We start from the raw sequence: 72,089 nt of genomic DNA, 5'->3' as shown, positions 1-72,089 counted from the left end.
AAGTCAGTTTGCTCCAATTAAATGATTCACAATGAGCTTCTATTCTTCATTGGTCTTCTTGAACATGATAAACTATGTCACTCATTGTACTCTTGTGCAACCAATATGAAATTGTTCATCCAATCTCATGTAGCATAGTTATACAAGAAAAGTTTTTTTTCTATATGTAAAAAACTAATGCTGTAGCAACGTGTAATCCATTGAAGAAAAAAATATTGTTTTTTATGGTTAGGATTCTAAATATCTATAAACTAATATCTTGTGAATAAAGATTTTTTTTTTACACTGACGGAGGTTATCAAAATCAAGATCCTAAATTTGATGATCTAAGCATAGGATTGTGATTTTTTTTACTTATAAAAATACAATTTTTTTAAATTCATATATTATACTTATGATATATCATATAACTTTATTGGGCAAAGATCAAAATAGTGCCTTTTTATAAAATATCAAGGGGGCACTCCTTTTTAGTTTATCATCAAAATGTGCCTTAAGATGCTATACCAGATCCGATGCACCTTTAATGCCTCTTAAAAAACTACATTGGCCATTTAATCGCTGTGACATGTGGCCTAAACCAACTCATGTGGCAGTAGAGGTTTGTTCAAAATAGATACATGAGTTGTAAATTAAAAAATAAAAATAATATATATATATATATATATGATTTTTAAAAAAACTATTATATGAATTATTAATTGACAAAAATATTTAAAAGTAGGTTTTTTTAAAAATAAATTTAAAAATTATAGAAAGTAGCAATGCCAAAACTACATGGTCATGTTCTGTTCAAATTTTGAAATTCAATATGTAAATGTACTCTTGGAGGTCATTGAAGTCCATTTATGTGGTCAAAGTGATTAAATGACTTAATCACCATGCAGGAGATTTGACCAAAACGTACATGTTTATTTCAATTTAAAATTTGAATCATAGATAGATATGCCTTTTAAGCGGCCATTAGAGTTCATCTATGCTTTCAAAGTAAACAAACGACTCAAAAATGATCATATAGCAGGGATAACCATCTGTGTAACACTTTTAACTAGTCAAAATGATTACACAGATGTACTTAGACACAGAGCTAGTAGGTTTGACTCGTTAAAAATCCTAGATGTCCAAAACTAATGCACAGATACAATAGTATTTCCCGGACAAAACTCTTAAACTTAAGAAGCAGTTTTGTTTATGTAACAAATTTGGTGAATAATTTTAGTCAGAACTGTGATTTAGATGGTTAAAATTACTACTTGTTTATTTTTAAGTCATTGGGTACTTTAAAAGCATAGTTGAACTTTAATGCCCTGCTATAGTGCATTTATATATTCAGATTCACAATTTGATTAAGAAATGATTGTGTCACAGTTTGACCAAAAGTAGTATATGGTAATTTTAAAATTATTTGGTTAATTTCAAGTCATAAATGGACTATAATAACCTTTTAAATTGCATCTATATATTCAGATTTAAAATTTTATCAGGTTTAGATAAAAATTGCTACATATCATTTTTTAGTTGTTTAGTTACTTTGAAAGCATGGTGGACTCTAATGGCTATTTAGAGTGCATCTATAGATTCAGGTTCAAATTTTAAATAGAAAATTATTGTTTGGAGGTTTTGGTCTGAAGTTTTGAACCAAATTACCACGTGAATCTATATATTCAAATTTAAAATTTAAGCAGAAAATAGCATATAATAATTTTGGACTAAAAGTGCTATAGGGTCATTTTTATGTTGTTTGTTCACTCTGAAAGCATTGATGAATTCAGATGGTCTTCTATATAAATCACTTTGGCCAAAACTAATATATGACTTTTTTTGAGTTGTGTTGTCACAAATAGAAACATAAAAGAACTCTAATGATCCACTAGAGTGCATCTATATATTTAGTTTTAAAATTGAGCCTAAAATGACTGTAACAATTTCAACCAGAGTTATTACATCACTATTTTATATATATTTTTTATTTTTTAAATTATATTTTTAATAATTGTAATTTATAATTCGTATGATGGTTTTTAAAAATTTATATTAATCTGTTCTCTATTATTCAGATAAACAATTTATACTTTTTTGTTTTTTAATTTACAACTTATACAACAAATTTGAGTTTGCTTAGATGGGTGTTAGACTGTTCATCCAGTTGGATGACGATCTGGTTATTTTAAGTGGATATGTGAAGGTGCAATGCATTTAGAAAGGTGAATTTGGCAAAAACCACATCAGATGGGTCATCCTAGGGCACTCCTTTGACGATAAATTAAAAAGGGGCACTCCTTTGATGAATTTGTAAAAGGGAGCGTTACTTTGAATTTTTTGTTCTCCCAAGTTTATTTGCAAGTACTTTTGTGTACATTTCAAAATTAACATTATAGTAATTGATGCATAATTAGAATTGATCATATTGTAAATATATGAACCAGGCAATATAGTTGATATTGTTTCAATACTTTTTTATAGCAAAGACAAACAAAGATGAATGACAATGGCAAAAGGCAAACAAACTTTCAACAATTGAAAGTCATCTTAGATGGTACAATATTAATGATGATATATTTCTATATCAATATGTAAAATATCTGTTGGAATATAGGTGCATTTTGTTTATGTTGCGTTTATTTAGAAAAAAGTAGGCAGGAACAAAAAAAAGAAAAGAAATTATCATTTCTTCTTGTTTACTTGGAAGGAAGAAAATAAAGGAAATAGTTTAAACTACATCCATTTTATATCTGCCAAATTTTGGTTGTCGAAAGGAAACGAAGTTTATTCATCTAATAAGCATAAATAAGTGATATCATTTTTTTACTTTTAGTTTCCACTAATTCAAAAGATAAATAAGGTAAGACTGGAAGTAGCCACACATTAAGGTTACTATGATGGAAATGCTATCTAAGAATAATTATGTTTCTGTAGGATCAAGTTGTAGGCTAATAAGATCTTGACCTGATCCTTTGCCTAGTTGGAATTTGAACTATAGGTCTATTTGAGTTGTTTGAGGATTGGAAGATCCTACAGTCAAAATTCAAGTATTGGCAGGCCATGAACCAATGGTTTACAAATGTGCTATTTAGGGGATGTTTTGTTCATGGAATTTTTTCACTTTTTCATTCTATTTAAGTGGAGAATTTGAAGAGTGAAAATGAATCTCTTTTCAAGAATTTAAAATTATGAAAACTTGTTTGGTACTAAAATTGAACTGGTATCTATGGCGAGAAAAACAATGAAAAACTTATTTGGTTGATTATTAATGATGTGATATAATACAATTTAAGAAATATAACATAAATAGGATATAATATAATGTAATATAAAAAATTTCAAATGCTATTATATTTAATGATATGATGAAATGCTAATATATTTTATATATCTTTAAATTAATAATATATGGTATACAACATTGCATACTTAATAAGAAGTATTTTATGATATTATCATACATTTATTGTATGATATATTATTATATTTTTATTAAAAGATCAAAAAGAAAAAAGATCAATGTCACCTTAAGAACAAATACAGTTATAAATATTATATAATATAATTTTTAAATAATAAAAAAAAATTATATTTAAATATAGTATTATAGGTGGCATTATTTTTTAAAATAACATACAATAATTACAAACTATAAAGATATTAATGAATAATATTATCTAATATTACAAAAATTATAATGTAATACTATATTGTATTATCGTGATGTGTGTCAAAGCATAGTGTGAAAAAGTATGCTGTGTGTCGTAATGATAGATACAACATAGTAAAACAGGATTAAAGATGATAGTTACTATTGAGTTTTGGCAGTTTATCATCATAGTATATTTTGGTCATGCCACAAGTCAACACAACATTTTAATCCTTATTAACAACACTAAATATGAACTACTATGCTGATTTTGGAGAATGGCACATGGGATGTCATTAGTCAGAGAGTTGGTGTATGACTGTTGTGATTGTTCTTCTTTAATTTTCTTTGTTTAATGGATTGATGGCAAGAATATGTTTGATTAAGGGCTGCTGCAATTTGGTTGTTGCTATGTTAGGAATCCTGGGCAGTTTAAGTTTCTGCTACTAGAGATTGTTTGCAGGAGTGGATGACTGGTATTTTCATAACAGATAAAACTCTTCTTCTAGTGGAATGCAAATTGTTGCAATTTGGATAGCTTTCCTTGTTCCTTCATAATTTTTCTAGAACTTCGTTCTCCACTTGATGCCCTTTTTCCTTCTTCAATTAGGTAAGAAGAGGTGCTGATAGAGCAGAGATATATAGTTTGGCTTTCTCTTCTGATATGCACTGGCTAGCAGTCTCTAGCGACAAGGGAACTGTTCATGTTTTCAGTCTCAAGATTAATTTAGGATTGACAGTAAATGATAAACCTCGCCCCGCACCAGTTCCAAATGCTTCAATTTCAAATTCACATCTTTCTTTCATCAAAGGTTAGCTTCATTAACTTGCAGAGTTGCATGTAGTTGTTATTCCATAAATATTTAACCATTTATTGCCATATTATATCTAATGGTTGGTGGCTCCTATAATTTGGAAGTGATCTCCATTTTCAATAATGCAATAGGTGTTTTCTTTAGTTTTGGCGTGGTAGTTCTGATCTGTAATTTCAAAAATATTTGCATGAAAAATGAAAGTGAAAATAATGTGATATTATCTACAAGCATAAATAATTGGGCTTTTGTATATCCTTTCTGCAGAGCAGGATTATTTAACTAAGAACAATTGTGTGAACTATAGTGTTTGATCAGTGAGTAAGATTATCTTTTACCTTGCTGTGTTATCAAAGATGGAGTCATGGACAAGGGATATTGTTAGAGATACTGGTAAATTTTGTAAAGAAAAATACTCAATAGAGTAGATAAACTTTAGATATACTGGTTACTATGATATATTCAGTATGGTGGAATGTGATCAAAAAGAAAATTAAAATTCTTGATCTGATCTACATTGATGTTTGGATAAACTAATTTGAACTGTATTCCAATGGAAATATATTTCCTTTCCATTTGGATCTTCTCCTCTAGGAACATCCAAAATAAGGTGTCCTACTCCTACCTATAGATAAACAATTCCCTGATTTGGTGCATATGTCTTAAGTATAATATTTCATTCACAAAATCCATTTATAATCCAACAAAACCAAAATATTTATTCTACCTGACATTACATTCCATTTTTTTTGGTTGTTGTGGATGCATTTTAATGTGTACCTAGGCCCCCTTGGTGTTTTTCTTTAGGAGAATATATAGTGTTCTTTTATGTTGAGGGTTAGTTGATAATTAATTATTATCCTTCATTGACACATTACTTCTAATATATTACTTATGAACTGAGATTGCAAAAGTTGCCATTAATCAGGCTCATTAGTTTAAAAATCATGCTTAATATGACAAACATGGGCATATGTTAATCAAGGTATGAAATCTTGAGTCGTACTGGTATGTAATCATGCTTAAAAAGCCTTTGTGCTAATAAGTCCACTGGTTTACATCACATGTTTGCATTGTCTAACCAAATCAAATTATTAAATTCTCTCTATACATTCCTCAAAAAATTTGATTCATGCTTATTCTGCTTCCAACTAATTAAGAAATTTTGGAGGGACTATACACATGAAATTGAGTTCATTGCAAACAAATACCCCATTCTTTGTCGAGAAGAGATGAAAATTGTACTTAGTATCATTTGATTGAATAATTACCTCAATTCATTGTTTGAAGAAAGTCTCCCATTCAATTGTGTTTTTATTTTTATGGGAAATTGACATGAGATAGAAATCAAAGCTTTCCCTAGCATGACATATAAATATATATATACAATAGGAAAAAAAGTGGATACAAATATTTAGGGCAGAGAAGATGATCAGGATCAGGTTAGTTTAGAATTATTGAAACAGGAAGATGTAGTGAGACTAAATATTGAAGGCTAATGGTGCTTAGCTCAAATGGTCTACAAATCATTACAAATATTACAATTTAATGCTCATATGAAAAAATATTAAGTTAGAAATATATGTCCTGAAGCAATGCCGAAAAGAGTATGACACTTAGGAAACATTACACTTATTTAGTTATCTTTTGTTATTGAGAATGCTTAGTTGTATATGGATAGGTGCTCGATTGCCAAAGAAATAAGCACCTGTTCCATATAAATGATACGTAGATTTTGTGTATGGATAGGTGCATCCATGTTTAACAATTGTTCCATCACTATTGACTTCTAGCATAAATTAGAGAGATATTCCCATTATCCTAACCTGTTCCTTTATTGTAGGAGTATTGCCAAAATATTTCCACTCTGAATGGTCGGTGGCCCAGTTCCGTTTGCAAGAAAATTCACAATATGTAACAGCATTTGGCCACCAAAAGAATACTGTTGTTATTCTTGGTATAGACGGGAGGTACACTTTTCTCCAAGCTTTACATTTATGTCTTTTCTGTGTACATATTATATATGCCTACACTCACTATAATTGTTTTATTTGAACATCCAATATGGTCTGAATTCAGACTATACTTCCACATTCCACATAGCTCAACTTGGACGAATTAGCGAGTTAAATAAATTTTTTACTAGTGACATGCTTCTTTGAATTGCTCTTGCAGTTTCTTTCGGTGCCAATTCGATCCTGTTACGGGTGGAGAGATGATGCAGTTGGAATGCTTCAACTTCCTAAATCCAGAATCTCTCTAGTAATATGATGTGCTTTACACTCCATGGTTGATTTTCTGTGATTTCCATTCTCCAATTATATCTCTGGTTAAAATTTTGTATATAGACTACAGTATGGGCATGTAAATTTTGCTCCTGCAGTAAAATGTGTGTACTAGGTATAAGACTGATTCTAAATTTTGTTCCTTGAATACTCTGAGTATTTCTTCAATCGCACTTTGCACAAGTTTGCGTCGCAAAACTGATTTGTGTAGCAAAACTGATTGGAGGGAAAAATTAAGAAGGTTGAGTGTTATACAAATGATGGCTTAATTGGCACACACATTCTGAGCCTATTAAATCTGTCGTTATGGCTGAGGGTGTTTGCGTACCCAAATTGATTGCTAGATATCCCTAGCTTATTCAGAACAATTCTGAGAAGATGTTTGGGGTAATCTCATGCTCTTCGAACTTCCAACGGTTCCTAATTCCTACTCGGAAACATTCAGGAGGGCCGTGGTAAATGGAGTCTTTGGGCATGTTTGCTAGAAGGTACAGGCAACTAAAGATCTTTCATCTTGATGAAATTCTTCTGAACTTCATCTGATCTACCATCTTGGTGATATTCTTCCAAGCTTCGTCAATAGACTTTTTTAAACTCTGAAGAATGAGCATTTGTTCTTGAATCGGGTGACAAAGCACAACAAAGCCACAATTAGGCTGGAAAGCACTTTCACGAGTTTATTATATCTAGGGCTATTTTTAGACCTTGAATAAAGAACAATCCGGTTCACAAAGTTTCTCTCAATAAAAGATTTCAGGGAAGGATTGGACCAACAATTTTACCTTGTATTTTTGTAAGGAGTTATTTTCACGATTAGAATATGTGATCTTAAGATCACATGATAATAATTTTATCGTTGCGGCCTTGAATGCTCATCCAAAAGTGAGCGGAGAGGAAGTCAACACTTCCATGGAAGAAGCCCACAAATCTTTCCAAAAAAAAAAAAAAAATTATAGGGAGACATATGAGAGGGCCTAACCTAAGAGGCCTAATCACCATAACCCTACCCCACTAAAACAAAACGAGATTCACGGATTGAATCTAGTTTGTGTATGTCCACTTAGGTATGTAAATTGCTTTTTTGATTCTGGTGGTAAGTAACGTCCAAGTACCAACTCATCTACAAATGTGGGGGCAAAACAAGGTGCTTTTTTTTTTTTATCTCGTATACGTATTCATTTACCTATTAAAAAATAGGGAGATCATTATATGCCTAAATCTAGATTAAGTTCCTTCCTTTTCTCTTTATGTTGGTATATCTTATGATAATGCTCAGCCAGAGTATTGCTGAACATACTCTCTAATCGCCACCTTGTTTGGTTAAGAACCTCATCAAGATGGGAAGCTAGACCGATCGATAAACCATTTAGATATCTGATAGCCTAGATGTCGCATAGAATTTTTGAAGAAACTACCAAGGAAACTCGGAATTGTCAGGATAAGCTGGATACCAATCCTTAGTATGAGGAACAAGTTCAAATGCTGGAATGGCGATGCCTTCAACAGTGTCTTCCATTTCATAGGAAGAGAAGATTAATGGCAAAGCTAAAAGGTGTTCAGCAAGCACTAATGAGATAGGAAAATTCCCACCAGGTTGAACTCCATGATAGGCTAACGGAACAATCAGACAAGATCCAAACAGAGGAAGAGTTTCCAAGAGGACTCTCCCATCAATGCGGGGGCTTGAGGAACGATCAGATTATGCTGGATCTATTATGATCCTATTCGGAATCTAAGTCGGATGAAGGCTGGATGAAGTGTCGCAGACGTTGACGGAGAGGAGATTGTGATGTTACGGTCGTACGAGCTTTAGAGAATAGACCCCCACGTGGCCCTTAAGGACTGTTAGGCCTGAGCCGGCGATACTAGAACTCTGCGCACACTCAAACAAGCACACGGAACGTTAAAGGCCAAGAACCAGGGAAAAAGTCCCCGGAGCAAGCCCTCCGATGCTTAAGTCAGATACTTTTTCCCAGAAGAATAGCGTACAAAGGAAGAAAAAAAAAGTATGAGACAAGTGTGCGAGTGAGTGTACCTGCGCAAGGGAGAGGACATCCCTTTTTATATAACAGTGCATATCTTCTAAAGACTGACCCCTGTCAGAGGGTGTCGGGTGTTAGGACTTTGTCGGGTGGTAGAGGACATGTGGCCTTCTCCTATAGCCTGGAGGAATGTTTTATTTGCATATGACCCCAACCGTTGGAATATTCCCTGACATGCAGTAGCTATTATTTGACAGGTGGTTACTATTCCCTGACTTGTTGTCGCGTAGCGCCTTCTATCCTGTCCGAGTGATCGAGGCAACTCGGGTCAGTCCGCTAAGTGATGAACAGACTGGATGGATGGAGGGGTGCGATCGGAGTCCCTTTCTTCCTGCTTTTATGATTCAAACCCGACCAAGAATGAAAAGTCTGTTTACACGGGCTAGCTTAAGGAAACCCGACCGGTGAAGACAGGTCAGGCTTCGCCTTGATCACGCGTCATGCCGCAGACCTGGTTTCCTGACTGATAGACCCCGCCCTGCCTTTATACACTGGATGACCCAGGTGGTCCTACTCCGTATGTTAATTGTCACGTCCCTTGACTTCTGACTGCCACATCTCCTTGACTTCAGACTGTCACGTCTCCTTGATTTCTGACTATCACATCTCCTTGACTTCTGACTGTCACGCCCCCTTGACTTCTAACGACCGGACCCTACTATTATGCACCGTATCATATTATATATAATTTTATCTTATATTTTACTAGAAGTTATTTTTACGATTTAAACCCATAATTTGCACTAAAATTCCCTTTCAAAGTATTTTTATACCAGGGCTGTGATAAAAGGAAAACATCAACGCATCAAGGAGATTTAGAATGAACAATGGAGTGAGAGCATGATCTAGAATTTCTAGTGACAGAACTCTTCATGGCACTCTGTTAGACTTAGGATAGACCAAAATGGGAGTAATGGATAGGATTATAAATGAATTAAATATTTATGAATAAATTTAATATTCAACTTGATAAGAATTTATTTATATTCATTGTATATACATAATTAAATAAGCAAGTTTGAACAACTCATTAAACTAAATAAATAAGCTTCGTTGAACAGAGATCTTGAATTGTTCATGAATAATGTTCATGGACAAAATTTATAAATCATGTTAATGAATAAACATTTATCAATATGATAAATAAATTTTAAAAAAAATATTAAAATGAACAAATAAATGTATATTACCGAATTCAATAACGAAATAAATAAGTTTAAAAATATAAAAATTTTAAACAATCAAATAAGTTTCAATTAAGAGTTCGATAATATATAAGCAAACCATAAGCTTAAGCCAAGTTTAAAGTAAGTTTAAACTTATAAAAAAAAATCTAAATCAAGTTGAAACAACTGTTTTAACAGCATGATTCATTTTAGATTTGACTTATCTGGACTCAGTTACCTTCTTTTAAATACCATGAAATTTGATTTGTCTGGACTCGTTTACAACCCTAGCAACATGTAGCAAAGATGTTAGAAATAACCATTATCGCATCATTGAACAGGAGCATAGTAGAAGAAGAGTTTTGGCTTATTTGAAGGCCCAACATATGGTCCATATGGCATTTTTATCAACATAATTGGAAAGTAAGTGGTTGGGGGTGATAGGCACTAAATTTGTGAAAGGGACTTTTGTAGGAAGGTACAACTGATAGTGCATAGAATTTAATACAATATAATTATGTATTATTATTTTTATCTATCTCATTGTGTTTGTTTCAAATGATGGAATGTAATAAAAATACTAACAATTCTAAGATCAAGTACGACGCTAAGTGAATCTTTTCAGGATGGTCAAATGGTTAGTACATGATTTGATATTTAAATTTTGATATAATCAAAATAAATATTTTCCTTATACGCCGGTCGGTTAGTAGTCATCCGTTATTTACCTCTTCTATCTTGGTCCTGTGACATATTAGCAGGAGCGTTAAGGATGAACGTAATTACCTTTTGCCACTAAGTACGACGCTAAGCAATAGGATTTCAATTTTAATTAATTAATTAATAATTTTTTTAATTAATGATTGATTTACTACATGTCCTTTAAAAAGTTGATAATTTTAATAAAATTAAAATGATTTGATAGAAAGACATTAAGTTGTCATAAAAATCCAAAGTTGGTCAACCAATGCAAGATTAGATGACTACTAGAAAAGTGAGCAACTAATAAAGCAGCCTAGATTAGTCGACCAAAATGATAAGATTGGTCGACCATTTGATCAATCAATGGATGATATTACAATATAGTTATTTGTAGAGAGTAAATTTAAAAATCTAATTTGTCACCGCATGGAAACTTAAATTTAATCGACCGAGATAGAAAAGTGATTGACCAGATTTGTTGATAGACTAGAATGATAAAGTCTCTGAATTTCATAATTTGGTGGACTAAATTATAAGTTGGTCGTCCAGGTTACACTGGTCAATAAACATATATAGAGGCTCAATGCTACTCGACGACAACATCAACAAGTTTTAAATTCTTCTTCATTACACTCTCTAAGCAGTCTTTTTATAGCGCTGTGCTTCCCATAATTCGAGCCTAATACTTATTATTTTAATATTCTTCATATCAATGATAGTATTTTTATTTGTATTGGTTGTTTTCAGTTTTTTTAGTTGGTATTATTCTATTTATGTTGACTAATCTTATAAATGACTGGTTTAGCCCTATAAAAACTCTCTATTGACAATTAAAATAAATCAAGAAATGTTTATATCAACTATGTGAGTGACTAGCTCAGTTCCATAAAAAAATTTTAACTATCATTAAGATAAATTAGAAAATACTAATAACAAACGACTTATAAATGCAATGTTCTTAAATAATTATTTATTAAAAAAATTATCTATTAATTTATTAAAACTAAGACTTGATAGTTAAGAAATTATCACATATTTTTCATTATTTTATGTCTTTGCTCATTATAAAATTTTGTTTAAGTCAAAATTTGCAACTGTACCTTGAAATGTGGTAAAGGTTTCTGTAAATGTGTATATAAAGAAGAAAATATATTGATTTTCTTGAGGAGTAATTTGCTTAATAAATTATGAAGTAGATTTAGAGCATTTACAACAGTTATTCTATTTAAAAATTTTATCTTAAATTTTGAATAAAATAATTAAATAATTTTTACATCAACTATCATATCCATTCTTTAAATTTTTCATATATAAATAGTATTTATCTAAATTTAGAGAATAGATTCCATTTCCTAAATATTATACCAGATAGAAAAAAATAAAGAAACTGATATATATTGTAGTAAAAAGTGGATATCCAAATTTAATAAAGTAACTTTTTTTATCATAAATTATGTATTCTGGATAGGGAAGAAATGTTCTTAATTGTTAAGAATTTGTGTATACTGTATCTATTATTGCATTCCAAAGGTGAGACGTGAGGGGGGCTAGCCTAGCCCAAATACCCAAAGTCCATTATAAATTTTCTAATTAGCTAGTATGTCCTCTTCTCTATAGCCCAGGCTAGTTCCCTCCTTACAAAGGCCATTGATCCGGTGATAAGTACGGGGGATCCTCGTTGGCGGAGGGTCAATGGCACGTGAAGGTCAAAGGTCGAGAGATTCAACCCAGAGACTGGTCGACCGGACGAAGTAGGCCCACCGACCGGGCACCGCGTGCCGACCGGCCATGAATCCCCCGAACCGAATGACAAACAACCCGATTAGGGGTCGGGTTTCCGATGCTCAAGATAAAAAGGTTTCAAAGGTCGAGCGGCCTGTCCGTTCGGCCAGTGCACAAGGCAACACAGGCAGGAACAGTCTCATCCTGTTGGAAATGGGGAGAGTGGGGAACGTGGCCCATATTCCCCACTATCCATAATGGAAAAGTCCATTATGCCCCTAGTGTATTTCCCTATATAAAGGGGGTCCGTCCAAGGCTCAGGGGGTATGTGAAATCGCAATCGTGTGACGAGAGTAAGAGGAGAACATCCAAGGCGGCGGGATTTGGTTTGTGGAATTGCGGAGGGCTTTCCGATCCTGTGATCGCTCTTCCGATAGCAAGTTTTGTCATTGCCGATTGCAGATCTGCGGGAGATCGCTGTAAGTTTTTACCGCATTTAATTAATTCGTCTATCATGCATTTAGAATATATTTTCTACATTGGTATCAGAGCGCGTAGTTATTTCTAAATATTTATAGACGAATTATGAATTTGCCGTACGAATGTTTCCTTGTTTTGCCAAATCCCGTCGTTGTTTTGCACGACTAATGTGTCGTAGCATACACGTTGTGCCCAATTTGTAAAATCGCTACCGCTGGATTTACCAGCGATGGCAGTCCGTGACTGTTGTTGGCGTCCTGGCTGGCCGGCTATGTGTTGGTGGCTAGGACAGGCAGAATCACTATCGGCGATCTCGTCGGGCCTAAAGATGGCTGATTTATGCTACCGGAAAGGACCGGCTGCTACCGGCAGAAGGCTGGCATGGCCGGCAACTGTGTTTGTCGCAGTTGCGGAGTGGGCAGCGTGATTGGAGAAGGCAGCGTGTGCGGCGTGCGCAAGGTGCACGGCATGAAGACGAGGGTAGTGGCGGAGAAATCGACAGAAGAAGCGTTCGTGTAAGGAAATGTTTTTTTTTTCAAAAAAAAAAAAATAAAAAAAAATAAACGGTTGCTGCATGTTTTTTAAGCTTCTGTGTAAAAATAAAAAAAAAAGTGTGCATCGTCAAAATAGGCTAATGCATGCCTACATGTCTACTGTAGCATTAAGTTAAATTTGATGCATGTATTTAATTTCGAACTGTTCAAGTGGAATGCAATGTTTTTTAATTCACTTGAAAGCAATGAGTTTTATTCAATTGAACTGGTTCAATTTTAAATGGGCTTGATTGAAAGATAATTAGAATCAGACCCGAGCTAATTAGTTAGCTTAGTCGAATCAGTTTGGTCTATTTAGATTTAGTTCAGATTTAAATCATTAGTTAGTTTAATTGAACCAATTTGATCTAAACCCGAAATTAATTTGGGTTAATTAATTAGACTTGGATCAAATATGATCAAATGACCAGATTTGTTCTGATGGGTCAGATTTGATCAAAATAATTAGATTTGTTCTAATTGGTCAGACTTAAACCAATGTGCATTGGTTTGATCAAACGGACCTGAGTTTGATCAATAAGTCTGAAATTGGTAGAAATGGACTTAGAGAAAAAGTAACAGAACATAGGTACAAAAATCCCTGTCCAATTAGATTAATTCTAATTATGGACTATGGACCAAGCTTAAGATCTGGATCCCTAATCAACCGATCCGATGGATCTGACCAATTAGATTAGTTCTAATTGTCGACTTAACTCCTAAAATCGAGAAGATTTGTTTTTCTTGATTTATTATGTTGGAACTATGCCTGTATAAATTGAAATAAGCCGGTTTTGTACTGGTTAGTCGGTTTTGTACTGACTTATTTATTTTCAATTTTTCAGATGGTTAGTCGTGATTTACGACAACATGAGCTTTGGGAGGAGATTAAGGAGCTTGATTTCGACCCTGTTCTAGGACTCGGATGGCTTATTGGTCGGCTCGATCGGTTGTTCTGGAAACTCGAGCGAGAAGAATTTCCAGTAGAAGACACACACAGAAGATTTGCTCTAGTCTATTCACTGCCAGAAAACCTTAGGCAGATAGCATTCCAACTTTGGGATGATTATGATGGACATATCTCGTACTCAGAGATGTGCAGACAGTTGCTTCATCTCTATTGGGGTCCTGAAGACCCAGAGGAGGATCCAGATGAATCTGAAGAGGATTCAGAAGATCCTGAAGATCCTCTAGAGGAGGATCCAGAAGAATCTGAAGAGCATTCAGAAGAGCCTGAAGATCCAGATGAATCTGAAGAGGATCTGGGAGAGTGTGTGTGGGATCCAATTGAAAATCTTGAAGCTGTCTTGCCTGGGATTACCCCAAATGAGTCCAGGCTGAGAGGGATTATATTAGCCACTGCACTAGTGTCTGTCCTAGTGGGAGTGGTAGTTGCCTATCTAGTTTATTAGAGTTCTGTTATTTTTATTGTCGTTTTGTATGAACAATAGTTAGTCCATTTCATTCATGTCAGTTGGTTATATGTTAACAATTTACAGCATAATTTTATATTAATGATATGTTCATTTATTTATGCTGTTTGCTTGACATGATGCATGATTAGTTCATGATGTATTAAATGATTAGTTCATTTAATTAAAAAAAATATGATATATTAAATGATTAGTTCATTTAATTAATGAATTCATGATATTATAAATGATTAGTTCATTTGTTGGGATGTATGTAATAGAATTGATTAATATTAATTTGATTGGTCATACGGATGATGAGTGAAAACATAGTTGTCACTTGATTTTGTAAACCAACTCAAAGTAATATTAAGTCAATCATAAATTGCATACATATGATATACACTGAATACTAAATAATTTATTTATTTATGATAGATTATGACAACCAAAAACATAATAGCTGAACTCAACAAAGGTGAGAAACTTAATGGGGATAACTACAAGATCTGGCACCTCAAGATACAATATGTACTTGAGGAACAAGAAGTTCTAGAGGCTGTAAATCAGGTTATGGAAGTACCTGTAGATGGTCCCACTGCACAACACAGACGAGATCTTGATGCCTATAAGGCATGGAAGAAAAAGGACTCCACTGCAAAGGGTATATTGATTAGTTCAATGGTAGACGACCTAGCTTTTGAATATGAGTCATATATTACGGCTCATGAAGTCTGGGTTGCCCTTAAAGAAAAATACAGTGGAGTAAGTCTGAGCAAGCTTCGACAGCTGACAATTAAATTTGACAGCTATAAAAAGCGTCCGAATGTATCAATGGTTCAACACCTCAGGGAGATGTCAAACATTATTCGGGAGCTTAAAACTGCTGGTCATGAGTTGACTGATGAACAACAAGTTCAAGCAGTTATACGTTCACTTCCAGATTCTTGGGAAACCATGAAGCAGACCTTAACTCACAGTGAGAGTATCAAGACTTTCACTGATGTCTCACGCCATGTAGAACTGGAGGCGGAGAGAGTTGAATCCGCAAGGATTTCTGGACAAGCCTATGTGGCTGTAGGTTCTGCAGGATCATATGGATCCAAGAAAAAGAAATGGTTCAAGAAAGGGAAGGGAAAGAAGAGGGAAGCTGCTGTTGTGGGACAAGGCCCAATCAAGAAGATAGTCAAGAAGACTGGAAAGAAACCTAAAAACAAGTTGACTTGTTTTAATTGTGGCAAAAAGGGCCACTTTGCTCGGGAGTGCAATGAGCCGAAAAAGGTAAATCCAAGTGTGTCTTCTTTTCAAGAGCATTTTGTTGCTAGTTCAGTGTTGTTAGCTGATTCTTGTGGATTATAGATTCGGAGCAACCAACCATGTAGCTCGGGAACGAGTTACATTTGTTGAGTACCGTCGGGTACCAGCTGGCAACAAGTGGATCTATGTGGGAAATAATGCAAGAGTTGAAGTCAAAGGAGTCGGCACTTGCAAACTCAACCTACGTGGTGGTAGAGTTTTATTTCTACATGATGTCCTGTATGCTCCTGAAATTCGACGGAATCTTGTTTCCGTTACGTGTCTTCTTGATTTAGGGTATTGTATTAATTTTTACAGTCGGTCTGTTGAACTTAAGATTGACTCAGTGTCAATCGGATATGGTTTTTTAACAAATGGTTTTATGGTTCTTGATGTAGAACCAGATGTCAATTATGCTATTGATGGTTGTTTTTCAAACATTGCTTTAACTAGTGATGCAGATATAACTGATGAGGTTTGGCATGCTAGATTAGGACACATAGGACAAGAACGTATGAATCGATTAGCTAAAGAGCGTCTATTGGGCACTCGAGCTAAGATTCAATTGTCTATATGTGAGAATTGTCTTGCTGGAAAAGCAACTAGGAAATCATTTGGTAAGTCTATTAGATCTAAATCAACATTGCAGTTAATTCATTCGGACATTTGTGGTCCAATGAATGTGAAGGCTAGACATGGAGCTTCCTATTTCATTACATTTATTGATGATTTCTCTAGGTTCGGTCATGTGTATTTGATTTCTCACAAATCCGAAGCATTAGATTGCTTCATTCGTTATATGAACGAAGTTGAGAATCAAACGGAACGTAAAGTTAAGACTTTACGCACTGACCGTGGTGGGGAGTATTTGTCTGATATGTTCAAGACAATATGTAATGATAGAGGGATTATTAGACAGCTGACAATCCCTGGAACTCCACAGCAAAATGGGGTAGCTGAAAGAAGAAATAGGACTCTTCTTGAAATGGTTAGGTCTATGATGGCGCAAGCTAATTTGCCAATTTCCTATTGGGGAGATGCATTATTAACTGCAGCCTATATACTTAACAAAGTGCATTCAAAGTCAGTTCCATCTACCCCATATGAACGTTGGACAGGCAGAAAACCAGATTTGAGTAATCTGAGACCCTGGGGGTCAGCTGCTTATGTTCATGATAGTTCTCACAAGTATGGAAAACTGGGGCCTAGAGGTAAGAAATATATCTTTATAAGATATCATGAGACCTCCAAAGGTTATGTTTTCATAGGTGAGCAACTAGATGGAACCATCTCCGAAATAGACTCGAGAGATGCGACTTTTCTCGAAACAGAGTTCCCAATCAGAGGTGATGTTGATAAAAATGTTCCTCTATTTGAGGAGGATGAGATATTATCAACAAGAGAGGTGTCAAAAGGGATACCTGAGTCTAGTCAACCGAGTGGGAGTGATATGCCGAGTCATGAGTTGACTTCTCAACAACCCAACTTACGGAGAAGTGTTCGTAAGATCAAACCTAAGAAGAGGTTTGATATTGAGAATGAGGCATTGGTTACACTTCCAATTGACGACGACGAGCCTCAATCCATTGAGGAAGCATTGGGATGTAGAGTTAGAGAAAAATGGAAAGCTGCAATGGTTGAAGAGATGGAGTCCATGTTTCAAAATCATGTTTGGGACTTAATCGATCTTCCTCCAGGCCGAAGGGCTATTGGGAATAAATGGATTCTCAAAATAAAGAGGAAAGCAGATGGATCGATTAACAGATACAAAGCTCGTTTAGTAGCAAAAGGATATACCCAAATGGAGGGTATTGACTTTGAAGAGACATTTTCTCCCGTAGTGAAATTTGTATCAATAAGAGTTATTTTGGCCTTTGTGGCACATTATGACTTAGAATTACATCAAATGGATGTAAAAACTGCTTTCCTTAATGGTGATCTTGACGAAGAAATCTATATGGTTCAACCAGAAGGTTTCATTGCTGAAGGCCAAGAGAAAAAAGTATGTAGACTTAGAAAGTCTATATATGGGCTAAAGCAAGCGTCAAGACAATGGAACATAAGATTTAACGAAGTCGTTTTATCTTATGGTTTTGAAATGATCAATGAGGATCATTGTGTTTTCCTGAAACAGGAAAAAGGAAAGTATGTCATTTTATCATTATATGTTGATGATATGCTGATAGCTGGAAATGACATAGGATATGTGAATGAAGTCAAGAAGTGGCTGTCATCACAATTTGATACAACGGATATGGGAGAAGCTGAATACATCTTAGGGGTGAAGATCATAAGAGATCGTCCTAAAAGACTTTTGGGTCTGTCACAAGAGTCTTATATAAATAAGATGTTACATCATTTCAGCATGTCTAATTGCAACATAGAACATACACCTATTATGAAAGGTACTGTGTTGAGCAAGAGTATGCGTCCTAAAACTTCAGAGGAAATAGCTGAGATGAATAAAAAATCATATGCCAGTGCTATTGGTAGTTTGATGTACACTATGTTGTGTACACGTCCCGATATCAGCTATGTTGTGGGCTTGGTCAGTCGCTCCAGTCAAACCCAGGACGAGACACTGGAAGGCGAAAAGGATATTCAGATATCTCAAAATTATTGTCTCTGTTTCCAAGGATCGAATATGAGTCTGAAAGGTTATTCGATGCAGATTAGGTGGGAGACACGGATGATAGAAAATCCACATCGAGCTATGCATTCTTGCTAAATGGTGGCGCCATCTCACGGAATAGCAAGAAACAAGCTTGTGTAGCTTTGTCGATAATGGAAGCTGAATATGTGGCATGCGTAGCGGCTATGCAAGAAGCGATCTGGTTGAGAAGGTTTCAAAAGCATCTAAAGAATATTGAGGATAGTGGAAGACAGTGGGAGTCATCAGTCAAGCTGCAATAGCTTTTTCCAAAGATCCCAAATATCATAGCAAAGGCAAGCATATAGAAATTAAATATAATTTTGTAAGGGATATTGTGGCTAAAAGAAAAGTCATTCTTGAGTATGTCCCTACACGTGTTATGCTTGCAGATCCTTTTACTAAGCCAATGACTAAAGAGTCATTTAAAGAACATGTAAAGTCTTTGGGACTTCGTAGAATGTAACAATATTGAAATAACAATCAGACTTTGTGTTATGATTGTGTCATTTGTCATAATTTATTCAGTGTATATGTTGTATTTGTTACATTCATGTAAGATCTCGGTGAGCATGTTGGCAGGTGGAGATTGGTCCACTCACATGGACAATCATATCTGTTTGTTAAGTACAAATAGGGGTAAGACCGTTACTTATGAAACAACTTACGTAGCTGAAATTATGAAATTAGAGACAGATTCATAAGTTGAGGTCGCCTTGATAATTGTGTCAAGATGAGATCATTTATGTGTAAATAATGATCAAAGTAAATGAACCCACCATTTACTAAACTGATTGAAAGTCAGATTAGAATTCATATGTTGAATTCGGATTAGACGTTAGGTATGTCTAGATCGAAATCTGTATGATGTTAAATTTGAGACAAACATGCACTCTTTTTTAGTAAAGAGAATAACATCGTAGCATGTGATTCATACCACATGTGCTATTGCGACAATAAAGGTAGTAGGAGAATGAATCCCTGTTTCTCTACTATGTGAGACCTTTGAGATTATATGTTAATCTCAATTTTTGCCTTAGTGACTATTTAGCTGTCTACTTGAAGTTTTAATCAGTGTCTGCTACTTTAGCGTGTATCCTATGGCTATGGATGATTCGGTCTATGGAGCATAACTAGGAAAGCGACTGATTAAAATGAATTGATTCTAGCTAAAAAGGAAGATTAAATATATTTACATCTTTTGTTGTTATTCATAGGTCGACCCATTTTTGTTATGTACGGAAATGAATGTGAATATTGGATATGGAACATGCTCATGACATAATGGTCATTATAAGGGATTAGAGATTTTCATATCGATGTAAATGAAAATTATTTAATCTGGGTAAATAGCAAGACATGGATATCTTCAAGATAATGGCTGTGTGTCATTTGAAGATTGGATGGATCCTAGATAAAGGCTATGTGCCACCAGGAAAGTGGCTAAGTGTCATAAAGAGTGTGTCTCTAATTTATTTGAGTAGCTAAATAAAGTGTAACAACTTTATTAGCATTGATTGCTCAAAGAGCGGCTAAGTTAAGGTGTAATAATCTTCTTAGCAACTATCGCTCAGTGTGCTTGCTGTCGCACGAACCATTTTCTCTAAGTATGGATTGGATGCTCTCATTTGGTCTATGTGACCAAACTCTCTAATAGTCTATGTGACTTATTAAGTCTTTGTGACTTACCTGAATGAACTAGTCTTAGTGACTTACCTTGGACGAGTGGGAGATGTTGGAAATGGGGAGAGTGGGGAACGTGGCCCATATTCCCCACTATCCATAATGGAAAAGTCCATTATGCCCCTAGTGTATTTCCCTATATAAAGGGGGTCCGTCCAAGGCTCAGGGGGTGTGTGAAATCGCGATCGTGTGACGAGAGTAAGAGGAGAACATCCAAGGCGGCGGGATTTGGTTTGTGGAATTGCGGAGGGCTTTCCGATCCTGTGATCGCTCTTCCGATAGCAAGTTTTGTCATTGCCGATTGCAGATCTGCGGGAGATCGCTGTAAGTTTTTACCGCATTTAATTAATTCGTCTATCATGCATTTAGAATATATTTTCTACACATCCGAGCATATGACCGATGCAGAAGTGATATGCCTGCCGAGCGGCCGATCCGCTCGGCCCTGGAACAGACAGGGAACGCAAGAGGACAACGGAGATAGGGGATAACATCATCCTCGAGACACCTGCCGCCGACAAGCAGTAGAGTTGGCGGCCGAGCCGTACACAGAATCATACGGTGGAAGCTTCCACCGTCACATCCGGGATATGCTCGGATGATTGCGGAATGGCGCAAGAGGTACTTTTCTGACACAGACTCGTTAAGGTATGTTTAGGGAAGTGGGCACGCATCGGGAAGCGTGCCCGCGCTCCCCCGGGGTCCTATATAAAGACCCCCAGACGTCGGCGAAGGGAGGGGTAACTCTTTACTGTAGCTACATTACGCTGCCTCTCTCGTTGCCTGACTTGAGCGTCGGAGGGTCGTCGCCGAGAAACCCCTCTCGGTTCGGCTTCTTTGCAGGATCTTCGGAGAGCTACGCCACCAGCCGGAGACAACGGAGCGTATACGTCCCCAGCGTCCGTCGACTCAGCGTTCGGACAGGATCAACCATTATAAATTTTCTAACTAGCCCAGTATGCCCTCTTCTCTATATCCAAAACTTTAAATTTAACCCAAATTTCAAAAGCCTAAATATTTTTTAACTAACTAAGATGTCGAATCCATAATAAATGAGTTTGATGAAAAGTCTCGTAAAGTAAAATATAGTATCAATGAACTTGATTTATTATATTTCTAGACACTTATATTTTTAATTTTTAAATTATTTATTAATATTTTATTAAAATATTATCATTATCATACAAAGAACTTGTTATATGTTATATAATATGATATATTAATTTTTTTATAAATAAAATTTTTTCATATAAAAATATAATGATTTATTTTAAATTTAATTCATCCTAAAATAAAATCCTGATGTAGTGTCTTGTGCATTTCTCCATCATTTATTAGTAAAGCTCTTGGAAAATAAATTTATTTTGAATTAAAATAAATATTAATTAATAATATTTTATATTCAAATTATTATTAAAAATTGAGATTTTTTTTCAATTTTCGACATTTTATTTTATTACAAAGGTCACATTATCAAACTCATTTTCAAAAAAATGTACATATTTCAAGAACAATAAAAAGAAAATCTAGATGAAAATGATAGGAACAAAACATGTGAAAATGAGGAATTAGGTAGTCAAAGTCAAATAATCAACTAAATATGGTCATTCTTCCTTTTAGTCTTTGACACGAAAGAAGCTTCCATTTTGTGAAACATTCATTAATTCTTTCAATAAAATTATAAGTAGTCAACCTTCTCGATCTTTAATTGAACACAATTAATTTTACGCCTCTCATTTGATGGTACATTATTTTTTATATATATTCTTCTTTTACATTTTTTTAAAATTTTTTTATCAATGCAATTATTTAGAAATAACCTACTCCTATCAATTTTGTTACATGAAAAAAAAAATCAACCTAAAATAGGAGAGAAAAAATGCAATGAGTGGAATGATACATTTTTATTTTATTTTATTCTTTTATATATATATATATATATATATATATATATATATATATATATATATATATATATATATATATATATATATATATATTAAGTAAATGATATTCTCCCTCATTCGCTAATAGATGAATCTAAAACACAACTTATATATACTTAAAAATCGATATTAGAAGTTTGATTCTCTTAATTGTTCCTCTGAGTACTTTATTACTTTACTACATTTGTGGGGGCGTTTTTATTCGTATATTTGATTGTATTAATTGAATGATATATTGTGAATGACCTATTTCTTTTGTTTTGTTTTTATCTATTTAGATTAGCTTGTTTTACCATGCTTAATTACATCGCCAAACTCTTCAATCCAATTCATCTAATCAACTCGTCTCATGCTTCTAGCTTAAAAATTCATTTGATCATCATGATAAACCTTGCTTAGTGCACTTGAGCTTGCTAGCTCAACTCATCTAGTTAAGTTATACAACGCTTGATCAATCTAGCTTGTTCAATTAGTTTGACCAATTCTAATAATCGAGCTCATCCAATTTGATTGATTGTACTCTTGAGATGGTCTAGTGGCTAGTACATGAAGTGTTGCCATCATGAGTTCTAGGGTTCAAATCTCAATAAAACCGAGATAAATATCTCCCTTATGTGCTAGTTGTTATTCCAAAGACTAATAGTCGCCCGTGATTTAACTCCTTCGTATTAGCCTTGAAACGGATTGGCAGAGACGTTGAGAGCGAACGTATTTGCCATCTGATTTCATTAAATTAGTTTCCATTCTAGTCTTAGTCGTTAATTAATTCCACCCCTATCAACCTTTCTTGATCTCTTAATTTGCTAGTTCATAATATAGTAATCGACAAAGAAGTTTAGCAATGATAAAATCTAATTACTTTTGTCGGCCTTAGATTTCAACAAAATTTAGATTTGAAGCTTCTAAAATTCAACATTCATAAAACAAATTCAACCATTTTTTAAATATAATTTAATGGCGGAAAATTATGGTGTTTATCTTGTTAATAACTCCTTTACAAGAAATAATGCATAAATAATATTCATTTTATTGAATTTCAATGTCACTCCTACTTCATAAAACCTTCACTAAAGTTGATTGCCCTTAGCAACAAACCTAAGAAACAATTAAAACTGTACCGATAGATAAGGTGCAAATGAATTGAGCTTCTTTGTGAGCCGAACTTGAACATAACTCTAATTTTTTTTATATAATTTTAATTTAAATATATTTAAATTAAGATTCAAATAATTCAAATCAAATTCGAATCAAAGTTCGAACAATTTGAATCGAACTCGAACTTAATTTTTTTTTGTAAGACCAAACTTATTTATATTTTTCAAACTTGGAATCTAATTCAAATATCATATTTTTTTTTCAAATTCAAACTCAAATATTAGTATTCTCATATTATTTGATTCAATTTAATTCGTTGACAAGCAAATACTATCCATTTTTTACCCGAATTAATTGGTAAAATGGATTCCATATTTCAAACATCTTATGATATCAGAGCATCCGATTCTATGTGGCTCAAGAGAGCTCCCTCACTTCTGACAAGAAGTGGCTCCCTAAATAGGGAGCTGCTCCTTGCCTTTTTGTTAAATTTTTTTTTAAGTTTAGTTTATTCTTTTAAAAAAATAAAAATAATAAAATATCAAAAGATAATAATTAGTAAAAAAATGTGGGACCCTAAAGAAAGAAGTTGATAAAAGATTTTTTTTTATCATAGAGTGTTGCGTGAGTTTTTTTACTTTTTCAAATAATATTAATATAATATAAGCACTTGGAGAATTCCCATAACTCTGGATGTCCCTCATTGTTAGGGATGTAAATGAGTCGAATCGAGTCGAATAGTATTAGACTCGAGCTCAGTTCGTTTAAATTATATTCGGATTCGAGCTCGAATCAAACTTTTATTACAAGGCTCGAGCTCGACTCGATTTGGAATTATCAAACTCGCGAATAGTTCGAGCTCGATTCGTTATTAGCTCGATTATCATAGTTAACGAGCTTAATTCGTTAAGCGAGCTCGGGTTCATTTTAGAGCTCGTTTTTTTGGGTCGTTTAAGGTTCGTTTTAGAACTCGTTTTTTGGCTTGATTCAAGGCTCATTTTAAGACTATTTTTTAGCTCGTAAGCCTACAAATAAACATGTTCACGAGCTCACAAGTCGAATATCCTTAAGCTTGAACTCGGCTCGATAAAACTATCGAGCTCGAAATTGAACTCGAGATCGGCTCGATAAAATAAATGAACGAATTCGAACGAACTTTTTATCGAACCGAGCTCTAAATAACTCACGAACCATTTGGTTCATTTACATCCCTACTCATCTCCCATTACAGCATTACTAAGGGAATAGGAGTGGGGAATGAGAATGAGAATCATTGATTGTCATTATTAATGTTTGGATTATAGGAATATGAATGCAAATAAGGGAATGAATCCTTGAAATTGGGTAATAACTCATTCCCATGTATCTTCCCTTCAATGAGTCATTACCCTATTTTCATCAATCAAAATATTCCCTTATTCTAAAAATACCCTTGACATAAAACTAAAATTTTCTCCCTTAATATCAAATATCAAAATATATTTATTTATTTTTTCTTTCATATCACTTCTCTCTCCTTGTTCTCTCTCATCATATTTTCTCTCTCATCATTTTATCACACACTTTCTCTCTCCTATCACACTCTCTTTTCTTTTTTTCTCATTACACTTTCTCTCTCCTCAATCTCTTCCATCGCACTCTCTTCCTTCTTTTTTTCTCATCATTCTTTCTCTCTCAACATACTTTCTCTCTCCTCAATTTCTCCCATCACACTCCCTTTTCTCTTTTTTTCTTATTACACTTTCACTCTCATCACACTTTCTCTCTCCTCAATCTCTCTTGTCACACTCCCTTCTTTTTTCCTCAACACACTTTCTCTCTCATCATACTTTCTCTCTACTCAATCTCTCCCATCACACTCAATGTTCTCTTTTTTTCATCACACTTTCTCTCTCATCATACTTTATCTCTCACCATACTTTCTCTCTCCTCAATCTTTCTCATCACACACTCTCTCCTCATTTTTTCTCATTATATTTTCTCTCTCTTCATCCTCTCCCATCGTACTTTCTCTCACATCATATTTTCTCTCTCATCTTCTTTCATCATGCTCTCTCCTATCATACTCTCTTTTCTCATTTTCTCTCATCACACTTTCTCTCTCTTTATTCTTTCACATCACACTTTCTCTCTCATCATTCTCTTTCATCATATTTTTTTCTTACATTCATCTTTCTCTCACATCTAATTTTTTCTTTTATTTTTCTTTAAGGGTAAAAAAAGAAATTTTGATTTATTCCGATAGAAAATATGCAACTAACCAAACATTGTTTTTAAGAGTGATATTCATGCTCATACCTATTATCATTCCACAATACAACGATTCCCATTCCAATTTCTATTCCTAGGAAAGAACCAAACGCCCCCTAATATCGTTAAGTCATTTGACAAAATGATAATTTTTTTTAACCTATTCTCGAAGTTATTTTAACAATCTTAAAAATATAAGGAGTATCCTAGAAAAGGACAACAAATACATGGGGCGAAAGATTTGAATAGAAGAAGAGCACGTTGAAAGAGACGGATTAATTGCGAAGGAGCGAAAGAAAAAAGGCAGTTTTTTTTTTTCCTTTTCCAATTTGAGCACGTCTTCTCTTTTGTTTATCTACTGCCGGTGCCCGAGTCCACACGGAGATTGTGATTTCACAAGAGCCGCTTCTTCCTCGTCTAGAGTAAGAGAGAAGCCACCGGCCTTCTCTTTCCCTCCTCCCTCCTCCTTCCTCCTCTATTCTTTTGCTGCAATTTTGCTCGTCGTCGTCAATCTCTTGCTTTTACTTTCGACTTTCCTGGAGCTCGGCGGTCGACCTCATGGCCGGGCGTTACGAGAGAAACCCCTTCGATGAGGAAGAGGAGGTCAATCCCTTTGCGGTGAGTCGAATTTGCCTTTCCCATATACATTATTTTGCTTCGAGTTTCTTGCTCTTGCTGTGTGTCTGATTATTCTTGATGAATTGATTCATCGAAGATCTACCCTTGATATCTTCCCTTATCGGTTCCCCCCCCCCCCCCCCCCCGAACCCTGGGATTGCTTGTGGACGAAGTCAGGTCTCGTGCAATGTTAGGAACGCCTTTACTTTATCGGGATTATATAATATATAGAAATGAGGATTTTGATTGATTTGAGATGTTCTGTCCCTGATCGTCTAACTCAATTCGTGTTCAATACTGAATAGGAGATGCGCTGTAGTTGCATTATTCCTTGATTTATCAAATATTTATGTAATTGCATCATCTTCCAACTTGAACAAGAATTCTCTACGCATGGTATCAACCGAGTAGAAAGATAATATCAAGATGATTGAAAACAAGTAATAGAGAATAATTCACAACGAATATTCACAGCTTTGGTGGATAACTCTGTTAACGAATATCGTTCTCCTTGAGCTCCACTCTCAAACTGGAGTTATGTTGTAATGATCACTTGTCATCCTTCTTGAACTATAGCTACTAAAGCTTTTCTTTTTAATGACTGTTGGTTAATTTTTATGGTGCAAGTGTTCATCTTCCTTTCTTTATCACTTAATTGTGGTATGTTTTGTTTGCGGATTTGATTTACTATTGTTTATAAAAAAATGCACATGTCGTGTCCTTATTTTTCAGCAGGATGCTGGAATTAGGGGGAAGTCAAGGGATTCAAATTATGGTGGAGGTCAATCCTACATGATGGTGAGTTAATTTACTTTTCTTTTGTGTGATAACGTTCTTGGTTGCATGTTTGATTGAGAGGTATGCCATGTTATTCTTCTGAAGGTTCTTTATCCAAAATAATTTTAATAATTATTTTCTTTGGTGTTGTTTGGGTTCACGAATATCCACACTAATTGTGCAGAATCCCACTGCTCCTCCAGTAAGTTCCAGGCTTTCACCACTTCCTCCAGAACCTGTTGATTTCTACAATGACTTTGGAACTACCGTTGACATTCCTCTTGATACATCAAGTGTATGTTTGAATTTCTCTCCATGAAATTTAACATATAAATCAGTGAACCAAGTCCATTTAACCAGGACAAGTTGTTAGTATTTCTGATGGTTCTATAGCTATCTTGCGCTCCTCAATTTGATATCTAAAAGTGTCATGGGAAGTCATTTTGACATTGGTGCATAGAGTTGCATATACTTTGGTTCTAAAGATTACATCTTGATGTCATAGTATGTGTCGGCCTGATGTATATGTACAAGTTCTGTTTGTGTATGCTTTAATTATATTCTCATTACTGTCTTCTTGTGTAGGACCTGAAGAATAAAGAGAAGGCACTTCGAGCCAAGGAGGCAGAACTACATAAGAGGGAAAAGGTATGTCAATCATCTAAATTCTGACATGTGAACTTGCGCAAACGGTCTAAAAAATCCAACTGATCATTTATCTTTTTGCATCTTATTGACAATTCTGGCTTTTTTCAATGGACTATTAGTCCATAATTGTTCACGGATAGCTAGAAAGAGGATCCATAGTCTTGAAATTTCCATTTTCATTCCAGAACTATCTTCTTGCTGCATCTTTATACTCATGATAAACTACTTTCTGTCTGGTAGGAACTTAAACGTAGAGAAGAGGCAGCTGCCCGAGGTAAATTTTTTTAGTTATTATCTATGGACTCTGATTTTACTACATTGTCATTTATCAGATAATGAGAAATCTCATTATAGATGATTAATTCTAGTCCTTTTCTTCTTTTGCAGCCGGTATTGTGATAGAGGAGAAAAATTGGCCATCCTTTTTTCCAATTATCCATCATGATATTGCTAGTGAGATTCCCATCCATGTACAGCGATTGCAGTATGTTGCATTTGCTTCATTACTAGGTATGTATTGGCTTGTTCCACTTCAAGCTATTTTATGACTGAGCTATGTTCTGGAGCATTCTGCTTCCAAACTTTGGCATTTATGGATTTAACTATGAAAATAAAGTAATATCATATCCTTCTCTTTGCTTGCTTTTCTTTTTTGTTTTTGTTTTAAACTTTCCCAATAGAAACCAAAACCAACTTTTCATGTGCCTGTGAACTTGAACAGGTGTTTAAATAGTGAAATTTTGCATTTAAAATTTTCAGGGATAGTTGCATGCCTCTTTTGGAATTTTGTAGCAGTTACTGCAGCTTGGATTGCAGGGGAAGGTGCTAATGTTATTTGGCAACGCCCTATGTTTCTCAATGTTAAATTTATTTATTATATCATGATGATGCTGATTTTTCTTGCTTTGTACATAGGCGTAAAGCTCTGGTTCCTCGCCGTCATCTACTTTATTTCGGGTGTTCCTGGAGCTTATTTCTTATGGTATAGGCCACTTTATCGTGCCATGAGGTACTATTTGTCTGGTATCTTTCTTTTTAAATCTTGTAAATTGAACTTCATTTAATTGAAACTTCGATCATACTTCTGCATATCAAATAAATAAAAATGTCGAATGTCATACTCATGTATCACTGACTGCTGGCAGAATTGTAGAATGTAAACTATACATGAACCTGGCTCAAGCTGTTTTATGCCTCTGCCCATTCAATTCAGGCATGACACACTGGTGGTTGCAAATGTGAATTGGAAATGTGCAAATTCAAACTCAAATTTATAACATGGTCTTAAATTACACACCCAATAGCAATGTAAGGCAACCACAACTGTCATTCCAAGGCTTGCAGGCTGATGTAAGCATAAAAACCACATTCCTAACTGTAATTATATGTTAAATTTTAGTAATACTTTGTAGAATATATATTATTTTAGGTAAAATATATTTTAGCAATAATAGATGGGAATACTTTGTAGAATATATATTATTTTAGGTAAAATATATTTTAGCAATAATAGATGGGACTATCACAGTTAAGATGATCAAAAATATCTTTGAATTTAATTAGCACAAAGTCATAATCTTTCACAAAAAATATTGAATTTGTAAATCAAGAAAATTTTGTTATTTTTTCTATTTTCAGTAATGTGACATCAACATCATCAAGGTCTCCTTTAACTAAATGTCAACAAAAAATTTAAAATACTGTAATATTCTTTTTCTTGTTTTTATGAATTATTAAATAAATTATATGATAAATTACTAATAATTGCTTGTTGATTATTTAAAGTAATCAATTTATCATTTGTTTTAAATACTATTATAATAGATTTAAAATATAGTTATTTAAAGAACTGTTGTAAATAACAGTTGCATTTGCATGCAGCCAAACAACATAGTTATCTGTAATATTTCTATCTAAACCTAATTTTTGTCTATAGGATTAACATGTAAGCATTCAAATCCCCCTTATTTTGTATATATTTGCAACATAGGAATACCAGCTTATGCCTTGTTATTCACTTATGAGCTCAGACTTTGAAATGTATGTTGTAGGACTGAAAGTGCGTTAAGGTTCGGATGGTTTTTCTTGTTTTACCTGGTAGGATTTTTCTATTTTAACTCTGTCCACAAAGATTTCAATGATGTTTTATCACAAATATCTTTTGAGGCATCTACTGTATTAAATCTTCTGCAGCTTCATATAGCTTTTGTGGTCTACGCAGCAGTGGCTCCTCCAATTATCTTTAAAGGAAAATCTTTGGCGTAAGTTCTATTTTCGTGCCTTCAACATTCTCTTGTATGCATTTTTGTCATCCGTACTTAGTTGGCAACGTCATAGGGCTTTTTTATATTATTACTTTAGAGGCGGCTAGAACTCATCCCTTCTAATTATGTTGGTCATTCGAATGTTATGAGCTTTATGTTAGTTTGTATGCATCAAACTACAGATAGCATAAACATAAACAAATATTACCTCAGTTGCATTGGCCATTAGGGCCGACATAATATAACAACATTAGGCTCAGGTAAAAGCCCATATGGTCCCATTCTACCTCTTATCCGTAAAAATGGGTATTTACAACAGCTTGACCCATTGAAAGTGACCATAAATAAAATCGAATCACATTTTGATCCTATACTTCATTCTCAGAAGCTATTGCTGGATAATTAATGAAGCATACTTTCTATTGTCCATAATTTACCCAGCTCGTTTTAATATTGAACCCACTTCAAAGCAATTTTATTTGAATCTTGTATACTTTGTTGCCAACCTTTAGCTGAAACCTCAACTATTTCAACATTAGATCGGATAGGATAAAATGGTTTGGTGATTGTCCGTAAACCTCAACTATTTGAATCTTCTAACAGAACCATTCTTAAAAAAAATTATTGGTATGAAAGAAAATGTTCTCAAATCACCTAATAATGCTAATTTTCTATTTTGAGGCTTCATGAAAGAATTGAGTTGGTTGGATTATTCCTTATATTTTGGTGCTGAATGCTATATATGAATCATTATCTTACAACAAGTTGACAAATGGTATAGAAGTGAATTAGGAAGAGATGGCAGGAACAAATGGAAATTTTATGTAGAAAAAAAGTTGCATCAGTTATTCTGGTACCGCTTATCATTTGCTAAAGCTAACATTTCTCTTTTATCAATTTGTTGCAGAGGAATCCTCGCCGCAGTGGATATTATTGGCGATCATGTGATAGCTGGGGTCAGTTCTTCACTATTCTCTATATAAATGCATTTTTTTTACCTAAACCTCCTCTATTAAGGCTAGTGTTTTAGAGTCAATAGTTATGGTAAACTTGGATACTATTTGTTAGACTACTTTGAACAAAATTGTCCTGTGCCACAACTAGTTTTTGCAGTCCTGTTAGACCATAGAATGAACTAGATCCTAATGACGATTATTTATTAGTAGCCAAGGAGCTGGACATAGATTGGCAGACAACCTTTTCTTGTGGCAAGTGTTTTCTTGTTAAAAAGTACAACAGTTACAAGATGCTGCATCTTTCATATTGAAAAAGGATATAAACCTGGTTGTGAAACTAATCAGTGGTTCACATCTTTCGGACTTGTGTATTGAGTTCGTCCTTCTTTATTTTATTTTATTCTGGCTATCCTTTTTGTGGTTATGGGATAAACAAAAAGCAGAAGCTACAAGAAAATTTCATCACGATGAGAACCAATTCACTGTATTTCAAATAAGACCTTTTCTTCTTCTTTCATAGTTTTACTTTTATCTAACTAAATGTTCTCTCCCTTTTTCTTGTAGATCTTCTATTTTATTGGATTTGGAATGTTCTGCCTAGAATCAGTAGTTAGCATTTGGGTCCTTCAGGTTAGCTTTCTCACCCTGCACGGTTTGATGAATTCGCAAATACCAGAATAAATAAACACCTACGAAATGATTCTCTCTCAGGAAAAGACTTCTATTTTCATCTTAACTTTCTGATGCATTTTTCTGGGGTAATTCTTGCAGCAAGTGTACATGTATTTTCGAGGGAGTGGAAAGGCTGCAGAGATGAAACGGGAGGCTGCACGCAGTGCTATGAGAGCTGCAATATGAATAGAGGACTTTAGGTCATTGTTTCACAGGGTAGCATGAGTTTTATGAGAATGGCATTGATCGGAAAGATAGCACCACTGCGCTTCATATATATGTTTGATGTTTCCTCCTCGAAGGGCATGTATGATTTTTTACGAATGAGGCATCTTGGCTGCAGTTTATTGTTTATAGGAGATTGTACGCCTTGTATAGTCATCAAAATCTTTTGCTTTTTGGTTGTATTTGTGAGCTATACACTCTTACTCATGTATGCATTTCTGTTATAGCAAATATATAGATTTGTATTTCACTTATGTTATCAAATCTCTAACTGAACCCTAAAAATATACAAAAATTAAATAGAATGGGAAAAAAAAAAGATTCGACGTCATTTAACTTCGAACCCAACATATGATATTGAGTTGGGTTGGAGCTTTATCTAAACTTGAACATCCCTATTTTTATTAAAGTATCAGTTTGTCTCGTCTAGAACAACGATATGTGCACTATCTGTACGTGTGTTGTCGTGTGGAACAATGGAGAAACAATGTGAAAACCGATGAAAGTTCTATAAGGGCCGTTGGTTTCTTAAACCTCCCAAAGAGGGACTTATTCTACCTTCCCCAAAATACCTTATTGAGCCTATTAGTACAATTAGTCAATCATGATTTTGATGCGAGTAAAGAGTTTAAATTAGAGTTTCTTATGTATCTGATATGTTCATGCAAGGTTTGGTGGTTATATGCATAGAGACAACTTGGCTGGGCAAGGTCAACAATTACTCGAGAGCTAAAAGTCTAAGGAAATTGTAGAAGAATGGTGTGAGACATCCGATGGACTAAAGAGCAAGGAGTACTATTGGAATGCAACGGACTCGGAGAACACTAAGTATGTAGGTGCAGCAAATCATTAGGTAGGAGAGACTTTCACAAGTTAACCACGGTCTAATAAAGTTTATTCATGTAACACTGTTATTATTAATAAGTCTGGGTTAATTTTCAGCCGGTATAAAATGTCCCATTAGTTATCTCAGTCACTTCTGGAATGAGCTATTGTTACTGGGCGAAGGTCCCCGGGGTCATGGTATCGCGGTTGGACATTCAAGTTGTCACCCAAGTATCCGCGATTCGAATTCCAGCTACGGCGTATTTGTAGGAATTTTTCCTCCAAATGGAGGGTGTAACCAAAGGATGCTGGGTTTTTGGGTTGGCCGCCGCGTGCGCTTCCCGATTTACCCTGGTGACTGGTGGAAAACTTCCGTGGGACCGGACCGATCACCTCCATAGATAGTCAATGAAACTAACTGAGATTATCATTTTTTATCTATTACTGGGTGAAGTCCTCTTGATTTACCTCTCTTCCCGTTTGGTTGGATGTAATGTAATCTAACTTGTAATGTAATCAAATTTGTAATGTAATGTAATGTAATCTTGATTACATTACTACATTTGGTAATGTAATGTATGTAATCTTTGATTACAAGGATGATTATATTCTTTTGTTTGGTGTCCATTATTTTTTATAGGGAATGTAATTCGTATTATAAAATGACCAAAATATCCTGCGACCTCTACTGACGGTCGCCGCACCTCTGCTGGAGCTTGCGACAACCAGCGGCCGCCGCACCTCTACTGGAGCTTGCGGCAACCAACGGTCGCCACCATTGGCCTCCTCTGCCGCCACCGGTAACCGTCGGCAACCGGCAACGACCGCCGTTGGCAACCGGCAACCGATGACGGCAACAACCGCTGCCGGCGGCGGTGGCGGTGGGTGGACGGCAGCCGACGGTGGCGGCCAACGGCGGTGGGCGGTCGGCGGTGGCCGTGGACAGCCGACAGTGGCGGTGGCCTGCAGTGGCCGCTGGCGACGACGGAGGCCGGAGGTGGCTGGCGGCGGTAGACGACGGCTGCCGGTGGTCGGCGGCGGCGGCCGGAGGTGGCTGGCCGTGGTGGGCGACGGCGACCACAGTGGACTAGGGGTATATTTGGCATTTAAATTTTGGTTAAACAGTGACCTCGTAATGAATTGGATTACATAGTATTTGCTTTGTAATCCAAATTATAAAACTTCATTACCTTTTGTAATTTAGATTACATTACAATATAAATTTAAAATTAAACTAAATAAAATAATTAACCTTATAATACAATCTTGATTATATTATAAGACAGATGGTACTCTATCTAACGTAGCTTTAAGGGTCAACTAAAGCCAAGAAGACAGTGTAATAAGTCAACCCTAGAACTTTAGTGGATCACTGAGGTGAAGGAGTTTTGTCTTGCGAATTTTAGACGAACCATTGTGATGGAAAGAGATTTTTGCAAGTTGACCCTGAGTCTGTAGGCCAACTACTGAGACTAAAGGGGCATGCTTGATCCCTTGACCCACCCCTTAGGCGAACAATTAAGATCAGGGAGAGGTTGCAATAAGTTGACCACCAGAACCTTTAGGAGAACCACTGAAGTTCAGGAAAAACTTTCACAATTCAACCTTCGAGTCTTTAGGCTAATCACCGAGACTAATTGAGATAATTCAATTCCACAACCTTTTGGCGAACCACTAAAATCAGGTAGAGACTTTCACAAGTCAACAGAGTATTTAGGTGAACCATTAAAATTAAAGAGAGCTTGATCCCCTGATCATTAGGCAAACCACTAAAGGCAAGGAGAGGTTGTAATAAGTCAACCCTAAAACCTATGGGCAAACCACTAAGGTTAAAAGCAAGCTCAATCTTATGACTTTTAGGTGAACTATTGAGGTTGGGAAAGACTTTGGCAAGCTGATGTTGGTCCCGGTATGACCGATAAAAAAGGATAAATTACCTTGAATTTATGATTATATCCTTTTTTTCTTTCAACTTGAGTTAGACAAACACTTAATACATAAAAAGAAAATACGTATAAATAAATAAGAGATTATTGAAATTTACTTGATTCGTAACCGGAAATGTTATTAATCTAAGGCAACATAAGCACTAGCAAAGTCTCCTTCTTCAAGCAAAGTCGGAGGCAGAGAAGCTCCGTACAACCTTTGAAAGCACGAATTGTAAATGCGAAAAACAAAGTAGAAACTGAAATACATAAAGTGTTGTTCAAAACTCATAAGATCAGTGCCCTATTTATAACCTACTGGTTGAATTTATCTGTTGGTTGACGCGACAGCTCCCGGTGCATAGAGTAGGTCTGGGCGCCCCAGCAGTGCACTCTATTTGCTTTACAACGGCTCTTCAACGACTTTAGGATAAAATTTTATCCTCACCCGGACGGTTGGACCGGTCTGAGCACCTAAAGTGTTGCTGACGTGGACTCCGAATGTCATCCGCAACAACGTCTTGACGAGGCATCTATCCTTGGCCCAAGATAGTCTGGGCGCCCGGACCCGATCCGGGCGCTTGGAGTTTGGGGCGCTTGGAAGTCCAGGCTAGATCTAACAACGGTTCAAAATCGACGGTTTGGATCTGTCGGTTCAATCGTTCTTGACAGGTCTACCCTTAACCTTAACTGCCTAAGACAGTTACAATTCACGGTTCGGTTCACAGTTCGCTATGAATCGCCATGGTTCAAGAGTATTATATTAAAAATTTTAAATTTTAAAATTTATTAAAAAAAGGGTTTGTATTTATTTAAGTTATCTACGTATCCCCTTAGGGTATAGGGGAATCAAAGCTCACATAGTTCTTTTACATTTTTACCCTTTTACATTAGGAAGTGACGTTGTTATTCACTTCCATTTTCCGTTCCTATTGTATTGGTTCCTTTGGTATCAAATGCTTCGACTTCATCATCAAAAAGTTACATTCTTTGAATTTTTTTCTCGGCTCTGGTCCAATCATCAAGTAATGTTTGAGCTTCCAATGAGTTAAGAGACAAAGTCGATCGTCCTTCATATAATATGTTGCCACCGACACTGAATGTCTGCTCCACAACAATAATTGACATTGGATAAGTTAAAATTTCTTTGGCGATCATGGAGAGAAAAGGAAAGCTTTGAGCCTTCTGTGATCACCACTTTAGGATATTGAAATTTTCGCTATCCGCTTCACTAAAATCAAAAGAAGTCGTAAAATAATTCTCAAGTTCCTATGTGGAACTTGAGGATCTTTATGGACGTTTCATCTATTTTTTTTTTAATAAAGGTTGTGCTTTTATAAGTTTTAAATTATTAGTAATAGTTTGTTATGTTTCAGAAATATTATAGGTTATACATCATATTTTACATAATATTGATTATAAAGATCATATAAATAAATTCTAATATTATATATAATATTAACTGGATTAGGAGAAGAAAAATCTTTAATTGGAATTAAAGCTTCATAATACAAATGATCTTGTCCGAAATCTGCGAAGACGTGCGCCGGCTCTGGTGAACGACAATCCTTGATAAAGATAGCCTCCTGGAGACCTAAAAGAACCTCTCCACGATCCTGTGCACAGTGAGAAAAATAAACAAAGCATTAGTGACCTAAGACCGGGGTGGGGATTCCTGGCTAGGCCCTCCTACACTCAAGTCAGTTTCTCTCTCAAAGGTGGAAGGAAGAAGAAGAAGAACAGTAACTGAAGTATTTGGAAGCATAGTTTAGATGCTAGAACTTACGCACCTTGCCAACGGAGATCATCCCCCTTTTTATACTACCTCATGTGACCTTCGTAATCATGAAGTAGTCCTCGGTTCGTTAAGATTTGTTATAAGATGAAGTCATCTTCTATACTTGGTGCAATAATCCTTTAAGGAATCTTTTTTGTATCTCAGATGTACCTCTTTTGTCGGTTATGACTTATATTTATGATGGGGACACGTCATTATAATTGAAGAAGTTTCTAGAAGATATTTCCTGCCAAATTTGTCAGGTTGGCATACTTCCAGCTAGTCCTTTAACCCGGTCGCATATATAATAAGAATACCATCTGTTAAGTGTATTTCGGCAGGTCATTTGTACTGGCCATATATGTTATTAAGAATACCCTCTGTTGAACATGTCTCGATCGATCATTCAAGATGGTCATATATATATTAGGAATACCTTCTATTGAGCATGTCTCGGTAAGTCGTTCAAGCCGATTATATATATATATATATATATATATATATATATATATATATATATTAGGAATACCTTCTGTTGAGCATGTCTCGGTCGGTCGTTCAAGCCGGTCATATATATATTAGGAATACCTTTTGTTGAGCATGTTCCGTCCAAGAATGTATTATAAGGCTGAGTGAATAAGCACATTAACACTCGCCCGACCTTCACTAGGCCGGGCGTATATAAGCACATTGGTGCTAGCTCGGCCGTCACTTAGTCAATAATATACTGAAAGCTGTATAAGGCTAAGCATCTTTGAGCTCGGCCGGGCTTTGCTCGGTCGAGTGTATACGAGCACATGGGTGCTTGCTCGGCCTTTGATCGGCCGGTAATATACTAAGAGTTTTCATAAGGCTAAATGCTTTTATGCTCGATCATGCTTTGCCTGACCGAGAGTACACAAACACTCATTGGTGCTCGCTCGGCTGGTAATATACTACGAGCTTCTATTAGGCTAAATATTTTTACGCTCGGTCGAGCTTTGCCTGACCGAGCACGTGCAAAAACTCATTGGTGCTCGCTTGGCCTTCGCTCGACCAGTGATATGTTGAAACTATGCAAAAGCTAAGTGCCTTTATGCTCGGGCGGGTTTTGCTCGGCCGAGCGTATATGAGCACATAGTACTTGCTCGGCTTTCGATCGGCTGGTAATATGTTGAAAATATGCATAAGGCTAAGTGCCTTTACGCTCAGGCGGGCTTTGCCCGGCCGAGCGTATATGAGCACATGGGTGCTCGCTCAGCTTTCGATCGACTAGTAATATGTTGAAACTATGCATAAGGCTAAGTGCCTTTACGCTCGGGCGAGCTTTGCCCGGCCTAGCGTATATAAGCACATGAGTGCTCGCTCGGCCTTCGATCGACTGGTAATATGTTGAAACTATGCATAAGGCTAAGTGCCTTTACACTCTAGTGGACTTTGCCCGGCTAAGCGTATATGAGCACATGGTGCTCGCTCAATCTTCGGTCGGCCGGTAACATACTGAGAATCATATATAAGGCTAAATGCCTTTACGCTCGGTCGGGCTTTACTCGACCGAGCATATATGAGCACGTGGGTGCTCGCTCAGTCTTCGATTGGCCGATAACATGCTGAGAACCATATATGAAGCTAAGTGTTCTTACGCTCGATCGGGCTTTTCTCGACCAAGCGTATATGAGCACATTGGCTCTCACTCGACCTTCGGTCAGCCGGTAATATACTAAGAGTTTCTATAAGACTAAATGTCTTTACGCTCGGTAGGGCTTTGCTTGATTGAGCACGTGCAGGCACCTTTTGATGTGATCAACCAAGTCAGGTTAGGTCCTGTTAGTATTTGATCTCTGTGTCTAAGTGTGCAGGAGCTTAGGAGCACAGGAAGTTGATCGAAAGATGGAGCTAGTGAGAAGGATGGCACGGGAAGAGAGTCGATGGACTTGATGCATCCGAGGGACGAGGTGTTGCAGAAGAGTACACTGACAGACGAGAATGACGCGTGCAGTGGTCCAAGGGACGAGAAATCGGGGAGGAAGTCTGCTTGAAGAGAAGGTAATAAAATGGGTTCGGGTGAGCCCTATTCAGTTGGCCGAAATCAGCCAAGCGATCGGAGCAACAAGAGAGCCAAAAGGGAGGTACGGAGCTGTAGGAGGCACCCTCAAAGGAGTGAAAGGTGCCTCCGCTCCTTTTCAGTGGAAAGGTGCCTTTAACCCACCATGGAAGGCGCCTTTAACCACTTGAAGGCGCCTTCGACTAGGCAAATATTGTTGTTGCCAAAGGATAAAACTTTATCCTTTGAGCCTTGCTGGAGGCGCCTTTCAGCCCCGGATAAGATTTTTCAGAGGCTATAAAAAGACCCATGGACCTAGGAAATAAACATCAACTCTAGTATTCATTTCCTACCAACTGTTTGAGCAATTAACGAGTGTAAGAGGCTTCTCCGCCTTCACCGAAGGAGATCTTTTAAAGCTTTTTCATTGTCCTTGGATTAACAACCACTTAGGTTGTAACCAAGTAAATCTTGTGTCTCCTCTTTTTAGTTGTTAATTTAATTTACTATTATTTTGCTTTTAATTAGAGTTAAAAGAACGGGAAGGGCGTTGTCACGCCCCGGAGGAGTCCCTGTCCGAAGAAATTTCGGCAGCATCTCCCCTGTACGGCGGACAATCTGAAACTTTAATACATTACCATATACCTCAGCCACATGCGGCTGGAATAAATAACAATAATAAACAAATCACAACACATAGACATCCACGTAGTTTAATAAGCAATGATAATAAGACTCAAAATCAACCCTACTCAACTATACCCATAAAGCTCAAAACATATTCCTACTCCACTACACTCATAAAACACAAATCCAACGATAAAACCAACTTACCTCTTCTGCCGTCTAGGCAGGCATGTAATAAAACAAATCCAAATAAAACCTTTCAATGTCCATACGCAAACTAGTACAAGATCAGATAGTGCAATAAGCAATAAAAACCAAAAGACCCAAAACAAAACATCCTCGGATCTGCAGGGGACTAGCGACTGGAACTCCTCCAAACAGCCTCAACTTGAAAATAGTAAATATCCATGGGGGTGAGTCAACTCCTCAGCGGGTAACAACTGATATACATAGTAGAGAAATAACATCTAGCACTAATCATGCGTACAGTCTCCTGATATAAGAAGGATAAAATGTAACTGTAGTACACAGGAGAAAACTGTACTAACCAGGACTGGTACAAGGATAAACAGTCCGAGAGGTATAGAAATCCTGTATGCATGTCAAGTATGGCCATCCAACCAAAATGTAGCAAATAAATGCAGCAAACACAATCACAAGAAATAAATGCATCAATGCGTATGATGCCAATGATGCGTCCTGGTCACCCCTGACACCAGTCAACCGTCTCACACACAATAGTGAGACAGAGTGGGTAGGGTTGTGACAACCGTGCACTCTGTCGTCACTGCTCCTGATGAGTGACCGAGTGGACGGGATGCTGTCGGAGTACACCTATCCTCCTACCCCAAATCATAAATGGGAGAGCACAATGCTCTCATCTCCCGGTACACGGTGACGGGGAGGAATCTCTGTCGGCTACCACGCTGCGTCACACTACCCATGAGCGGACCAACGAAGCCAAACAAAGTCCCTGCTGCAACACACTCTGTCTGAATCGACCACTAACCCATGAGTGGTGGTGTGTGCAGATCCATGTAACTGGCGATGTGCTCAACAATAATGGAGCGAAACATCGCACAGCATGCAATCATGCGAATAGTGTATGACACTAATCATGGAAATATCCTGAGCTAATCCATATATATATAGAGGTGCACCTTAGGTCAATGAATCAAATCAAAGGTACACAGATAAGACAAGGTATAAAACCTAGGTCCTGAACATGGTGAAGCATGGTATATCACTACCCCTATAAGCATGTATAAGCAGGTAAGAAATAACATGATATGCAAAACAAGTATCAACCAAGCATGTAACAAGTATCGGGTAGTGACTAACCGAAACAGATAAGAAACATAATTATTGTAATTTGTTAAATTCACTACAATGCATATCAAACGACATAAAGTCAGAAGTACTTGCCTCCAATAGGAATGTCCAAATCCGACATCGAGATACTCATCTCGCGTCAAGGTCCTGTGATATCAAACATAATGTCTAGTTTAGCTAATTCTATCATACCACAATTAGCCAAACTAAATTCTAATCCAATTTAAGAAGTTCTAAATTGGATCCAACTAATCCATCCAACACAATTAATGAACCCTAATCAACACATAACAATCATTTTCTTAATTCCAACTCATACCTATTTCAACCTATACATGATCAACAGCACAAATCAAATCTCTATGTCATACCTTAAAATCTATAGTCATTCCTACTGCTGGATATACCCGTTGTCGGAGATTCGTTGCCGGAAACTGTGAATAGTTGCTGCGGAGAACACGCAATCACTGTACCACAGCGATTAACCCGTCTGGCTGAAATCTCCACTGAACAGAACATGAGGAGATCAAAATCTAACTAAATACAGTATCAGATCCCAAATTCCAATCCAGTACTCCCTTACCTTCAAGATCCGACTAGGGCACAGCTCTGTGTCGTCTTCGCCACTGTCAAGCAGAAACACAAGGACTCGGCCCTGTTTGCTCCTGTCCGAAACCAACCTGTGCAGAGGTAGCAGTGGACCAAGGCTAGGGCACGGAAGCAAGCAATCTCCAGCGATGGTTGGCGATGCTCAGTGCGGCGGCGACCACGAATCGGGATATAGGGCATGGCGTCGGCTGTAGGGCGTCGCCGCTCTTCTGTGTGACGGCGGCGGCGGCGGAGCGACGCAACAGGAGGGCGACAGTGGGTTGGCGGTCCAGATCGTCGCAGGCGCTTAGGGAAGAGGAGCGTCGGCTGTGGCGTCGGGCATTTGTCGACGGCCTGGCTTCGGGTGGAGGAGACAGTGAGACCGAAAATTAGGGCACAGTGAGGAGCAACGCAATAGGGAAGAAGAAGAAGAATTGGAGAAGAAGTGTTGGCTCGAGTTTTTTGTACGCTGGGGGGGGGAGAAACCGTCGAGCGATGTCGGTTAGGGCACTGGTTCGGCAGGGTCGGGCGCGCGGAGAAGAAGAATCAGGCACGCACGGGTCGCGAGTGAAGGAAAAAAAACAAAGAAAAGAAGAAAGAGAAATAAAAAGGAAAAGAAAACTTTTCCTCGTTAAAATGGGGTAGCCTAAACAGGCTTTCTCAGGCCCCATTTTTATCCCCGTTAACTCATCCGTACGAGCTCCGAAAAATTTCCAAAAATTTCGGAAAATTCCCTTATTATTATCTGCCCTTTTTTCGATATTTTACAGGCATTGTTTTTGTTGATAGGCAATTCACCCCCTCTTGCCGGCCACCTGCTGTCCAACAAATTCCCTCGACGGAAGAGTAACCTTCTCAAAATGTTTAATGAAAATAGAAGATTTTAGAGGAGGAAGTTCCTGAACTTTAGAAGTAATTGCATTGATACTTCCTTGTGTTTCGGGTGTCGGAATCGGAAGGTGTTCGGTCTCATCGTAGGTGGATTGAATGTTAGGGTCATCGTGTGGATTTACTATTTCCTTTCCCCTCTGAGATCGAGATGATGAACCTCCACGACCTCCTTCCATTGTAGTTAAAAATTAGAATCGAAAGCCCATAGAAATGGAGACTTAGAATCGAAAACGTGTAGAGAATACGAAATTGAAAATGAAACTAGAGAAGATGTGTGTGAAAATGATGAAATGAACTCTCTATTTATAGAGTTTAGATAGTAACAGATACTAAATCATAGTCATTTTTTAAAAATGATTAAATGATCTTAACCATTGAAAAAATACCCAACCCCCCCCCCCCCTCAATGACTATGAATTGTCGGTTAACCAGCGATAACCAATGGTTCTAACAGTCATTTAAAAAAACAAAGCAAAAAAATCGACAGGCTGAACCGACGATTCTCTGGTTTTAGGGGCCTAGAACTGGAACCAGCCCAGCATCCTACCGAGCTAGTTCTGATTCGGCCCGACGACCCAGGTCAATGGGCAACTAGCCCGTTGACCCAGTTACGGGTCCGAGCCGGACCCGGCCCGGGGTCACGTATAGTCCAAGCGCTTGGACAAGTCAACTTCGTGTTAACTTGTCCGGCTTCTGCTCTAATCGCTTGGGTGATTTTTCGGCCATCCAGAGTTGAGCCCACCCGAACCCAACTCGGACCTTCTCTTCGAGCAGTTTTCTGCTCCGATTTCTCGTCCCTTGGAAGCGTCGCATACATCCTTCTCATCCGTCAGTGTACTCTTCCACAGCTTCTCATCCCTCGGATGCACCGAGCCCCTCGACTCGCTTCCCATGTCATCCTTCTCTCTCACCGCGTCTCCCTACACACTTAGACACAAGACATTAAATATGCAGAGCCCAATTTGACCTGGTTGATCACATCAAAACTAACCCGAAGTACTTACAATCCCCCTTTTTGATGTGCATCAAGCTGAATTAAGATTAAGGTTAAACAAAAATATAAAAAATAATTACAATTAAGTACGAGTGAAATATTGCAATTAAGGAAAAACAAGTAATTTGCAATTAAAGAAAAACAAACACATTTCCCTCTTAACCCCTAACTTCCTCTCCCCCTCTGATCACATCAAAAAATAGGGATATATACAAAAAAAAAATTGAAATTTTTTCTAAGGGTGATTGAAATAGTGACTATGTTTGAAAAAAAAATCAAGAAATTTTTTTGAATATCCGAATTTCTAAAAATTAAAAACCAGATTAGAAAAAAAGAATTTTAAAATTATTTTTATTCTTCTAAAATATCTAAAAAATTTTGTCACTGACAAAGATAATTATCCATATTAGTATTAATTTTTCACGAGAAAACAATTCATCTTGTCTGAAGGTGATGAAACGGTACGCTGGCTCTGTTAAGTGATGGTTCGATGAATAAGAAGATCCTCAATGATCCTGCGCACAATGAGACGAGCTAACAAAGCGTTAGTGATCTAAGTCCATGATGGGAATCCCTAGCTAGGCCCTCTGACGCTCAAGTCATTCTCCTCTCGTGGAAAAGTGAAAGAAGAATAGTAATGGAAAATGTAGGAAAAAATTGGGTTTCATATGCAAGTGCTTGTGTTTGCGCAACTTGTCAGCGGAGAAGATTCCCCTTTTTATATCACTTCACATAACCTCCGCAATCATGAAGTGGTCCCCGGTTTGTTAGAGTTTGTTAGAAGATGAGAGAAGTACAACATAGACTTAGTGCAATACTCCATTGAGGAATCTTTTTTCTACCCCAGATATACCTTCTTTGTCATTTATGATTTGCCCCTGATGACATATGCAAAGGAGTGTATCACTGTACATGATTAATGAAGAAACTTCGAGAGAATATTTTTCGATAAGTCTGACAGACTGTCATAAGATTGTCGACTACTTGTTTGCTACATATATTTTGATCAATCATTAAACTAATCGTATATTGAGAATACCCTCTGTTGAACATATCCCGGTCGACGGCTGATCCTTAAATCGGTCATATATTAGGAATATCTTATGTTAAATATATCCCGACCAATCATTAAGTCAATCGTATATTGAGAATACCTTCTGTTAGACATATCTCGACCGATCCTTAAGCCGATCATATATTAGAAATACTTTCTGTTAAATATATCTCGGTCGGTCATTAAGTCGATCGTATATTGAGAATACCTTCTGTTGAATATATCTCGGTCTGTCATTAAATCGGTCATATACTAAAAGCCTTGTAAAGCTGAGTTCCTTTAAGCTCGATCGGACTTTGCTTAGTTGAGTGCATTGAGTACCTTTAAGCTCGATCAGGCTTTCCCTGATCGAGCACATACAAACACTCTTACGCTCATTCGGTCTTTGCTCAACCAAACATATACTAGAAACTTTATAAAGCTAAGTACCTTCAAGCTCGATCAGGCTTTGCTCGGTCGAGCGCCTAAAGCACCCTTATGATCATTCGGTCTTCGCTCGGTCGAACGTATACTAGAAACTTTATAAGGTTGAGTGCCTTTAGGCTCGATCGAGCTTTGTCTGGTCGAGCGCCTACAAACACCCTTATGTTCATTCAGTCTTCACTCGGTCGAACGTATGCTAGAAACTTTATAAGACTGGATGCCCTTTGTCCCAGGCAGATTTATGTCAATCCGAGCGCATGCACAGAATCTCTCGATCAATCGACCTTTATGTAATCCTTTATATGATATAGTCTTGATAAGACCAAGTATCTTTTGGCCCGACTGGTCTTTCCTGTCTGGGCATATGCAAAGAGCCTTATGTTTGACTAGGTTTGGGTGTCACCCGATCCTCTTGACTTTGTCTTCCTCATTACCTAAAGGGTTCACTCACCATAACCTGTATCACTAGCCTCTCCTTCAAGTCTAGTCGAAGGAGGTATAGCCGGCTGACTAGACCCAAGTTCTAGTCTTGTTCGCATACTTGTTATATTTATGAATATTTTTTTGAGGTTCACAAATGAATACCTAATACTTACTTATCTAGTCTATTATTCTACATTTTCCTTCTTTCTAAATCATGCCTGGAGAATTGAGCAATTTTTTCAAAATCCTCTCGTTGATAATTGGTCCTCCAATGAAAAGAAAATGCTAAGGACGCACGAAGATATGGCGTATTAGCGTAAGAATAATTTGGCATGTCATGTCCATTATAAATGTCCGTTCATGGATGAGTGCCACACAGCATTATCTTTTGTTTCTTGAAACAATCACTTACATACTCCTTCGCAAGCGACTTGCTATTTATTTTTCTTGGTAAATCAACAATCCTCCATGCATAAATTGTTTCGATCTAACGGTAATTATTATTAGCTGCATCATCCTAAAAACCCTAAACACTCCTTAGTTTCAACACTTCATCTTCTTCAACTCACTCCACAACGATTCTTCTTCTTTACCTTCTCAAACACACTATGCTCCTTTATTTTTCCTGACCTCCCTTCGTCACGCCATTTCCTTAAGATCTTAGTAAGTCGCTCGTCCCTTAGTTATTTCTGTGCTCTTTCATGGTTGAAGAGTCGTTTACACCTTGATATGTTCATACCCATTCCTCCTTCGATAATGCTGATAGAATCGCCATTCGCCTACAATAGGAAATCCCTAAGATTATCGTATCAAAATTTCTGGCCCCGATGCTCATCCTTATTTCCTCCTAATAATTATGTGACTTTCTTTAAGGACCAACTGGTGGCCAGTCTACACTTTCTTGTACCTCCCTTCATATCAGAAGTAAGTCAATACTTCAACATCCCTCTACAGCAATTCTCCCCAAATGTTTTTCGTTATCTATATGGGGTGTATATGTTATTTCATCTTTTTTATATCCCTCTTACACCCCACAATCTTTTCATGTTCTTCTATCTCAAAAAATCGAAACTGGAAGTATTTCTCTTCCAATCTCGTCTGAAAATGATTTTCATTGAAGAGATGCCTACGTCTAACAAAGATTAGAAATCACATTTCTTTTTTATAAAATGTCCCAAACCTGTTTCGTGGTCTACCCCATGGCAGTCTTCTTTTTCCCCTCTTCCTGATATAAAGAAACTCTACCGACACCCGACCTTCCATGATTATTCCAATAGACTAATTGGTCACTGTTTCTTTATTCACAAATGAATACAAAATGATCTTTTGTACTTATTCGGTTTAAGCTCTGTTCAAAAGAAACTACACTGCTCCTTCAGTAAGTTATAATGCCTTCACCATTACCCTTTTACTAACTAAAACATCTTCTGTTTCATGCAGTGGACGTTGTGTTTGAAGCTTTGGTTGATAAAAGAATTGGTCTAGAGGAGGAAACACTTCTAGCCAAGCGCAAGAACTTCAGGCTGAGCGAGTTTTGCCACCTACTGTCTCCTCAAGTGAAGCTTTTATCTGTCAGGCAATCACACTTGGATCAATTGCTACCCTTGGGGAAGTGCCTACAGATTCACCTCTCTTACCGGAAGATGCTCTTGCAGAACTAAAGGATGCTCCTAAGGGAAATTTCAAGGGGCACAAATAACATAGTTGAAGAGGCAAAGGTCTAATCAGTGAATATTTTGTTAAATTTGGGAGAGCGAAGGTATTTCTCCCTGAAAGATTCCAATTGATCGAGTTCCTCCTCCTTAAACTTTTGAAATTTTGCCTTAGACACCTCCAACTCAGCCTTCAACGTGATCATGTCGGTGTCTTTCTCATCAATTACTCATTTGTGTTCCCCGAGCTAGAACTCGCTCATAGCCTGCTCAACAGTTCGGCTAACCTGCTCAGTTGTCAACGTAGCTTCTGCTTCTTCAAGTTTCTTGGCCAGAACCCGAGCCTCCTTGTTTTTGATATCTAGGTCTTCAATGACTCAGAGTTTCCTGGCGTTAGCAGAATTAATCTTCGACTCAAAGTGATGAGTTTGCTTGGTTAGCCGATCGAGCTGGAGAGTCTGGCTGTGATTCTTATTCTTCTCCACCGTGAGCACTCGATCAAACCCCAGCAGCTGCTCAAAGCTCATGTCTAAGTCTTTCTTTAGTTGAGTCACCTTCGTAATTAATTGCTCGACCCGAATCCGTGAAGTGTCCTCCTGCCAGACCGGGGCTTGCAGCTACTAGTTCTCATGCTCTAGGAATGCCAACTTCTGGCACATAGCTAGACTCTCCTCCCAGAATTGCAATCGGGATAACCTAGTTAGTGTTGATTGAGAAAAGTAAAGAAAAGACTAAATTAAACTTACTCCAGTTGATTTCTGAGTGAAGCTATCAGCGAGCGCCCCGAGCGGGATGGTAGTAACTCGGGTCCTAGCATCTGCCTAGGTCTGTACTAGGGGACCTTAAATTTGGATGTGGTGCTCTGGAGAACGTAGCTTGGCGTCGTCTAGATGGTGCCACTCATCGATGGATAAGCAGATAAGGACCCTGATGCTCCAGTGACCGCTTGAATCTGAAGGTTTTGAGGCGACCGAGCCCTTAGACTTGGACATGGGGGAGGAATGGATGATGGAAGTAGTGGCTTCCATGCTGACCAGCAGGGGAAGCAGATAGGAGATCGGTGGAGCAAAAAGCATCCCAACTGACAGCTCAGACAGAGAGGTAGTCCAATTAGAAAAAGGGGGAGTCAGTAAGATAACCTCCCCCTCAGGAAGAGCGGAGGAAGAAGTCTCACCGTGGGCGGATGGAGGTTGAAGAGTTGTTTCAGGAGCTGGGGTCTATAAAGCCGAAGTTGTTAAGCGAGAGGAAAACTCTGCTCGGTGTCGCTTACGATGCTGAATCAGCGATAGCCAACTCGGACAGGACCACAACTGGCTCCTTCGAGGGGTGCTCGGGTAGCAGCTCACAAGTATGAGTGACTGCCTCGCTAGCCGCCGTCTGGCTCCCCCCTGCTTCACCGAACGACTCTTTAGAGTGCTCGACCAGCAATAGACCACGACTCTCCAGTTCGGCCACTCCCTTGGCATTAATGTCCACATCGGAGAGCCTGCACTTGCCGCTCAGCAATGCTCGGTTCATGATTTGATCTGTAATAAAGAGAGAGATAAATTAATTAGATTCAAAGATGACAGAAAGAAAAATTGTGTACCTAGAGGGATGGGAAACCATGTGCAGATCAATCTTAGCTCTAATGCATACAAAACTTCCTCCAAAAGTAGTTTGTGTATATGATACTTCTAACTAGCCAGGCTTGTGGTTACTCAGAGGTAAGCTGATTGTCTTGATATCTCCCGAGCTGAGGAGGTTTGGACAACTCTATCTGCTAGACGATCAGAAAGGCGGGCCGACCGGGAAGACAAACAAAGAAGTAATGATCCTTCCAATGCTTATTCCAAGAAGACCCTTTGTCAAAATATACTGTGCGCACTCAAGCTTGGAAGAGGAAGGTGGCCAGCTTAGAAAGCTTTGGGTAATAGAGGTAGTGAAAAATATGAGGCACAAGGGGAATCCTATACAAACGAAATAAAACAATGACCCTGCACAGCAGTCTAAAGGAATTGGGTACTAATTGATGCAAGGAAGTGTGGAAATACCGACAAACTTTAGAGAAGAAGGGGTTAATGGGAAAGTGCAGACCGACAAAAAATTGATCCTTTGAGAAAGGGAGAAAGTTATCTGGAGGTGTATGAGGGTCGGAATGGGAAGAAGGAATGGCGATATGGTAATCGTCGGGAAAATGGTAGGCAAGTTTCATTTGGTCGACCTCATCGCCGTTAAAATCAGACTCGATTGAGGTATACTATAGTTCGGGGACACCCGGGGGGGGAGCTAGGTTCTATGATAGAATAAAAGAGGGAGATATTTTGCTTTGCTCGTTGTTTGTTTCTTTGAATTTGCATCCTAAAGTATGGAATGCAGAAATACGTTCCCTCAAAACCTCTAAGAACTGTCCAAGAATAGATGCTTTGAAACCTCCACAAAATCCTCTTTTATAGGGTTATTATAGTGACTAAATCATCCTAACAATCAACTCTTTACTCTCAATAGTCAATCATGTGTTCAAATTTGAATATTGCTCTTGTTCTATCAATAGAATTGTCAGTCGACTACATAAACCATAACAGTCGACTAATGCGTCATTGATCAAGTTTTCAAATGAACTGTAAAATCTTTTGTTCAATCTACAACGTCAGTAGTCGAGTCCCTCACTTGACTTATGTAGAAGTCAATTACTAACAACCAACATTTGATTGCTCACATCATAAATCCCCTTGAATTCCAAACTAGTGATTTCAGACTCATCAGTCGATTGTCATTACCATAGCTGTTAACTGATACTTTTTCATTCATGTCAAGGCTAAACTCTCATCCTTGCCCAATATTTGATTAACTTCAACCTACTAAGACTTCATCTGTCCAAAATCCAATTAGCCTTGACCTTCTACGACTTCACCTGTCTAGTATTCGGTCAACCTGAACCTGTTAAGACTTCACCACTGTCAAACATTCAGTCCTCCTTGATATGTTTGGATTTTTCTGCCCATGTTTAACATCTGATCCTCCATGACATGTCAGGATTTCACTTCTTGTTTGACTCATCATGACATATCAGAACTTACTTCCAGATACCTAACATCCGGTCCTCCATAATTATTAGGACTTTTATCCACATGCTTAGCATATGATCCTCTATGTCTTGTTAGAACTGTTGGATCGTAAGTGTTCGATAGAGGGGGTGAATATCGATTAAAAAAATTTGAGAGTAAGTACGTAGCAGAAAGAATAAACAAAAAGAAATGACACAAGTAAATTTACTTGGTTCAGAGCCTGTGTCGACTCCTACTCCAAGGTCCGCCCGCAAGGGTGCTTTCGATGGGCAATTCACTAGCAATTCGAAAATGTTTATAACTAAAAGTACACGAACGCTAAAAAAAAATAAAACTGACAAGAAAAAAAAGAATGAAAAAACAGAGCGTTGTCAGCAGCATCGCAGGAGCACCAGAGATTGAATCGTTCGTTGTTGTTTTTTTTACTCCAGCCTTTACCCTAATTATATAGGAGGTTCGGGGCGCCTAGATTCTTTCAGGCGTCCTGAATATGACGTAGCCGAGCCAACCAGGGTGCTCCACGTGGCGAAGCGACGTTTTGGATAAATATTACATTCCGGGCGCCTAGGTCCCTCCCGGGCGCCCGGACCTCTGAGCGCCCGGACCACTCTTCTCCAGCAAGTCCTTCTCCTGCACGAAACAGTTAGTCTGAGGTAAAATGCAAATAATATTATCCTGCAAAATAAAGTGATAGCACAGTTTAAAATGAACAAGTAGAGTATTAGCTAGATTCCGTCTCCTCGAGACCGGAATCTAGTCACAATCTCAACTTAGATATCCGAAATGGGTCTAAGTCGGATCGACGCCTAATGTTCCCTTCCTGGAAACGCGTCCTCACAGTGACTCCCCCCTCTAGTGACTTACCTTCAATTGCCTGCCAGACGTTCGGTTAGCCCTTTGACCCGTCCGGACTTCGTGCCAGCTATCCAGTCAGCCTGTCGACCTAGCTGGACTTCGTGCCAAATGTCCGGTGAGCCCGTTGACCCGTTTGGATTTCGTGCCAGCTATCCGGTCGGCCTGTTGACCTATCTGGATTTTGTGTCAGACATCACGTCAACCCGTCGACCTGTCTGAGCTTCTCCTGCACACTCGATCAGAGTGTTAGATAATGATGAAACTAACTTAACCTATTTTGTCATTCATCAAAACTTGAGTTAGATCGTTAGTGTTAACCGCACCAATAAGAACTTCCATTCACATGTCTATCATTCAGTCCTTTATGACTTGTTAGTGCTGGTGCGGTTAGCACTAACGGTCTAAATCAAGTTTTGATGAATAACAAAATAGGTTAAGTTAGTTTCGTTGTTATCTAACACTCTGACCAAGTGTGCAGGAGAAGCCTAGACAGGTCGTTGTAAGGAACATGTGACATGTTTCAAGTGCAAGAAGACCAGACATTACAAGAACGAATGCCCATAGAGGAAATCCAAGAATCGAGAGGGGCGATTAAGGTTAGTGATTTTAAATTTTATGAAAATCCCATTTTAGCTATGCATACAAGTACTAATTTAAATATTTTCGATTATAATAGCAATTTGGATATGCATTATAAATCTTCCATTGTTGGTTCTAACAATTCACCTAATTCAAATTTAATTATCAAAAATAAATTAATGAATAAAAAATCAATTAATTTGAAATTAATTAAAAATAAATTGATTAATTTAAATAATAATCTAAAACTTAATCAAGACCTTGATCAAGTCAATAAAGACTAAGATCAAGTTGACACAAACCTTGGTTGGATCGATCAAAATCTTAATCTGACTAATCAAAAAATTAATTTTAAAGATAAATCAATTAATTCAGGATTAATTAATAATTTGTTTAATAAAGATAACCATAAATTAATCAATCCAAATCTAATTAATAATCCAACTATAAATAATTCAAATATAAATAATAAGAATTTAATCTATAAGAATTTTTAAAAATCAAATAAACCATTTTCAAAATTCACAAAAATAGAAAAACAGTTTTTAAATCTAAAAATCAGAAATTGAATTTTAAAATTAAAGAAAACAAATCTTTGAATTTTGAAAAACATAATGTTAATTTTAAAATTTAAAATTCGGATAAAAATTAATTTTCAAATCTAAATTCAAAGTTTAAAAATTCGAAAAATCAACTTTTAAATTAAAAAAAATGATAAAGTTCAAAGTTAAGAAATTTAAATAATAAAAATCAGCTTTAAACTTCAAAAATTCAAGTTTTGAAATGTAAAAATTCAAAAGAAAAGTTTTTAAAATTTAAAATTCAGAAAACAAAAGTTCTATAAAATCGGAAAAACAAAATGTTGTTTTGAAACATAAAATTAGGAATCTCAAAAAGAATATTAATATATTATCTAAATATTAAAATATAGACTATTTACAAGTCTAAGTTAAATTCAAATCAACAACTTAAAACTCATAAACAAAGTTACAATCACGCACCATTTAATTATGCAACAATCAATAAAATTTCACTTGATAAAACTAGAAATCTTAATAATTAAAATGTGTCAAAGTGGGTTGACACATTCAAGATTAATACAAAAGGTATCAAATCGAGAATTTGATATATAATTAGAAACTAATATATTAAATGTTTGATTGTTTTGACTTGATTGATGGCATGTTCAAATTGACATGCTCACGCATATCTTAATTAATTGCAATATGTCATGTCTCACATGCCATATATTTTATCCATGATTTTAATTGCTTATCTTAGAATAGATAGAGAGGGAAAATATAGGACAAAAGATATAGGCTTGATTGATACTTGCACAACATAGTACCAAGGTGTGGTGAAATGATAGTATGTTAAGAAAACTTGGTCCAGATAGTCAGGTGGAGTAAGGAGTGTCATACTTGATCTGCTTAACTAAGTGGAACTAATTGAAGCTACCTACCACATTCTATACTAGTTAAACCATTAGTTAAGTGTTCAATTTCTCGAATCAGCTTTGTCTAAGGAAGCGGTCATTACTCTGATACCCAAAAAGGTCAGTGTGTCTCGCCACGACCTGAAAGCTTAAAATGTGCACTTAATTGATCGACGATTAAACCTAAATCTAACACAAAGTCAAAGAATCCTTAGAACTCAAACTAAATCAATAAAAATAAAATTAGAATACTCATCTCACAAAACATATAAGGCTACTGTGTTTGTGTATCCTGAGACACATAGAATGGGTGAGATATTAAGAAAACTTAAATTGAAAATATTTTTAAAAAGGTTTTTGAAAATTTACAGGAATATTTTATTAAAAATATTTTCAAAATAGTGATTCATATAATGATGTTGAATGATATTTCATGTTTGATTGGATGTAAATATATATTTTTTTTTCAAAATTCTATACATCTTTGAAATGATTGTTGTTGATTGACACTTAACTTCTAGATCCTTAGGTCAACCATAACACACCCAAACCTACAAGATATATAGGATTCCTTGTTGCTAACAAGAATGTCCTAAGGGGTGTCAAGTTAAGGGGAGACTCTCTTGAAAGATCAATATTTAAAAAGAATCTTGTTTCTTAAAAACAAAAATATTGACACCTTTTTTAACAAAAAAGGCTTATTTTCAAGATCTTCTTACAAAATTTTCAAAGATATTTTCATACTTCAAAATTATTTCTTCTTTGAAAATATGCTTCAAATTTTTTATCTCAATTTTTTTTTCAAAATGTTTTTCAAATCACCCTTCTATTTCAAAATTTTCTAAGCATAATCATATTTTAAAATTCCTTTCTTGTTGGGAAATTTCTGATTTCAAGAAGGGTAAGGGTTAAGTTTTTTACTAAGGAAATATCCTATTGTTGATACAACACCAAAGGATATCCTTAGGAGTTTAACTATTTTTTATATGTGCCAAAGGGGGAGAAAAATAGTGTTAATCTATAATTCTTAATTTGGCATAAACCCTATATGTTAGGCTAACTAATTTAGCCTAGCTTAAACTTATTGTCAAACAAAAAAAAATGAGAGATTGTTGGTGCAATCGACCTCTAGAGTTTTGAATATTTATTTAAACAAAATGTTTAAGGGAATTTGGTCAAAGGTGACCAAATAATTTGACCATAGTTGATCAAGTTAAGTGAAGAGTCCAAGCAAAGTCAAGGTTGACTTAAAACTTGGAAATGAGTGAGAAGTCCAAGTAGGACTAGATACTTGGCAAGTTGGTAAAAATACCTAGTGGGACTAGGCAAAGGAAAGTCTTGGTTGGGAACCAGGCAGTAACTGTCCTAGCGAGGCTAACTAGTGGAAACCTAGTTGGGAACCAGATAATGGAAGTCATGGCGAGTGTAGGTAGTGGAAGTCATTATTGGGAACCAAGCAGTGAAAGTCATAGTTGGGAACTAGATAAAACAAGTTCAAGTGGAGTTAGCTGGGAGATGATTGCTTGACAAAGAAAGAAGTCTTGAAGTAATGAACTCCAAGCAATTAAACCTATTAGGTTTAGGTAAACTAAGTACTAGGTTTTGCTTGTTATTGAATTATTTGTTTTGCATGAAACAACAGTTGGATGAACTAGTCTGGGTCATTGGACTCAGGATCTGGTTGACCGGAAGGCAGTCCAATTGACCGAAAAGTCAGGTCTCAAACAAGTTTGGGCTGAGCTTGGGACAAGGTGTCCGATTGACTGAGAGGTCAAAAATTTATCTCAAAAAGGATTGAGTTTCCAGCCACGTTAGCAACGTTTAGGCGACCGGAGGGCCTCCAATCGACCGGAGAAGTGTCGATCAAGTTGTATAAAAGGGGGGGTCGAGGCAGCATCTTCTAGCAACTCTTGAAAACATCCATCTTCATGCTAGTGCTTAGAAAGTGCTCTAAAGTTATGCTCGTGTGTTTCGGGAAGCGCCAAGAGGAGTATCGCGACACTCAGGCTTTCCTGCTAGCTCACGACAAGTTTATTTTTCTTTTATGCTTGTTATTATATCATTTATCTGTTTTTCATATTTGTGATTGTCCTTACAACATGTAAGATGTTTCTCTACCTCCAAAAGAGTACTAAAAGGAGAAAGATACTAGTAGATGACCGCTTCGTGCATAGCCTTGGATATACTAACCCTGGGGGTTGGGAACCAAGTAACTTTGGTGTTCTTTGTATTTCTTTCTTTTGTTCTTTAAGTTTCTTTATTTCATTGTGCTACCAATGACTCTGATAGAAAAAGAACGAAGAAATTTCAATTGTGCTATTCACCCCCTCTAGCATCGAACAAGATCCTACGTTACTAGTGTAATATATCTAATCATTTGATATTGCAAGTGCAATAGAGCCATTAATTTGAGTTGAGCATATTGGATTAGCTCGACCCGCCAAACAATTTAAGAAGGTTAGGTCGAAATTTTATCAACTCATTTAAAAGTGGGCCTAAGCGAGCTAGTCCGCACAAATTGCAAGTCCAAGAGGGTCGGGGCAGGCTCAGGTTGGCCCACAAGTTGAGAAGGAAAAAAAATTGAAAAACTTGAAATAAAAATAAGCCCTTAAGTCAAAGTTTGTTTATGAAATGATTAAATTCAATAAATTGTAGGGATTTTTCTATAAAAATTTTTAATTTTTTGATGGGCTAGCCCGCCTAATCCGCAACCCACCTTGGGTTGGGTTTGGGATTTCCCATCCCGCCAGGATGGTGGGCTAGCCCCTGCCCTGCCAAATGACTGATTTTAGATGGGGCGACCTATCTGACAGATCTAAGTGCAATTGTTAAAATCCAAAGTGGAGCAAGTTCAAACATACGACAAAGGAAAAGTTTAGCAAGTGTTGGTAGATAAAAAAGTCCTAGGCCTAGGATGACATACTTGGCAAATAAGAAAGTCCTAGTAAGTTAAGAATGACCAAATACCTAACATATAAGAAGGTTGTTGAGGACAGCTGAATACCTAATAGATGAGAAATCCAAGTAGATCAAGAACTACTGAAAACATGATAGATGAGAAGTCTTGGTAGGTCAAGACGGCCACATACACAGTAAACGAGAAGTCTTGGAGGTAAAATCTCTTAGCATATAAGTTGTGAGAGACTATAAGTGACCTATATTTGAGAGGTTGGTAGTGCTCTTAGTAGAGGCTCAACCAAGAAATGGTTATTTTGGGGGCCAAAGTCAATGATTCAGTCGATTAGTGATCATATATACTCAACCAATATGGTTAGTCGAGATTGGTAGCAAATAGAAAGCTTTGTTCAAGTTGAGTTGACTTTCAGTCAATTGATGCCTAAGTAGTCGACTAGGCACTTGATCAAAAATGTATTTCTCATGAACAGAAAGGTTTTGTTCCAAGATGAGTCAACCAAACCTTAGATGAGTTGATTAAGAAATAGGTGTTTTAAGGTCAAAGTCGATAATTCAATCGACTGATATGGTTAGTCAACCAAGAAGTCAGTTGATGACAGACTGCCCACAAACAGAAAGATTTTGTTTTGAGTTGAGTAGAGTAGATGATAATTCAGTATTCGAATACTTGACTTATCAACTAGGTAGTCGAGATGTATTTCTTGAGAACAAAAAAGTATTGTTTCTAGATGAGTAAATTAAAAGATATTTTATTCCAAGAAAACAAAAGAATGTTTTTGTTTGAAACAAAATCGACTCAACATTTGATAGAAACTAAGTTAGTTGACTGAATTAATTTTTAAAATTGAAATATTATACAGCATTGATTAGGAACTTATAAAAAAGTCAACTCATCTTGTGTGGAGCCGATAGAGAATAAATTGAGTTGACTAATGAGTTTGAAAGAATTGACTACATTAAAATGGCTCGAGAGTCAAACCTATGAGTTGATCCAAAATAGTCGATTGATAGGTGTCAAAGTCAACTGGCATGGACAACAATCAACTGAAAAGGTATTAAGCCAATTGAGAAGGTGTAAAGTCGACTGATGACAACAGCTAAAGCGACCATGCACAGATCTAGCTCCAATCAATTGATGGCTTAAAAGAGTCAATGAACATTAACGCAAAGCGGAGTTTATCCACTAGGTTATATAGGAGAGACAAAGGGAACTCTATATAAAACCCTTTTGACAACAATTCTACTACGATAACTTTTTATTATGTTATTTTTATTTACAAGCTCAAGGTCTTTAACTCGAGCTCCATAGTTTACAAATTCTTTTATTGCATATAATTTTCATATTTATTGAAAAAGGTTTCTCTGTCTTTAGAAGTTTTCTAAGAGGGAAAAAGTTTCCATAGGTCGTGGAGTAAGAACCCGAAACCAGGGTCCCAAATCATATGTTTTTTTAGTCCTTTTCTTTCTTAGTTATTGCATTACCTCCATCTCTAGAGCCATACTTTGTCACAGTAGGAACTATGCTTCATGATCTACCCGCTGAAGGGAAAGATAAAAGAGCGAGATGAGACATAAGATTTCCAAAAATTTGAAATTGGACTCAATATGAGGATTTACATAATCAACAAGAGAAAAGAAATCTATACAAGTAATGATGCTTCTAAATCATAGATAAGCATCATGTCAATAAGAACCATCCAGGAGAGAATGTCTTTTTCTTTCTAAAATTTCCTTATCTGGAAGAGATTTTAGCGACCTATCTTTCCAAACGATTTAGACAACTAACTCTTATGAGCATTCGATTAATGGTATGATATGGTCCCAAGTATAGGATCGAGTCACAGGTCGAGATCCGAATCCGTACTTGGTCATGCAACACGTAAGGGGGGAAGGGAGGAGGAAAAAGACTCGTCCTAGACAGAGTCCAAATCACTCAAGGGGGAAGGCTCGTCCTAGACAGAGTCCCAATTACTCAATTTTTCTTCCCCTTTATTAATAGTGACACTCCTTATATAAGGAGTCAAACATGACAAGATTAGGAAAGACCAACCATAAAGGAAAATAGGGAATCAAAAATAGAAAAGCTAATTAAGCCATATTTATTTTCTACTAATTAGGCTGATACGGTGCATAAAGGTACGACCTGGTCAAGGGGACATGACAGTCAGAAGTCAAGGGGATGTGGTAGTCAGAAGTCAAGGGGGCGTGACAGTCAGAAGTCGAGGGGATGTGGCAGGCAGAAGTCGAGGGGGTATGGCAGGCAAAAGTCGAGGGGACGTGGTATTAAGTCATGGGGGATGTGACCCATCTAGCAAGGGGTCTAAAGTTCCAGGTCGAGAGTTAAGGTAGGTTACACGAGTAAAAAGGCCCAGTCAGAAGCTTACTCTGAATGCTCGGTCAGGAGGTCCAGGTCAGGGGCTCAAAAAGGTTGTTCGAGTAAGAGATCCAAGTCTGGAGTATGAATGGGCACACTGGTTGAGGTGCTCTAGTCGAAAGGTCGGGAGAATAACATCAGGAATAAGGAAGAAGGGGAAGGAACCATTCCGGTCGGGATTTACAGAGCAGGACTTTCCGGGTCCGGCTAGGCAGGCTATGCAAGTCAGGCTTTACAGACAGATACTTAGAGATCAGGATTTACAGACCGAGACTTATAGGTCAAGATATGTTGGTCGGGATAGATTGGTTAACCAGAGCTTCTCCCATCAAGTCGGTAGGCCACTACACGACAATTAAGTCGGAGAATCGCAACCACCTGTCAGAGAATAACCACTAGGTGTCAGGGTATATTCCAATGGTCTGTGACTCATTACCAAAAGAACTTTCCTACAACCGATGATAGAATGCCACATGTCATTCACCGCCAGACAAAGTCTAACACCCGACACTCCAGGACGCTTGTCAGGTTCCAGAACTACACCAAGTCATATAAAAAGGGAGGACCTCTCCCTTATGCGGGTACGCGCACTCACCCTTTTACGTACTCGTCTTCTACTTTTCCGGTTCCTTAATTGCTTTTCTGGGGAAAAAGGACCTGACTTGAGCATCGGAGGACCTGCTCCGAGGACTTTTTCCCTAGTTCTTGGTCTCTAATGACCTGGGTGCGTGTCGGAGTGCGCGCAGGAAACCCTCGCCTCGTCGTCCTAGTCATCATCTTCCGTCATCCTCCCGCGGTGGCCCTTGCAAGAAGTGCAACGCCAGCAACACGTCTCAACGACCCCCGTCAACGTCGTCAACAGCACAACCGACCTCCATCTGACTCAGCTTCCGGACGGGATAATAGGCAATAGATAATTTATTTCTGATAGCTAATTAGGTAGTTATTAATTTGCTTACAACTATATTGATGTTCAATAAAGGCGCCCACCTCGGCGTCCACATCATCACTCCTCTCCTCGATACTGAGCTTGTCCTCAAGCTTGAAAGCGGGGTATAACGCCACTAATAGCATGAAGGGAAATTTCTGAATTCACTTCCCCCTCTCCTCACCTTCCTTTTCGTCATCAGACACTTCAATCCAAAATAGACGTTTACACTTGTGACCCGTGGAGTAGGATTCATCACAGTTAAAACAAAGGCCCTTGGCACTCCGTTCTGCCATCTCGGCGCGAGTCAGACGTTTGAAAAATGAAACAGGTGGAATCTCCTTGCTGATGTCCAGGGTCCTGGTCTTCGCCAAAGGAGGGCCTCCACTGCTGGTGTTGAGCTTGGTTGTGGTCCCGCCCCAATTCGTGTGCAGCAGCCCCCCACCTTGATGGAAGCACTGCTTCCGTTCTAGTGTCATGGCCATATTCATTGCAATGCTTAGGTTTTCAGGCTTCTGTAGTTCAATGTCAATACAGAGATCTTCGACTAGCCCTGCAATGAATATGTCAACTTGTTGTTGTGGTCGGAGGTCCGAGGTCCAAGCGAGGTGAGATTGAAATTGGCGCTGGTAGTCTTCTACAAAGCATGTCTACTTAAGATTTGCTAGCTCTCCCAAAGGGTTGTTGCTCAGGGGCGGGCCAAAGCAGATATGACAGTGGTCTCTGAACTACTTACAAGTCATCTCTGACTCTTCTTGCTCTACCTAATCAAACCAAAGTTGGGCTTCCCCTACCAAGTGGAAGGCAGCAAGGCCAACCTTATCAGCCTCTATGGTCCTTTTAACACCTTTTAACCCAGCTCAGTGGATCCCCTTCTCCAGAATAGGTGGGGAACTCCATCTTTGAGTATCGCGGAGTCATGGTACCGCTGGTTGGCAGTTTAGGTCTGACCTCTGAGCCTCTAGAAGGGTCATACTCTGCACTGGTAGGGTTGTCTGCAGTGTGCAAAGATCGTCGCCTAGCATCTTGAACAATATGGGAAATCTCGGCAATCTACTCCTCTAATCCTTACTGGCGGGAAGTGATCTGCTCCATGAAAACTTGTTGTTGTGACATCAATCTTTCCATGAAGACCTCGAGTTTGGATGTGATAGGATCCGTGTCACCCATGACCGGCTCTGATACCAAGTTGATATGGTCCCGAGTATAGGATCGAGTCACAGGTCAAGATCCGGATCCGTACTTGGTCATGCAACACATAAGGGGAGAAGGGAGGAGGAAAAAGACTCGTCCTAGACAGAGTCCAAATCACTCAAGAGGGAAGGCTCGTCCTAGACAGAGGTCCAATTACTCAATTTTTCTCTCCTCCTTTATTAATAATGGCACTCCTTATATAAGGAGACAAACATGACAAGATTAGGAAAGACCAACCATAAAGAAAAACAAGGAATCAAAAATTGAAAAGATAATTAGGCCATTATTTGTTTTCTACTATAGCAGTAGTTAAATTAGGTCATTATTTATTTTCTACTAATTAGGCAATAGCTAATTTATTTCTAATAGCTAATTAGGTAGTAATTAATTTGCTTCCAACTATAGCGATATTCAACAAAGGCATCCACCTTGGCGTCCACATCATGGTACCACAAGAAGATGAATTTCAATCAAAAGGCTAAGCTCAGGATTCAAGGCAAAAATATGTAGAATTGGATTGTTGTTGGGCAAACATTACTCGTTTATGTTCATCTCCTGTAAGTTTTAACCAACGAGATTGTATAAAAAGGACTTTATCACTCCCCTGACCATTTCAAGTTTCAACAATTCCAAATCACATGAGACATTTGTACTGATAGAGAAGCACTGAAAAAAGAAATTCATCAGATACATACCTTCATAATTTCCCTCTCAGTTTTGTACAGTGGATCTCTAGGTGCGTCTATGGGTGGCTCTGTGACATTGTAGCTTCCAAAGTTTGATTTTGCACATCGAATGTACTAACAAACCCAAGAAATAAGTTATTAGCTGGGTAAGCAGTAAGCTCCAGTTTACACATGCTATCTGTAATGAATGATAGTTATGTTCCACACAGCGTTACAAAATTTGCAACTTTTTTATGCATACCTTCTGAGGCATGGGAGCCAAAACCTTCGGAATTGAGTAGACATCCATGTCAGGAGGAGTAACATACATCTGCTTGTTGAAAAGCCACAAAGAAAATCGCGTCAGAAAGGGGAGGAACAGGGCATCATGACCTACCAGAGACATAAAGATAGAAGAGACGATGCCTCTCGGAAGTCGTAGACGTTGTCATCTGGGTCGGGCGGCTTCCGGATAAAGAAGTCGCAGTGAAAGAGGCGGATCTTGTGGAACTCCTCCTAGTTGATACGGTAGTCAACGACAGTCTCGGACTCCCACCCTTGCGTGGACACGAAGCTCTCGACGGCGACCATCTCGATGTGGTCTGGCGAGTCAGCGGAGGAGGAAACGGGTGCGACGTCGAGTATCTTGTCGTACTCGATGGCATAGTCCTTCTTGTTATCCAGCTCCTCGACATCCTCCTCATCCATGTCGTAGTCGGTGGCGCCGGCCTCCGCGTCGTCGTCGTCAGCCGTAGAGAGGGCAGGGGGATTCTTCAGTGCTTGGGTAACGGAAATGAGGAGAAAGAGAGGGAAAGCGAAAGAGGGGGCGGGGAGGGGAGGCAGAGAGCGAAAGGTGAGAGGAAGGAAGAGAGGGAAGAGGAGGGCGGTTCGGAAGCAGATGCGGAGAGAAGGGACCTAGTGATAGCAATCCTCGTCACCGATGCCATTTGGAGTCCTTTTTTCGCTTCGTCGGAAAATGATCGGAGAGGAGAGAGAGGGTTTAAGTAGGTGTTAGTGAAATGATATCTATTTTTGGAATCCTAATGCTCTGTTTACTTGGGAGAGTGGAAAGTAAAATTAAGGAAAAGTTTCCGCCGTTTACTTCATTAAAATTTTTCGAAGGAAAAATAACGCAATCCATCAGCGGATAATTTTGGAGCCAAAATCGGACAGAAAGCAGCGGATGGAAAAAAAATGACGCATGTACCCCTTTTGCATTCACAAAATTACACCATATACAAAAAAAATGACGGATGTAGCCTTTTTAACTTACAAAATTACACTATATACCAAAAAAATGACGCATGCACCCTTTTTTATTTACAAAATTACATCATAAGTATTCACCTTCCTCTATCAAGGTAAACAAGTGTGCAAAGGAAAAGATTTCTTCACCCTTTCTTTTCTTTTCCTCCAAAGATAACTTTCTATCGTTGATTCCTTTCCTTTCCTCATCCACACTCTAGAGTAAACATAGCATAAGTCTTAGTCTTATCCATCTGAACTAAAACATAATTCTCCTCCGGAGAGGATACTGCTTGGCCCCACTTTCGGTTCAACCGATAAATCAGTAAACAAGAGTGGTTCTCGTAAATTATTCACTCGTCCCTAATATCTCTATTAGTTTATTTTTATCTTTAGAATTATGATATAATGATAGGATATTTAGATTATCACTTAGGTATCTACGGTTCGAACCATAATTATCATGAATTTATAAGAATTTTTCCTTCAAATGAGACACGCAACTAAAGGATGTTGTACTCCTGGGCTACCCACTGTGAGCGCTTCCCGATTTATCCTGATGGTTAATAGGAAACTTTCGTGAAGTCGGACCAGTCACCCAGACTCAACGTTACCCAACTTGATTAGTCTTCTATTTTTTTTTTCTATTAGTATGTTCTCATATTAACACGACGACAGGTTTCATCACGAGGATATGTCCAGTAGTAATTAAACACTTAATTCATATATTCATCGTCAAACATTTACCAACTGTGTTGTGCACCGGGTGTTATCCATCTGAACTAGGAACATATATTAGTTGGTGGATCTATGACCAAATTACTCAAATGCAACAATTAATGCATGGATAGTTAACACCAGCTAATACAATCATCTATGCTAGACCTGACCACAACCAGGCTCGATCAGGCTGAAGCAGATCCAACTCAAACCTACTTGTTGATCTAGTTCAATAGATGGATCTATAATTGATCGCCCATGGCACTAAAAAAAAAATAGTTTTCCCGACGAAAATATCCGTCGGTATTCCGTCGGTATATGCCTATACCGACAGACTTTCGACGGAATAATTTCCGTCGAGAAAATATTCGACGGTCCATGATTTCCAACGGAAAACGCCATTTCCGTCGGTAATATATATCGAAAAAGTCCCAGTAATTTTAATTCTGTCAATGACGTTGACAAAAACATTGTACCAAATACCGAAAAACTTCTGACGGAACCATAGATTCCATCAGGAAATTTCAGAAATACCGATGGAAAATGATATTTCCGTCGGCAATCTATCGAATTCCATAATTAGTTTTGATAACTGTCGACGGAACAGTTTCCGTCGGTATTCCGACGGAAAATGAAAAAAAATTGCCAGATTCAAATTGTTTACACGTTGTTCCCATATACATTTTTCAAATATATAAACAAACCATCACAAACGATGGTATCATACAATCCACACATCAAATACAATCCACAGCAAATATAATCCACACATCAAATACAATCCACAGAAAATATAATCTACGTCAAATATAATCCACATATATATATATATATATATATATATATATATATATATATATATATATATATATATCATATAACAATCACACACTAATAAAATCCACAAAAAGACACATTCCATATAATCCATAGCTAACCAAATCTACAGAATATATATATGCAAATATCCATATCTAAAGTCAAGTTTACAGAATACATACCGCACTAGAATGTACTCCAAATAATACAAGAACGCTAAATAATAAAGAAAATCTTGTAGAAAGTCAAATTCAAAATGATCATTTTGATGTATAAATAAACAGTTTACATATATATGTATAACGAATTTTATATGAAATGATACCTGAACAAAAATGAGCAAATGATGTAGTGAAGAGCCAATATGTAAATAGGACCGAACGTGACTCCTGAAACATATAGTAATAAAATACTTAGAAATAAACATGTTATAATATCAAAACAGAATAAATATATTAGCTCAGGTTCTATATGATAAATAAAAAACTAAAGTGTAGTTGAACAAACCTCAAAAAAGCTAATCATCACCGTCTGATGGATCTTGAGTCTCTTGTGACTCAGAACCATGTGATGCCTGGGTGAAAGAAGCCACAATCGTCCGTATTTGGGCCATAAGATCTTCATTACTCTTGTCACGTTCAGCTCTCTTCTTCTCCTCATCGGCTCTCCACAAATCCATATCAGTCATTCTTTGATCTATTGATTTCAGTTGAATACGCAATTCCTTCCACGATAACATCATAATAAATCTCATTTAGATCGTCGGTGGATAAAGAATGTGACTCTCCACCCTCTGCTGATGGCTGAGATGCCTGAGCCACCCTTTCTGTCATTTGTTGCTCGATAAAAAAAATATAATATCCAATTTGATCAGTATTACTAAATACTAATCAAGATAGAAATGAACAAATGTAATAAAGTTAATAATCTCACATGTAGAGTTTGAGATCGAGAATCAACAAATTGTTGGAGATCGGTGGGCCGGCTTGAAGGGGGGTTGGATAGACGGCGCCCCCAAATACTCGCTTCTTTCTACAACGTTAGTTTGCGCAGCGGAAATACAATACAAAATACAAGCTAAACTAAAGACAAGAATAAGAAAGAATGCAAACCGCTAACAAGCTCGTTTACGTGGTTCGGAGATAAAGCTCCTACTCCACGGCTGTCCGTAAGGTGGACGATCCCGATCCTTCGGTGGATTACTCCCCGGAAAACTTCCGGCTAGCTCAAACCTCCTTGTGGGTGGAGAAACCTCACCACAACCCTCACAAGAGCTCTTTTGACGCTAGGGCACAAGTAGACTACTAATAGAGATTAACCACCTCTATTTCGTCAACTCAAACCAAGCTCCCAAGCTTTGGTTTTATAGGCCACGGGTTAGAAAACCCCGCCTACAGTCGATTGCTAAAATCCAGTCAACTGTCCTCTGTGGAAATTCGACCGTTACATTCCAATGAGTGTTCCACACTGACCGATTGAACAGAAGCATTGTTTTTTCTCCCAGTCAACTACCCAGTCGACTGTATCAGACGACTGTGACTTCCATCAGTCGACTGGTACCCCGAGTACAATCTCTCGGCACTCATACCCTCACCCTTATACTCACTTGATTCTTCTTCGTTGCAGCTTTGACCTTTTGCCTTCAAGCCTACTTCCTTTGGCTCTTGTCCCTCGGATGCATTCAAGCCCGCGGCTCATACCCAATGCCATCCTTCGCGTATGCCTCGAAGTCGCTTCCCTCGGCCCTTGTCCTCGCTGCCTTGTCCACGGTCCCTCGGATGCTCCATCCTTCACCGGACCCGAAGCCATCAACCTGAGTCATATGTGTATCCTGCAAACCTGCACAACTCAAATACACATATCAAATACAAGGGTGAACCTAACTTAAACCCTTTGCCCAAACACCAAAACACATGGTCCCGCGGACCATTGGGATTGCTCCAACAATCTCCCCCTTTTTGGTGTTTGGCAATACGTTTAAGTTAGGGAAAACATATAGCAAATAAACATGCTAAAACAAATGGACTTACGTTGCCAAGGCTACACACTTGGACTTACACCGCCGAATGGACTTACGTTGCCAAGGCTACACACTTGGACTTACACTGCCGAATGGACTTACGATGCCAAGGCTACACACTTGGACTTACAATGCCGAATGGACTTACGTTGCCAAGGCTACACACTTGGCAACCGCCGAAACAATGCACAGGGCTTTTTAAGAACCTATCCCAAGGCTCCCCCTACACCTAAGCTCCCATTGAGCTAGGATTTTCCACATAAGGCTTTTGAAGGACCTATCCCAAGGCTCCCCTTTTACCTAAGCTCTCCATTGAGCTAGGATTTTTACAACGGGCTTTTTAAGAACCTATCCCAAGGCTCCCCTTCAAAGGTACTTTCGGTTTTCCTAACTAAACCTTACTTCTCCCCTTTGCCTAACATCCAAAAAGTTCTCCAACAATATCTCAATTATTGAAAACTTGTCATCCAAATGACCCTAAACTCATGTATGTATCACCCATGGATCCCATACATCTATATGAGTTGACATGGTCAAAATCTAGTGCCGAAAACACTTTCAGATGGTATCAGTCGACTGCAATAAGTACCAGTCGATGGCCCCTTGACAGAACCTTACAGAGACATTCTGTAGTGAGAATTTACTGTTACCAGTCGACTGGTACACTATTCATGAAAAAATCACCCTTTTTAGGCCAACTTCAGAAATGCACCAGAAATTCCCTAGACCTCCAAAAATTCCCAAATTTTGTGGAGAGGTCTATTGTACCCTTGTCTACTTGGGAAAAATATATATAAAAATATATCTATCACCAATCCCAAGATTGACACAAAACACAAAACTAGCTAAAAAGTTCAATTGAACCTTGACCTAAAGTCCTAGTTTTGGCTTCCTCTTGATGTATTTGCCCATACCAACCCACAATGCATCCCTAGCATTGGTTTATATGGCATCTATACTTCCAAAACCAATTATCATGCTATATGACCCCAAATGTCATATTTCTTGCATGAAACACAATCCATGTGTGCCAAATCCCTAGGTTTGAGACTCAAATCCGTCTCTAAACCATTTGGCACACTCCATGGCTCCTCTAGACCCCTAAGTAGAACCCACCTGAGATCCATTGGCCATGGGTCCCAATTTGACTCTTTGAGCTCCCCCTAGAGCTCTTAGCCTTAGCCACCTCCCTAGGTGACTCTTCCACAATGGCTAGGCCACATCGATCCACCCCCGGTGACACTTGGCCTACAAACGTAACTTTCTTAACCTTGGACACCTTGTCCTTGGTTAATTTCTTCTTACCATTAAATGACTTTCCCTTGCCATTAATTGATTTCTCCTTGCTATAGTCATATGCAACCCTAGCATAAGACTTTCCCTTAGCCTTGGAGACCTCTCCCTTGCCATGATCATTTGCCACCCTAGCATATGAACTCTCATTGGCCTTGGAGGGACTAGATTGGTATCCCAAACCCGATCTATCATTGTTGGGTTTTTGACTACCCAACACCATGTTTAATCCCTTAGATCCAATAGTGAATCTCTTAAGGAATTGTTCCAAACCATCAAGCTTTGCCTTCAAAGCTTGGTTCTCCCTTTCTAGGTTCCTAAACCTAGAGTCAACATGTCCACCTTGGACATTCCTAGACCTACCCTTTCTAGGCATATGTCTCCCCTTCTTAGGATTAATGCCTTGGGTCTCCTTAGGTCTACTATTTCTTTGTTTATCATGCATTGGTCTTCTAGGGTTTTGATCTACAATTACCCTACTCCTATCATGATATCTAAATCCAAAATTTTTCATTGCTACATAATGATAATCATTATTTCTCCTAGCATGCATGGGAAGATAAGAATTTGAATTTGAATTACACTTCAAATTAGGGTATACCTCCCTTACCCTTGAAGCTCCCCCTTGACTTGAGCTCCTCTTCTTCTTCTCCCACTTCTTTAGATGCTCCAACTTCTTGAACTCTCCCTTCCTTGAGCATCTTGTGTGGTAGTGTCCAAGTTCTCCACACGTGAAGCATCTAATGTGCTTCTTCTCCTTCTTCTTCCTACAACTCAAATTAGATTCTAAAGGAATTGAATTGAGTTTAGGAGATACCTTCTTCTTACTCATTGGACACCTACTCTTGTAGTGTCCCTTCTCATTACATCCGAAGCAAATTATGTTGTTCTTTGACTTCACTTCGATGGAGGTGCTTGCTATGTTTACTTCCAAGACTTCATCTTCTTCACTTGTCTTGGAATCTTCTTCAATTCTTGAGGATGTAGATGATACCTCATCTTCCTTCTCCTCCTCGGATATTGAGTGTGACTCAACTTCCGTTTGCTCCACCTCCTCTTCTTGAGTTACTAAACCCAACTCCTTGGGCTCCACATCCGATTGGTCCTTCTTCTCCTCTTGGACCACTTCATCACTTTCTTCGGATTTTTCTTCTTCTTCTTGTGTAGGCAAAAATTCCTCCCATGGAAATTTCTTCACTTTACTCCACAATTCATGGGCGTTCTCATATTTACCTACACCACTTATCACATTAGGAGGCAATAAATCAATTAAAATTGCTATTACCTTTGAGTTTGCCTCCGACCGTGAGGTTTGCTCCTCCGTCCAATGTCGTGTTCGGAGCTTCTTTCCCTTCTTGTCTCTTGGGACTTCGAACGGGTACTTGATCACCATCATTGTATCCCAATCCGTGTCGAAGAAGACTTCCATCTTCATCATCCAAAATGTGATGTCCCCAAGGCTTCCTCCTTCAAACTTTGGCGGTTCTATCAAGCCGGTCATCTTGTGCTTCCTTGGCGGTTAGTCCAACGGAGAGCGTCCTCGCTCTGATACCACTTGTTGGAGATCGGTGGGCCGGCTTGAAGGGGGGTTGGATAGACGGCGCCCCCAAATACTCGCTTCTTTCTACAACGTTAGTTTGCGCAGCGGAAATACAATACAAAATACAAGCTAAACTAAAGACAAGAATAAGAAAGAATGCAAACCGCTAACAAGCTCGTTTACGTGGTTCGGAGATAAAGCTCCTACTCCATGGCTGTCCGTAAGGTGGACGATCCCGATCCTTCGGTGGATTACTCCCCGGAAAACTTCCGGCTAGCTCAAACCTCCTTGTGGGTGGAGAAACCTCACCACAACCCTCACAAGAGCTCTTTTGACGCTAGGGCACAAGTAGACTACTAATAGAGATTAACCACCTCTATTTCGTCAACTCAAACCAAGCTCCCAAGCTTTGGTTTTATAGGCCACGGGTTGGAAAACCCCGCCTACCAGTTGACTAGAAATTCGACTGTTACATCCCAACGGCTCGATTCCACACATTCTGTTCATTGCCAGTCGACTGCTAAAACATGCAGTCGACTGCTACAGTACTGCTACAGTAGCGCTACAGTACTGCTACAGTAGCGCTACAGTACTGCTACAGTAAAACCCTAAAAACTAGGATTTTACTCCGAGTACAATCTCTCGTGCATTCGTACCCTCACCCTTATGACTCACTTGATTCTTCCTTTGCAGCTTTGACCTTTTGCCTTCAAGCCTACTTCCTTTGGCTCTCGTCCCTCGGATGCATTCAAGCCCGCGGCTCGTACCCAATGCCATCCTTCGCGTATGCCTCGAAGTCGCTTCCCTCGGCCCTTGTCCTCGCTGCCTTGTCCACGGTCCCTCGGATGCTCCATCCTTCACCGGACCCGAAGCCATCAACCTGAGTCATATGTGTATCCTGCAAACCTGCACAACTCAAATACACATATCAAATACAAGGGTGAACCTAACTTAAACCCTTTGCCCAAACACCAAAACACATGGTCCCGCGGACCATTGGGATTGCTCCAACACAAATGACTCATCCTTCTTCTTGTGGGTCTTGAGAAAGACCTCCATACATGTGGGATGTCGGGCAAGCTCACTTTTCTACATTCAAAAAATTTGGAAAAAAATTATACAAGGTTGGTAATAAATATAAAATTTGTTACAAAGTATAATTTTAAATTATACTCACCAGATTCATGGTATGCTCAACAATAGATCTAGATCCTGACATATATCGAGCGGTTTCGGTGCTTGGGCCACCTGGCTCTGTATTCCTATTTGCTTTTGCCTTTTCGGCATTACCTTGCCACCTTTTTGTAGCCTAGGTGGTCGTCCATGCACTCCATATCGCCTCCGAAACATATGCAAACCTAGTGCCCTTCTTTCTCATATAATACATATGATCTCTTTAGAGTTTGGCACAGTAAGTATTCCATGTAGCTTTAACACTTGCGATAGATCGATGGATTTATCGACTGGCAAGCATCATCAGAATTTCTAGGACACTTGCGATGTCTTGTTTGCACACTATCAACAAAACAATAGGAGCATAAAGAAGAAGCTTCTTCAACTGTATAAGCATTGCATATTGACCCTTCTCTTGCTTTGTTACGAACATTATTTTTTAATTTCCTCAAAAATCGTTCGAATGGATACATCCATCTGTACTGCACAAGACCTGCTATTTGTGCCTCGTATGGTAATGTACTGGTAGATATTTCATTGAATCAAAACAACTTGGTGAAAATATACGCTCCAGTTTACATAATATGAGAGGAATGTCTGTTTCTAGCCGAAGCATATCATCCATCGTAATACACCTTGCTGTCAAATCTCTAAAAAATAGACTCAAATCAGTGAGTGTTTATCAAACATCTTGAGGAAGTAAGTCATGGAAAGCTATTGGAATAAGTCTTTGCATAAATACATGACGGTCATGACTTTTCATTCCAAACATCTTTAATCTATTCATATCTACGCATCGAGCCATATTTGAGGCATACCCATATGGAAATTTGATTTCTTTCAACCAATTACATAAAGCTTGCTTGCCATCTTTGTCCAATGTATAACAAGCCTTTGGAAATCTATTAGTTATTTCATCTTGATGCAACTCTGCTCTATTGACTAATTCTTTTAATTCCTCGCGTGATTTTGCAGTGTCTTTAGTTCTTCCAGGCACGTTCATCACAGTGTTAAAGATATTATCGAAGAAATTTTTCTCAATATGCATGACATCTAAATTATGTCGAATAAGCAGATACTTCCAATACGGTAACTCCCAAAAAATACTCCTTTTCTTCCAACCACACTTGCACATCCTAACAATATATTTATTTATCTCATCAGAACCAGATTGAGATACTGGTAGAAATCCATAACTATCAATTTGCTCAATGATTTATTCACCTAAAGCATGGAGTGGAGGGGGTTTTCTAACTACAACATTTTTTAGAAAATTTTTCTTATTTCGCCTGAGAGAGTGATCAAGTGGTAAAAATTTATGGTGATTATCAAACCAAGACACCTTCCTACTGTAAGATAATGAAAATGCATCAGAATCAGTTATGTAGTGTGGACATGCTAATTTATCAGTCGTGCTCCAACCCGACAACATTGAGTATACTGAAAAATCACTGATCGTCCATAATAATGCAGCATTCAATCTAAAATTAGTTTTACTTGCAACATCATAAATCACCGACCCAACATTCCATAATTCATTTAACTTGACAATCAGAAGTTGTAAGAAAATATCTATCTTCTCTTTGAGATTGGTTGGACCAGGAATAAGTACTGTAAAGAACATAAATTCATCTTTCATGCACATCCATGACGGTAAATTGTACGGTGTTAATATAACTGGCCAAGATGAATATTGTTGCCCTGACTGTCCAAATGACTGAAATCTATCTGCAGAAAGTCCCAATCTCACATTACGTGGTTCCATTACAAAAGGAGGAAATACATCATCTAGATGTTTCCATGCTGGTGAATCAGAAGGATGATACATTTTACCTCCATCTTGCTCATGCTCATAATGCAACGTCATATGGAAAGCTGTAGCAGCAGATGCATACAAACGTTGAAGTCTAGCAATTAACGGAAAATAATACATCACTTGCCAAACAATTTTTTTCTTCTAATTCCCTGGTATGCGAGTACCATGCTTATAACGAGAGTGTGTACAGATTTTACATTCACGCAGATCATTATCTTCATTCCAAAATATCATGCAGTTATTTATACAACAAACAATCTTCTCTACAGGCAAACCTAAACCTTTGACCAATTTTTTTGTACTGTAAAAACTATCGGTCATTATGTTATCAACAGGAAGCAATTCTAACATCAACTGACAAATGTCATCGTAACATCTTTCTGAAAAATTATGTTCTGCTTTCATATTCAATAACCTTGTAATAACTGATAATTGAGAATGACCAGAGGGAATGTCTTTCCACACTTCTCTTTCACTAGCCTTTAACATTTCATATAGTTGTTGATATTCAGGTGTTGGTGTTTCATCTGTATTAGAATAATCAACTGCAGCATTCATCGCATCATGAACCATTGATTGCATTGCAATATCAATATTAGTTGATGCTTCAGGAGCGATAACAGTTGTCCCAGATGACAAACCACCAGAAGGTTCAATTGGTTCATATAAATAAGTCTCTCCGTGACAGTACCAATTGTAGTAATTTGGCACAATACTATTTCTACATATATGTAATTTTACAGTATCCTCATCATGGAAAGCTCTATTTTGACATTTTTTATGATTACATGGACACCGTAACTCGGCACCATTCATACATTCAGGGTGACTTTTAGCAAAGTTCACAAACTGTTCAACTTCAGCAATAAAATCGTCTCTGATAAATCTATTTTCTAATCGATTATACATCTAAGTTTTGTTCATAGACATTTTCACCTATAACTAATATATTCAGAATTAGAAATTAGCATAGATTAACATATTAACACAAAACAAATAAACGGACTATATTATGTTATAGATTAACATACTAACATAACATATTTCTAAATTTAACCATGTTAAATAACA

General features: G+C 37.7%; 3 protein-coding genes across 5 annotated transcripts in view; 2 read left to right on the top strand and 1 right to left on the bottom strand.

Annotated features, from left to right (window-relative positions):
- The window catches only part of LOC122017050 (autophagy-related protein 18a-like), an 8,901-nt gene extending 1,990 nt beyond the window's left edge, over window positions 1–6,911 (top strand). Inside the window, exons 2-4 of the mRNA XM_042574520.1 lie at window positions 4,242–4,443; window positions 6,287–6,413; window positions 6,619–6,911. Of these exons, the coding sequence (XP_042430454.1) occupies window positions 4,242–4,443; window positions 6,287–6,413; window positions 6,619–6,706 (417 nt within the window). The 3' untranslated portion in view covers window positions 6,707–6,911. The remainder of the gene's footprint in view (window positions 1–4,241; window positions 4,444–6,286; window positions 6,414–6,618) is intronic.
- A 19,089-nt stretch (window positions 6,912–26,000) lies between these two features.
- On the top strand, window positions 26,001–32,119 carry LOC122015759 (secretory carrier-associated membrane protein 2-like). Of its 3 annotated transcripts, none has more exons than XM_042572785.1 (13): window positions 26,009–26,323; window positions 27,059–27,121; window positions 27,285–27,395; window positions 27,686–27,748; window positions 27,989–28,022; window positions 28,136–28,258; window positions 28,508–28,570; window positions 28,664–28,757; window positions 29,800–29,845; window positions 29,942–30,009; window positions 30,920–30,968; window positions 31,533–31,598; window positions 31,740–32,119. In XM_042572785.1, exons 1-13 carry the CDS (start codon window positions 26,264–26,266, stop codon window positions 31,824–31,826), a joined length of 927 nt encoding a protein of 308 aa, XP_042428719.1. In that variant the 5' UTR covers window positions 26,009–26,263; the 3' UTR covers window positions 31,827–32,119. The 3 variants fall into 3 exon arrangements, with proteins under 3 accessions (XP_042428717.1, XP_042428719.1, XP_042428718.1); XM_042572784.1 differs by having other exon boundaries at window positions 26,012–26,323; window positions 27,056–27,121; XM_042572783.1 differs by having other exon boundaries at window positions 26,001–26,323; window positions 27,056–27,121; window positions 29,800–30,009.
- A 17,830-nt stretch (window positions 32,120–49,949) lies between these two features.
- Window positions 49,950–60,738, bottom strand: LOC122017604 (PLASTID TRANSCRIPTIONALLY ACTIVE protein 6, chloroplastic-like). Its single transcript, XM_042575253.1, has 3 exons — window positions 60,655–60,738; window positions 60,423–60,527; window positions 49,950–50,076 (listed from the first exon to the last, which is right to left on the bottom strand). The coding sequence occupies exons 1-3, from the start codon at window positions 60,721–60,723 to the stop codon at window positions 50,011–50,013; spliced, it is 240 nt and encodes a 79-aa protein (XP_042431187.1). The 5' UTR covers window positions 60,724–60,738; the 3' UTR covers window positions 49,950–50,010.
- Window positions 60,739–72,089: the final 11,351 nt, after the last annotated feature.

This window comes from Zingiber officinale, chromosome 8B, assembly GCF_018446385.1.
Source record: "Zingiber officinale cultivar Zhangliang chromosome 8B, Zo_v1.1, whole genome shotgun sequence".
NCBI classification, from domain to species: Eukaryota; Viridiplantae; Streptophyta; class Magnoliopsida; order Zingiberales; family Zingiberaceae; genus Zingiber; species Zingiber officinale.
This window is presented reverse-complemented; position numbering and strand designations above follow the sequence as displayed.

What these genes read in the sequence shown, in the direction of transcription:
- LOC122015759 (XM_042572783.1), top strand. Translation starts at nt 26,264, where the DNA reads ATGGCCGGGCGTTACGAGAGAAACCCCTTCGATGAGGAAGAGGAGGTC. An exon ending in AGCTTGGATTGCAGGGGAAG is followed by an intron (nt 28,571 to 28,663) that starts GTGCTAATGTTA and finishes CTTTGTACATAG; the next exon opens with GCGTAAAGCTCTGGTTCCTC. An exon ending in GCGATCATGTGATAGCTGGG is followed by an intron (nt 30,969 to 31,532) that starts GTCAGTTCTTCA and finishes TTTTTCTTGTAG; the next exon opens with ATCTTCTATTTTATTGGATT.
- LOC122017604 (XM_042575253.1), bottom strand. Translation starts at nt 60,723, where the DNA reads ATGTATGTTACTCCTCCTGACATGGATGTCTACTCAATTCCGAAGGTT. An exon ending in TGGCTCCCATGCCTCAGAAG is followed by an intron (nt 60,528 to 60,654) that starts GTATGCATAAAA and finishes TGGGTTTGTTAG; the next exon opens with TACATTCGATGTGCAAAATC. An exon ending in CTGAGAGGGAAATTATGAAG is followed by an intron (nt 50,077 to 60,422) that starts GTATGTATCTGA and finishes TGTTTCGTGCAG; the next exon opens with GAGAAGGACTTGCTGGAGAA.